Below are 71383 nucleotides of genomic sequence, written 5' to 3'. Positions count from 1 at the left end.
TAGATATTCCTGTGTGGAAATTGACAGAAAAAGACTGACTGTCCTAGTGTTTTTTCTGCGCGCAGTAAACATTGATATAACCTGTCTGCCATATTCTTTGTATACCCTTTTGTAATGCTTGGAATTTCTTACAGGGAGAGAAATTGTCTGTTGAAAGAAGCTGAGGTCCTTCACAAAGCCAGATTTAACTACATAATCCAGATTTTTGGGGTATGCAATGAGCCAGAGTTCTTCTGCATAGTCACAGAATACATGAGCAATGGGTCCCTCGATGAACTGCTTCACGAGGTATGTTAGAAACGAGTTCTACATGTCTGTGATGAAGTTTTGAATCTGTTAGTGGTGTATCTTTATGAAATGTGCTAATTAAGTGTACATACTTTGTCACTCCATTTCACCCATAACAGAAAACCATGTACCCAGTGTTGGCCTGGCCACTGAGAATGCGTGTTCTATATGAAATAGCCCTGGGTGTAAACTTCCTCCATAACATGACGCCACCACTACTACATCATGACCTGAAAACTCAGAATATCCTTCTGGATGGGGAATTTCATGTCAAGGTATGTATATTATTGTGACTGGGTGATATCTTTTTTTCAGACAAGTTGTAATTGCATGTCACAAAATAGTTTTGTTTTCAAATTTGAATAGGTTATTGGGGTAGAGCACATGATTGTTGTGAAGAAATAGTTTCTTTGGTTGAGTCATCTGAACTCAGTTGCCTAACGTAGCACCTCTATTGCTGGCTGTGACTTCCTTATACCCAAGTTGCTGTCAAACAATGATTTGCTTCCAACAAATAATCAGAGATATGCAGACAACAACAGAATTTGACTTTGCTAATAGCTTCCAGTTATCAAACCCTGAATCATCAGCATGTACTGTATGTTCTTGTCCTTTTCTAGATAAGGCTAAGGTTATTGTCTGAAACTGTTATAATAAATATAGGGAATAAAGGGATTTTAGTTTAGAACTTGTCTTAGTGGAGTGGCCAGCGAGACTGGGTGGACTAGTGTTGTATTAATAACTGCAATAATACTTACCCATGAGTGACCTTTAGTATCTCAATTTATGAAATGTACTGTGGACATAAGACAGTGGACAGGAACCTTCTCTGTATTCAGCATCTTGTTTTTTATGTTTTGTTTCCGGATATAAATAAAAGCAGTCAGTAGAGCGCTATAGATAGAAGAATCATTGACCCACTAAGGTTTCATCGCCTGGCTTCCTTTTGCAAACATATCCATTTGTAGACATTTACACATCTAAATCATTAACCCCACAGTAGGGTTGATTAAAAGCCCCAAAAGGTCACAGAGCTGTTTTTGTGTTATCATATCCCTCATCAGTTCTTTGTTTCATAATGAAAAACAGATTGTTATGTGTGTGTATAAGTAACCACTTGATGAGGTCAATTTACTATAAACCACAACTGTGGCTATGTGACCAGTAATATCAACAGCCATTTGCATTGTCTGGCCTCAACCTCATGAGTCATTATACAGTTTTTACTCTAGTCATATGTTTATGCAGAATACCTGTAGGTACTTTCAATTGTGTTGCTCCTGTTGAGGATTCTCGAGTGAGCTCTGCAACCACACAGCTCTTCCATTTCGCCTATGTTATATATGATTGACTATTATGAAAAGATTATATGGAATCTCTCCACAATATGATTGTCATCCTATGCTTGTGTATGGTCATCCCTCTAGCTTTGGTGAAGTTCACCTTGTATCTGTCGCTCCAGGATCTTGTGAGGGTTTGTTGTTATTGTTGTTTGTTGTTGTGTTGCGGCCAAAGAAATTTGCAAACCGCAATTGCAGGAAATCTTGGGGGTACTGCCTGTTGGATTGATTGATTTTTTTTTGGCCATTCACAGATTGCAGACTTTGGCCTGTCAAAGTGGCGCCAGCTGTCCATCAGTAAAGGCTCCAGTTCTAAGCCTACAGAGATGGGGGGCACAGTCATCTACATGCCTCCTGAGGAGTACGAGCCCTCCAAGACACGCCGTGCAGACGTCAAGCATGACATGTACAGGTGAGACGTTCTACTAATAGGTGTGAACATGCTGTTGACATAGCAGGGCTTCTTTATTAACTGCAGTACTGTACAGGAGTTATAGGTATGTAAGGAGTGAAGGAGTGTGTTTAGGAGTGTAAACTGGAGTTACTGTAATTAAAGTTGCAGTCCGCAATTCTAGCGAAAGGTTGTTGATATTTGAGTTCAACAGCCAATCAAATTACACACCTCCCTTTAGTGCTCCTTAGGCAACATGCTGATTGGCTGGAATTGTTTATGTCCCCGTCTAAGCCACTATGTTTGTTTCCCTTGTAAAGTCAGGACTGTGTACGAACACCAGACTTTGTTTGAGAGCGCACACTGAAAGGAGAGTTAGAGGACCGTGAGAAGCAATTTGCTGAATTTGACACAAAGTGCATTGTGCTAACATTGTGCACTGCACCTGGTTGATTCGCAGGACATTCCAAAATAAATAGGTTAATAAGCTTCTGTTATCATGTTGTTTGTGTGTGCTTACTTAACTGAAATGTGATTCATTTCAAGTTGATGTGATATAGTCCTGTTTTTCTGTAGCCTTACAAGAAGGTTCAAGTTTTAGTCTAATTAAATACTGACACACAGCACAAAGCCCAAGAAAGAACACTGTGTATTTCCTTCGGACGGTAATGAACACAATCCTGTCAGTTCAAATCAGCTTTTTGTTTTCTTTGGAATAGAGCCCACACACAGAAATTATTAGAATGTTACTTTTTGTTGAAAATGAAAATGTCAGAATACATTTTTGTTAACCTGCTCTTAATTGCTTTGTTAGGGTGGTAGTAAAAGCAACAGATCCCATAAACATGAGACTCTGATTAAGTTCCTCTACTCTGACATTTTATTTTTTTATCAAAAGATAGCAGTATTTTAACCTGCTTAGTTTGACTGTGCATACTGCAAGCACACACCATTCATTGTGGTTTTGGTAATGGAATGACCAATAGGTCAGGCACTTCAAGTGACATGTAGCTGTCAATACACTCTCTGGTATGCTTGAAAGGTTATCGCCAAATAAAAAATACAAAATGTTTGTAGTGTTTTTCTGGAAGGTTGGCATAGACCACAGTAATGTAGATCAGTGTTAAGGGCAACGCAAATTATGGCAACTTGTGCCCAACATACACCCAGTAGTGCTGACTGGAATAAATGTCTGGTGGCACAAGTTGTTAGCTCAGAACAGCTCCATTCTGATGTGTCTGCCATTGACTGATTTTGGTTCCTTGTACCTCATGTCAGACAGACGCTCAAATCATTCTAAAGAAAGACATGACCGTTTGAATGAGTGAGGCTGTGTCTTTGATTGTGTTCCAGTCCTCTTTGAGTGATATTTGGCAGTGTGTTGCTGAACTAATACATAAAGAAACACCCAGTAGATTGGGAGATTTTTGGGAGGAGATTAAGTTCACTGTTCACTGAGGCCAGTAGGATTACCTGGGCTTGAGCACCAATGGATCAAATCCGCAGAGCCAGCACGCTTACCACCTTCAAATCTCATCCTGACCTCGCAGATTTCCACTCACTTCTTGGGATTATGTACCCAAATCTCTTTCTAAAATCTTTGCGTATTGAAAGCATTCCACAGACTACTGCTTGCTCATGGCCCCACAGGCGTCTACCAGTCCGAGTTAAATCATTACTGAGATGATGATTGCGCTGAGTCATGGTGCTTCTGAGTGCTGTGTGTCTGCTCAGATGGCTAAATGATGATGGCGATGACATCCAGCTCGACTCTACCCTGCCAGGGGGATTTGTGTTCTCTTCAAAGTTGAATACTTTCTCACTTCTTTTTAAGTAATTTTTAATACATCAAGTATCGATGTATGCTCTACACCTCAATATTTACCTCATCCAACACCTTGTGAGTTGTAAGTAAGCTAGAATCCCCCTCTTACAGAAGCCTGCCAGGGGGATTGCCGTGGTCTGATGTAAGACACAGCCAATTCATGCCCGTCTCTCTTCCTCTTTCAGTTACGCTATAATCACGTGGGAAGTGCTGGCACGAAGAATCCCTTATGAAGGTAATTCAGTGCTCTGGCTTTTGTGTGAGCTTCTTTTTTGTTTTTTACAGCTTCACAAATTAAGTTAACTTCCTGTTAAACCCTATATCATTATATGAGGCCGTCATCACAACATTGCTCACATCTGTCAACACATGCTTTTCAGTCGGGTGTTCTGAGTAGTTGGGCCAGCTTCACTTTCTGACCTGTTTTTCTTACTCTGATGTTTGGGGTCAGAGGCGACCAACCCCATGCAGATCATGTTCAGCGTGCTGCGTGGCACCCGTCCAGACACAAGCCTGGACAGCCTTCCAGCCGACATCCCTTGCCGGGAGATCCTCCTTGACCTCATGACCAGTGGCTGGGCGACAAACCCAGACGACCGACCCTCCTTCCTCAGTGAGTGCCAGCTGTGCCAAGTGAACCTGTCATAGAAAGTGGGAATCTTGGCAAAACTACAGCAGGACAGACTTCTTACTCACACATGGATAAAGTGTTCAGTGTGCTGAAGGCAAATGTTAATGTGATTTGTCCTTGTTCACTCTTGTCATATCTTACTCTTACGACAGAGATCTTCCTCTTTTCAAAGGCCTGTGAGATACAATGAATTTGTTTTCTTCAGTACTTTCAATGTAATTTCTTTACATGCTGCTAAAGTTGCTGCTGTCCATACCGGTAGTCTGTCTTTTTTTGAGAAATATGCTGTAGTTGTTTTTCTTAAAGGCTACTAATCAGACTTGTAAACAAAGAGGGAGTTTTTGGAGACTGCACAAAACTGTCCTGGAGCATCTTCTCTCTAGGCCTCCTCTGTATGAAGGAAATTAAACTTTTTGTGTGTGTGTGTAGACTGTCTGATCGAGCTGGAGCCCATGCTGAGGAAGTTTGATGAGATCGACGTTCTAGAAGCTGTTCTGGAGGTGAAGCGGTCAAAGGTGAGTTGAGTTGTGGACATGGGAACAGGAAAGGCGTGAGACACCTTTTCAGGTGTGGTTTTGGGTCTGCTTGAATAAAAGCTGCAAAAGGGAAGACCAGGTTGAGGAAACAGAAAAAAGCTGCTGTTCTTTCCTCCTGGGTCTGTTTAGTTAATAATCAGGCCACCAGCTTGCGATTGTGGTTAATAAATAGCCAAAAGGCTGCTTGGAAGACACCGTTTCTGTTTTTAATGTCAAAAGCTATATGTTAGCACACTACTCGGGTATAACTGTATCAGCCATTCTGTCATGCCTGGGCACTTTTTAGTCTCAACCACATGCAGACTGTGGCAAGCATGTGTCAACCACAGATGTATCAGTTCTGTTACAAAGTAAACGTACCATGGTATGAGGAAGAAGGGAAAATATGTTTTTTTTTTTTCATGTTTCATGACTCATATTGAGAGTAAATATTAGCTACTGAAAATGTGATGCCAGTTGTCCAATATTTCCACCTAGTGGAAATTTCTGGCGTAAGGAGTCATTAATGTTGACTCTTTTTTTCTCTCATAAACACATACACAATCCCTGTTCTCCTCCTCTACCTTTTCTACCTCTTTCTCTCTGTCTCTCTCTTTCTCATTCATATACTTCAGCTCATAAGAAGAACAGGGTGCTGCTCCTCGTCTGTGGCAGTGTGTGAGAAGAAGCGGGAAGGATGTGCTAAAGAGATTAGCGTCGCCTGGCCCGTAAGTTCACAACCTCTTCTCTCTTTGGCCCCTGTCTGATAGTGACTTGGCATTGACATGGATCCAGTCATGGAAGTGTAGTCATTTTTAGCAGACCATACAGAGGTGGCTCGGCTTCCCCCCTCGGAAACACGTGCTAAAGGACTGATCACTGACCTCCACCAGTAAACTGACATTTCTCCTGAAATCCTAGATGGCGAAACCATTGAACAAGGGCCAGACATCACAGACATCACAGACATCACAGACATCACAGACATCACAGACAGAGACAGACACACTCTTATCCTCATTTGTGTGTGTGTGTGTGTGTGTGTGAGCAGGACACAAGCTCTACGTCAGGATCTGGGTCTTGCTCCTCCCAGGAGACGGACATATCCCAGCCGGCCTTCCTCACCATCAGTGGCATGCCCCCCTCCAGCAACCCCAAAGGCAAGTCTTATCACCCTCGCTCCTGACCCGGCCCCTGAGGGACAGCCACAGAACACTCGTGACTCTTTTCTGTTGAAGTCATGAGGCTCTGACTCAGACCGATTTGAATAAATGAAGAGCTTAGCGTGGACAGATGCGTGGCATCTGTGCTGAGTGCGTGTGTATGGGCATATGTAGAATCAAATGTTAAGGGATAAGGAAATTGTAGGACACGCCCACTAAACCAACGGCGCAATGGGTGTCCTAAAGGTTTAAGCTTGTGTGTCTCTCTGCGCTTTGCTGAAAAATGTATATTTATTAAAGCACCCTTCTTGGCACAACCATAATTAATCTCTATCCATTTTAAATAACTCCACTCAATTAGGAACTCAGCCTTAGCTCCTGGCTTTTAATGTAGATTGCTAGCCGTTTTGGTAGGCTCTCCTCTGGTATTTTATTTTGATACCTACAGTCTGTTACAGAGAGTCCACAGTGGGTCAGAGTTTAACCTTTTATTAAGTCAGGTACAAGTTACTAATACAGTTACACATTCAACAAGTATTAGGTGAATAATCTAAGGCTAAAAGTAACAAAGAAACATACAACACATAAAAACATACCTTACCTACCCCTAGTTTCACCCTGACATTGAAAAGCACAGGGTGAGAGACAGAGGATGGAGATAAGAGTCTCAGCAGGAGGGTAGGAAGATCAAACAATGGTACAGTGCATTCCTGGAATGTTTGTTAGGGGCACAATAAACCTAACCCACACCTAATGAGTAATTACAAGTGGAAGAAGGCCATCTGTTGTTTTCCGAATCAAAGATTCCAAACCTGCCTTACAAAATAATGGCCTCTCCTGACATTTCCGATAGCATCGGATTAAAAAAAGGTGCATGATTTTCAGTTTAACAGATGCATCGTGTCTCCCCTGACGATTGTCCTCATTTAGTCATGCATTTTATACTCTCCGATTGAAGTGTTGTTCACCCACCAAATTAGTGGTCTTGAATCTTCCAGGTGGGGCTCCCTCCTCATTCATTCCTCACACCCTGGACCCTCCCAAGCCCCTGATTGACCAGAACAGCCTGAGCGACTTCCCCACGGCTCCCCTGCTACAGACGGACTACAACATCCCGCTGAAGCCCAGGCAGGAGTTGGAGAGCAACTTCGATATCCCCATCAGCGGCCTTACTCTCCAGCCACACCCGCAAGGTAGATCGCACGACTCCCCTGTGACATGGACTCATGACAGACATGAATCGGCAGGGCATCAGGGGCTGTGTTTGGGAAGGTCATAGAGCTGTTTATCTGGGTTTTAGTATCTGAACACGTAGGATGGACAATAAGACGAGTAATGATGCTGGTGTACGTCTTGCCTTTTAGTGCACACTTACTCAGAGATGTGTGTAGTAGACTGAAAGAGCGTGTTCTTTGCCAGCCTAGGACGGATCCTGAGCCCATTTGTTGTCAGTGGGAGAAGGAACAAGTGAAGGGCAGCTATGAGCTTTTGTGTGATTTAATGCACAAGCAAGATCTGTGTGACTTGTCAAATTCACCATGGCTTGTTGTTTTAGTTCAATGTTCAGTAAACTTGAGACAGTGTTCCAAAACTATATGAGCTGTGTTAAGCTCATCTCCAGAAATAAACTCCAGTTCTATGACTCTAGTTCATTTCTGCATGGAGGGTACTTGATATGGTGTGGTCAGATTGGTCCCATACACTTAACCATTGACCTCACCCCCTGCAGCCGTCGCCTCTTCGCTGGACTCGTTGGGCCTGGCGGCACGTTGGATTTCAGCTCGGCGCGAGGAGGTGGTGCGCCAGATGACTGAGGCGTGCCTGAACCAGAGCCTGGACGCGCTGCTGGCTCGTGAGTTGCTGATGCGCGAAGACTACGAGCTGGTGGTCAACAAGCCCACGCGCACCGCCAAGGTCCGCCAGCTGTTGGACACCTGCAACCACCAAGATGAGGAGTTCTGCCGCCTGGTGGTGCGCAAGCTCCAGGACAACAAGCAGCTGGGCCTGCAGCCCTACCCTGATCTCGGCTCCCCACCGCTCCCCACACCCCTCCCTAGTGCCCCCCAGCTCTCCAGCTCCAGCTCCTCTTCCTCCTCGTCATCTTACAACAACGTCCGCAACGTCTTCTGAGCTCCGACACAGAAGAGACTGAGGGTGAGAGAGAACGCAGGGGTGTTGATGGATAATTGATCGAGCCCTGGATGTTGTACGGAGTCCATTGTTTCTGGTACGTGTCTATTGTGGTTGTTTGCCGGCACTGTTGACTGAACTCTCTGTACAGTTGTCGTGTCCATTTCCTGGCTTCTGACATGGAGAGTTATTCCAGCCCATTATTTTAACCTGATGAAAAAAACATGTTATTTTTAGGAACTTTGTTTGAGAAGTTTAGATGTCAAGTGAATGAATGAATGCAACCCTCGATTATTGTTTTTTTTTACTTCCTATTTCTTGATGTCTTTGTGCACAGTGGGATGTTCTGTTCAGCCTCCATTATTAATCTTCCGTTTGACCCATCCACTTAACTGCAAACCAGAGATGGGTTGTATTGGATGTTTGTAGCCATCAGACCAGGAAGTGATTGGAACTGTGGTGTCCAAAACACCACAACAATTCTTCATGGTGTTCAGACGCCCAATCAACGTCATCCCTGTCTGTGGCAGACGTCTAAGGTTGAGTCATCCTTTTACTGTTTTGTCTCCCACTGTTTCCCGTCAAACCCCTCCCCTTCTTCAGTCTTATTCTTATGTTCCCATTTGAGAAATTGCACATATGAATATGGGCCAAACAGCACTCTAGACATTCTTTGTGCCACTTTGAGTGAACAAGAGGCGTTTTGGCACTCTGTGTGTGTTGCTAGGTCAAACAAAGACTAATTATTCGAAAAATTTGTCAATATTAGTCACACATCAACTTAACAAGGTAGTGGGGTCAGGTATCCTGATGTGATATGTATGATGCCTCCCACAACCAGAACTTCAGCTGATGAAAGATACAATTCTGTCTGTTACACAGCCAGGCGTAAACAACCTCATGTTGTCTGTAGCTGGAGTCACAAAGCAAAGCAAAAATATACAACACAACAGGTTATAATAAAATATATAATTTGTAGTTAACTGTTCATTAGTGTTACAGCGATGGGGAAGAAACTGTTTCTGTGTCTAGTGGTTTTGGTGTACAGTGTTCTGTAGCGCCTATCAGAGCTGCTTTGCAATACTTCGACCATCGCAATAATTAAACGTACTGACTCTTGACATGTGAGTGTGTCTGCTGTAGAAATGCTATGGCACTGAGTAATTCTACAGTGAAAATATATGAAAACATGCTTCTCTGGAAACCAGTTGTACAGCTTTAGACAGCATCCCCATCCCGCCAACTTTTTGTTCTGCCTAGACTTTCTCTCGACGTCAGAGTTAATAATCTTATGCTCTGATGTCTAATGTTCCTATCACTCACCAGTGCCCAGCTGTTGTATTGCTCCACTAGTTAAACCTGCACATACACACCCCCCCCCAGCTCCAGCACAAGGAGTTCAGCAACACCGCAGAACATGTCAAAATGTCAGACTACAAGTTTATGTGGCAAGCACGCTTTGTTTACAGTTTCCTCATAGGGGGCTCCTCGTCCGTTAGGTTGCCTTGTTTTTGCTTCCTCTCCCAGATCTGGTTTCACATCCTCTGCCAGTGACTGTGCTGCACGCAATGGAATGAGACCAGAGCGAAAGAGCCTCGTTGTTTTAGAGGCCTAAATGTCAGCTTCTACCACCACATTGATCCCTTGGCTGGAGGATCGAGACTGGACCTCTACTGTTCCAGCATTGGCTCTCAAGGCTGTCTCAAGGCTGTCAGATCTTAGCTGTTTAAGGTTTCTTATGTCCTATGAGACAGATGATGTTGCAGAAACGTCCTGTCAGCACCTAGAGGTCATGATCGGGTTGACTCTAAAGTTGACTTGTGACGCACGTTACTTTAAGCAACTCCATTTTCAACATGTCACAGATGGCATGTTACCTTTTCAATGTGTCACAGATGGCACGTTACATTTTCAATGTGTCACAGATGGCTTCTGTTTTGAAATGGTTGAAGCAGAACATCTGAACACTGGTTGACCTGCAGTATACCCAAGGTAGCACCTCGACACTTGCTAATAATGATAGTTATTTCTGCCTTGTGGTTTGATTTAAATTCATATTCTAAATGAGTGTAAAAAATCAGATAGATCACGATCTCAAACTTTCTGGACCTCCTAGGGTAGCACTGAGGACCAGTAGGGCTACATGCATTAGTGACTAGATCCTTTGTGTATATCTTTGGACATGGACCACTTTATTTTGTGCCCAAGGTTTGAGAGCCAGATGTTTGTCTACCTTCTCATGAGGATGAGTTTTTAAGCTTAAGTTTTTTTATTATTATTTATTCACTTAAATGTCTATATATTATGTGCCAATGATGTGACACACCGTGTAGCTAAGTGTCAGAGTTTACATCTTTTGCTGTTTTACTGCCTTTGTATGATCCCATGGGTTCTGCATATTGAGGAGGTACGTACTCCTTATTCTTCTTAGCATCTTTTATCAGACTATATCTACCAACAGCACACCAGGAACATTCGGTTCAGTGAGGATTTGAGAGAAGTGTGACAGACCGAATTTTTTGTGTGTGAAAATCATAGCAAAGGTCATCCATGTAAGTAGCTGAGTAAGGGAAAGCGTCAGCGTTTCTCATTCCTCTGTACCTCTTCTGTTTCTCTCTCAAATCACTTTGGCATTTTGGAGCCAGTAAGGTAGTTGAAATCTGTTGCCTTATTTGTGAGTCATTCTGTATTTTCACAGAAGAAATACACAGAGAAAAAAAAACATAATCTACATAACAATAATGTTAATGTAGCAACTGTAGCAGAAATAGAGGCTGTCTGTACTGTTCATGTACGTGAATAAGACATTTGTATCATTTCTATCAAGATGAGCTTTGCCACGGTCATTAAAATGGGTATTATTTCAGCTGTTGCTGTCTGTCTTTTTTTTCTTCTGTACTTCATCCTTGGCAAGTGAGATATGCCACAGGCTTTGCATTCCTGCAGTTAGACTCAGCTTTTCAGTTCTCCCACAGTTCACAGTTATTCTTTTAAGAGACGGTTCCCTCCTCCTTGTACAGCTCAATGTGAAACTGAAACAGTTAACAATTTAGATGAATACTGTTTGAAAATGTCCCCCCAGCAAATTCAGAATAACATGTCACACGTTATATTCCTGGTTAATGTCAGTGTATTTAGTAAGAGCTGGTCACATAGTACACAGTGTCCTCTTTCATGACTGTTTTGATTTTGTTCTGTACTGGTTCCACTATCAGGAATCGACAGGGGGAGGGGTGGCGAGACACCCTCTAGAAATAGACAAGGGGGCAACACGAGAGGCCGACAGCCGGGCAAAAACACCTCAGAAACGGACAGGAACAAGCATTGCGAAACCTAGGCAGCCTGGGCTTAACCTCTCTCAGCAGAGAAACAGTCGATCACACTGCCAGGGCAAATATCGCTGCTATATCCATCCGCATTTGGACTTCTGTTCATTCATACAGAGGATAATGCAGCATTCATTTTACTCAACTTCCTCAACTGTGAATAACTTTGCACATACTGAGACAAAGGTACGTCTTTTTGACATGGATTAGGACAATGGCCTGTTGTTGTGCTGTTTCTGTTGATGACCAAGGCACCTGATGAGTGTTATTTGCAGGTGGTTGTATTGTACCAGTTGATTTAAATGCGCTATTATTCGAACAATATTTTGAAAAAAGGAGGGTGCTCACTATAAACAGGTGGGAATTCAGTCATTCCATCAAAAATGTATCACAGATTTGTAATTTTTGCCTGTGCTAGTCTTGGTCAGTGCAGCCCTAACAATGCATAACATGCCACAGAGTGCATACTAAAGAGGAATGGCAGTGCCAAAATAGCCCCCTGGCAAAGATAACCCTGTACAAAAGTCAAGCACATGCACTCAGCCACCTCACCGCTCCTCAGATCCAGCAGACCTCCGACATGAAGCAGAAGATTTTGGCTATGACACAAACGCTGTGCCCTGCCTCTCGGGCCCAGTCCGAACCGGACCTGAAGGCCCAGGCTGCCGGTGCTGGTACGGGAAAGGAGAAAATGCAAATGAAACGTGAGATATCGCTGTCCAACGGAATCTGCCTAATCGTGGGGAATATGATTGGCTCTGGGATCTGGGTTTCACCGAAGGGTGTCCTGATGTACAGCGGTTCCTACGGCCTGTCGCTGGTAATCTGGGCGCTTGGCGGCATCTTTTCAGTGTTTGGGGCGCTTTGCTATGCCGAGCTGGGCACCACCATTCCCAAGTCAGGCGCCAGCTATGCCTACATCCTGGAGTCCTTCGGAAGCTTCCTGGCCTTCATCCGCCTCTGGACCTCCATTCTGCTGGTGGAGCCAGCCAGTCAGGCCATCATCTCACTGACGTTTGCCAACTACCTGGTGGAGGCGATGTACCCCACCTGCCAGCCACCATACGATGCAGTCAGGCTTATTGCTGCAGCATGTCTGTGTGAGTAGCCTACCTTAGCTGTATCAGATATCAGATTGATAGTTGTGACTTAACTACTACTAAAATATATCTTGTTAGAAAACCACAAAACTAAAACTGTGGTCAAAGATCATGCCATGTTTCTCTAATGCTTATTAGCTGGGTGCTCATCAATTGTAGCCTGGATACCAGCCTGAACTCCGCCCACAAAATTGGAGAGATTCAGTCTGGCTTTGAGCTAGTTAGGAGAGATTCAAGTCTTCGAAAAAGTCGAAAAAGCAATCTGACAACCAATCAAATTGTAACGGCGGGCTTTATACGATGATGGACAGATGATCAACCAACGATTGAGTTGAATTAACCGGTAGATTCGAACTCCGACCAAGATAGCCGCTTCTCGGGAGCTTAGAGGGGAATATTTTATGTGAATTAAGCTATCTACACGACTTTTTAATGTCTACATTGACTCGTTTAGTTGTGTATGTGCAACACGAATGTTGCAGAGTATTGTTTGTCTTAACTAAAGCTCTCTTGACCATTATTGTTAGGTCATTGTTAACGCGTACACCAAAAACCCATTGAAACACACTGTAGCTTCTAGCCTTGCTGCTAATTAAGTAACGTGAGCAGGCATATCTCAACAGATATTGACAGCGCATTCATTTTGAAAGAGGAACAGAGAAACGCGATCAAGGCATTTGTCGATTGAAAAGATGTTTTTGCCGTCCTTCCTACGGGATCAGGTACAAGTTTAATCTATCAGATGGTAATACTACGTTGCTCTGATTGGTTCTAGGTATCCAATTCAGCGAAGAGGCATTTTCTTTCCTGGTTCGTTGAAACACGCCCCATAATCACAGCCCAATGGGTCAGGATCAGACTCATATTCTGACTAGAATTATGAGTATGACATCGTCAGGCTACATGAATTGTACCTCCTTACTCAAATTATGTGTTGGCTAAACAAGCGCCTCACTCTAATTATCACCAAGTAGCCTACTCTCAGATTTACACTCAAGTTTCCCTCCAGAATTGCACTCGTGGGAATTCCTGATTCTATCTCATTAGGACTCTTTAAATTAGGACATTAGTCGAGTCCTTCATTTGACCAGAGAGAACCCAAATGTACAAAACTGCTAATTTCAATGTCCCACTTGCTCTGAGGCCAGAGGGTATGTGATACGTTAAAGGAATTGTATTTTACGGAGTTAACATGTTGTCACTGAATGAACGCACGCAAGACGTCATCTGAAATATAGGCTGTAATTAATCAACAGCGGTGCTTATATAATGTATAAGTAATTCTGCCATGAGGCCATTTAACCCAGTTCAACTGTATAGAACCATAAAAAAATTAACTCGATCTTGGGGTAATCCTTAAAATTATTTGGTTTAATGGTCTAATTTTGGTAGGCCTATGCGTATATATTTGCACTCTGGATTGACGTCGCGATCAGAGAGCGTTATTGGGAAAAGGTCAGGAATGTCATGGCAGCAGAGCAGATTCATCAATATATGATCACATAGTTTTTGTTTTTCAGAAATGGACACTGTGATTATGACTGTGAAAATTCTGTTACGAGCCCGGCTAGGGTCAGGCAACCTAAACAAAAACGAGTATCACATCAATGCGGAACGATCTCCCGGGTGGCATCACAAAGCCTCTTTTAAAGGGCCGGCTCCTATCGCGCACCCAATAAGGAGAGAACGGCCATTAAGCCTTCTGCTGGGCTGTCTGGAAAACACGGAAAAACATACGAGCAGTATACCTAGGCCACAGAATATATTCAGGGACATAACACTGTCAAACGCTGTTATCTATTCTAAATGTCCCTTCAATTATTTGTTTCCATCATTTTTATTTTATTTTAATGCTCGTATCAGCATGGAAAAGTGGATTGGCTTGCTTTAAGCAATGTTTTATGTGATTTGAAACCACGCCAAACAGGGCGCTTCAAAATAAATGTATCAAGTTTGCTGTGAACATAGAAGTCAGGCCTCTTATTTCAAAAACAATGAACCGTAACAGTTAGGTTACCAATAAAAGGTAAGCCTACTTCTTCTGTGCTTTCAGTCAGCTGCCTGTTGACATTTTCAGACAACAGTAAAGCTCGCTTCTTTTGCACAACACAACTTTTAACGGTAAACTTTCCATCAGAAGCTTTTTATCATCCATTTCGCTGTATCGCGCTCACCATTCACTCAAACGTAACATTAGCCTACTACACAGTTTGCTAGGCCAAAAAGAACGTTAATCTAAAAATGGGTTTGCCTTAACGCCGTTAATAACGTGTTAAACTGACAGCACTAAAATATAGGTATAGATTGCGGCACGCTTGAGTTCTTACTTCAACCCCTGCCCGATATTTTTTCAAATTCAGAAAGTGAGCCTAAGTACAACTGAATGCAAAATACACAGATTGAGAATTTCTCATTCCAGTGTCTGCATGTAGCCTACATCTTGCTATTTAGGGTTGTGGAATATTTTAATATGAGTAAGAAGAAATGTTAGATAATTCATTTAATTAGTTTGAGGGTTAACCACACACACACACTACTATGTCAAAAAGGGGTTTACCTAGCAAATGGGTGGGCTATGAGGTTCAGTTAAGAAGCTTTCTGATTGGATGGAGTCAGGTTAGAGGTGAACATTTGATTGGGTTAAAAGGTCAGTCAGTCGTGGGCTGTAGTGGGAGTGTCAGAGTAGGTTTTAAATATTTGGCGCGGATTCATTTTGTCAGAAACTCCGGTGGCTTTCTCTGATTGTGGTTTAACATCTGCAATTAAACTGTACTGAGACCCACCATCTGCTCTTCGACTTCTGCTTTAATGGGACCGCGTGTGTGTATATTTTAGACACCGCAGGGTCTAATGCATTGACAGCACAATGGATAAGTGAGGACGCTGGTGCGCAGCAGAGTATCCTTGGAGGCTGCACATTCGCGAGTACCTTTGCAAGAAAAGTGCGGTTCGGGCAGGAGCGGGACAAAATATTACAGATTTTTGGGACCTTTAACTTGTTGAGGCACAGGAGCAGCATGTGACATGTTCATAACCAGTTAGGAACAAAATCAATGATTGACATGGCTTCATCTGTAAAAAAAAAAAAAAACCTTATAGGTAACCTGGTACCACATCTGGAGTAGGCCTGCAGGCTGAACATGTTAAATATGCGAGCACTGGTCATGATAAAGGTTGGGCTATGCCATTCACAGTAGCAAGTATCAAGAACAAGTAGGTCAAACCAAATTTGCAAGTAACCTTTGCCCCATTTTGTTTAGTAACGTTATAGTGATTCTCTCAATCATGTAGGGCCTATGTTTTTATAGCGTAGTATGCTAAGAAATATGAAGCCTAACCTTATTAAATACCATCGTACTCTACGACTCTTTTAATGCTAAATAATATCCTTATTACTTATTCAAGCAGCAATGCTTATTAATATGAAGACAATTAAGTATTGTTACATAATAAAAAAAGCTGTCTTGCGGTTAACTATCAACACATTGATAATATGGTCTTATTACAGTGCATGAAATGCCCTGTATTGTTATTCCTAGGCTTCTTCTTCTTCTTCTTCTTCTTCTTGTTACCTTTTTCTGCGATTAATTCAGCCCGAACCGCTTAACGTAGAAACTTCATTCAAACTTTGTTGCGTAGGTCTTGTAAACGACACTTATGCTATGTATTTTTCACTTTTCTAAACTTTATACTTTTGAAGATATTAAAGAAAAACAAATACAAATTTCTCCCATTGACTTACATTGGGCCATTATGACTTCATAATAGGGTCTTTAAACTGGCTTGCACCTGTGCTTCACTGACACCTGCGCCAAATCCAAGGAACCTCTTCTCTCTGTCCCTCTCAATTTAACTGTAACTAGGAACATTAAGACACCATCCATTCTCTATTTTTTTCTCTCTCCATCTCTTCATCTTTCTCTCTCAGCCTACTTTCTCTCACATTCAATCTCTCTTCTTCACTCCATTTTTATCTCCTTTTTTTCAATATTTTCACTCTCTCTTTATCGCTTCATCCAGAGCCACTCTTGTTCACTCTTCTTTCCTTCTTCCACTCTTCTTTCCTTTCTTCTTTTCTTCTTCCATTTTCTTTCCTTCTTCCACTCTTCTTGCCTTTATTTTTTCCTTCATCCACTCTTTCCTTCTTCCACTTTTCTTTCCTTTCTTCACTCTTCTTTCCTTTTTTCCTTCTTACACTCTTCTTTCCTTCTTTCACTCTTCTTTCCTTTTTCTTTCCTTCTTTCACTCTTATTTCTTTTCTTCTTTCCTTCTTCCACTCTTCTTTCCTTTCTTCTTTCCTTCTTCCACTCTTCTCTCCTTTCTTCACTCTTCCTTTCTTTTGTCTTTCCTTCTTCCACTCTTCTTTCCTTTCTTCTTTCCTTCTTTCACTCTTCTTTCTTTTCTTCTTCCTTTCTTAACCTTTGCATTTCATGCACTGGTATTTCCTTCAGGAAATGCATTTTCTAGTTTATATGTCCAAATCCGCAGAAAAAAAACAGAGGAAGAGACCAATCAAAATGTCAAAAAGTCTATAAGTCTCTCACTATAGGACTCTTAGGTAAGTCAAAAAAATGAAGAAACTGCATGATGCTTGTAGGTTACACAGACATTTACATTTAACAGACGTTTTTATCCAAAGTGACGGACAAAGGAGAGAACAATCAAGCTACGAGCAATAGAGACCTGGTGCAACAATAAATACTATTTTACATACAACAGTTTAAAAAGTGCAGGAATGTAACTATAGGTACGAGTTAAGTATAGACATAGCACTAGAGGAAGAATAAAGGGAGGTAGAAGAAGTGAGAGGAAGTGCAAGTTAGGAAAGGGGGTGCTCTCTGAAGAGTTGGGTCAGGTAAAGAGGGACGTTCCTGCTCTGGTAGTGTAAGGGTGCAATAACACTACCAGAGCAGGAACGTCCCTCTTTACCTGACCCAACTCTTCAGAGAGCACCTGAAGCCATGCCATGAACAACTTCTGTCTAGCAGCTGATCTTTTAAATAGACTATGCCAGGGATAGGAGTGCTAGGATTGCTAACATTGTATGTAATTTCTTAATAACAATGCCCAGTAAACTAAAGATGATGCTGGTCCGAAAGCTGAGCAGAAGTTGCACAGCACCAGTGGGGTGCAGACCAAAATCCACTGGAAAACCAAGTTATGCTTGCTATCCAGGAATAAAGCTGATATAACCTTTTTAACTGGTATACATTACTTTCAATGTAAGACCAATTATATCCTATTGGCCAAAAAAACCTTATATGTATGTATCATATGTAAATATGCTCACCACTTCATCCACATAGTTCTTTCTTCCACAGTAGGCTAATGTAAAATGTTGGGTCATACGCCAAAAATGTGTATGGTCAGCTTATCCACTGGTTCATCTTACCCCACTCTTCCCTATTACCTACAGACTGCAGGTCAGGCCACATGGCCTATGAAGTCAAATTAATTCTGCTGGTGTGACATAAAAGACTCTCCTTAGCATGGCCAAATAGCTGAGTAAACTTCCCATTAATGTCTGTTTAGCAGGGTGCTGACTATTTTGTGTTAGCTATAGTGCAACTTCAGAATGGCGTGCTCACCACCTACTGTTTGTGATTTAAGATATGAATTAGCCACTCAGGAGCTTTTTGATGCCACGTTGTTGACATTGTGTTGGTATGCTCTCCTTCAGGTATGTTGATCTTCATCAACTGTGCATATGTGAAGTGGGGAACACTGGTTCAAGATCTCTTCACCTACGCCAAAATAGCCTCCCTCATTCTCGTCATCACCATTGGGATCATAAAGATAGTGGCAGGTAAGCCTCCAGGTTGAGCGAGGGGCTGTTGCATTGGGAGAGTGGTGTCTTACATGGCTGTGAGATGTCTTGGGTGATGTTCAGAAATGTGGCTATAGTTCAGTCATCGTCAGTCTATTTCTCTTTAGTCCTATGAAGGCAGCTATAAACAGGAAGTTAATTTCAGAGAGGGAGTATAAAATCGGTGGAAATGGAATTTGTATTGCTGCTTAGAATTGGTTTTAAAAAAATGTGTGAGGACATGGGGTGTAAAGTTCGGCTGTTTTCACCACCCCTCATGTTGCAGGGGCTTTCCCCAATCTGGGTGTCTCCCAATTTTGCAACATGTCTCTCTGTCATTTCTTTCAGTTCATCTTTCAATTGAATTTTGAGTTTCTTTACCTTGTTAATGAATTAATAGGCAGGGAGACAGATAGCCTTGGTACATGTTTCCTCTTTCTGTTTTTTGTCATGAAATGATGCACTTAACGTTCTCTGTGTCTAAACGCTGAACAGGGGAGACCAGGAACTTTGACAACCTGTTTGAAGGCTCTTCTGTGGATTCTGGCAGCATCTCCCTTGCCCTTTACTCTGCCCTGTTCTCCTACTCTGGATGGGACACACTGAACTTTGTCACAGAGGAGATCCAGAACCCTGAGAGGTATAGCACACTCAGACCTCACACATCCTCTCAAATACACAGCAGTGACACATGATTCAAAAATTACACAATGCCCTTTGATGCTTATGGATTTAAATCACTTGAGCTGATAACTGTTGTGCTCCTGGAATCCAGGAATCTGCCTTTGGCCATAGCCATCTCAATGCCCATTGTGACAATAATCTACCTGCTGACCAATGTGGCCTACTATGTGGTGCTGGATATGCCTTCTCTGCTAGCTAGTGATGCAGTTGCCGTGGTAAGTCTCCTGATACACATATGCATAGCTCTTACAATAACAAAGACAAAATGTACCGTCATAACAAATCATCAATGAAGATACCAACTTGCAATTACCATGGTTGTATAGATGTACCACTACTGTAGTTGATTTTATCAATAAAACATGGTTAAAAATAGATCACCCCCTTCATCATTACGAGCTGACTGCAAATAGTTATGGCTGTTTACAGACTTTTGGGAATCAAGTCCTGGGCCCTTTCCACTGGATCATTCCACTCTCCGTAGCAATGTCCTGCTATGGTGGCCTCAATGCCTCTGTCATTGCAGCCTCGAGGTAGTACTCTTCTCAACATTTACTCATTCTGTATTCAAGGTTGTCATAAAATGCTGCATGTGTCCTAGTACATAATTTCATCATATTGATATTTCAGGTCTCCTTAACTGATGAGTGTGTCTTTCCCTGTCCAATCTGGCAGGCTTTTTTTCGTGGGAGCGAGAGAAGGACACCTTCCGGACAGTCTAGCCTTAATCCATGCAAACCGCTACACACCAATCCCTGCTCTGTTGTTCAATGTAAGACCTTCATTCAGACCTCTCTACCCATATCCACTCCGATTCACTTGTGAACAGTCAAGTTGCCGACATTCAGAAATAAAGCTTTTGAAGCTTACACACAAGACACATGTGTGATTTTTTTTTAGCACATCAAAACTATCAGAGCACTACATAAAGGCACAATCTAGGTCAGTTGATGTCCTGTGTTGTGAAGCCGTGAACTGTACAGTGTTGACCCAATGCTGCACCAACACCTCTATTCTCTGGGCCATTGCAGGGGGTGATGGGACTGATCTTCCTGTGTGTGGAGGACGTGTTCCAGCTGATCAACTACTTCAGCTTCAGCTACTGGCTCTACGTGGGTCTGTCTGTAGTGGGACTCATATACCTGCGCATCACTCAGCCAGACAGACGCCGGCCAGTGAAGGTGAGCGAGGGAAATGAGAGACGAATGTATAATTGTGGAATGACAAGAGTTGATCATTCATTTCCCCACCGCCCTAATGGTTGCAGTGATGATTGATTGGCTGATTTACTGAACCCAGATTAGGATACTTGGTGGTCTATGTGTTTGTGTGCATGTGTCCGTGTAAAAGGGTTACGTGTTTCATGCTGAGACCAACAAACTAAATAGTTTGAAGGCTTGTAGAGTCAGAGGGAGGAGATGGTATTTAAGTGGGGCTTAACCATGATGCTGACACAACATGTACAGATAGCTCATAATTTACTCATGTTTAACAAAGAAACAGAGAAGGTGCTGTGCATGTTACCCCCCCATGGTTTGTTTGAGGGGAATGCTGATAGGTGATAGGCAGGTGGTGGATGCCATGCATACATTATGTACCTGTCTCCTGACGAGCCTCTGCCCTCTGTCTGCCCACACAGCTAAACCTGCTGATCCCCTTCATCTACTGCCTGTGCAGCCTGTTCCTGGTCATCGTCCCCCTCTATGGCGACACCATCAACTCTCTTATAGGCATAGGAATAGCCTTGTCCGGTGTGCCGGTGTACTACCTGTGTATTTACCTGCCTGAGGAGAGGAGACCCAAATTCATCGGCCCTTTAAATGGTAACTAGACCGTATTACTGGTTGGAAGAGGGAGGGAGAAGAGAGAAGGAGGAGAAAAGGAGGAGAACATAAAATAGGGGTACAATTACTTGGATCAGGCAAACCATAAATAATAGGAGAATAGAATAGAGCACAGTGGAATGGAATGGAAAGAATATAATGGTAAACTTCTTAAGGGATAGGGGGATCATGTTGTTTGTTATATCACATCAGTTAGAGGAGTGATGTCTGTGGCTGATATATAAGTATTGTTCCTATGGAGAGACATGGAGGCACCACGGTGACAGGAATCCAGCACTAAAAAGCTGAATAATTGCAGTTATTTGAGGTCAGTATTGTCATCAGAGGCTCCATTCCCTCTGAAGGTCACATGTCTGTAATCTGTGAATTATGCATGCCAGCCTCTAGGGAAGCCTTGAATGGTAAAATATGTGAGCAGATTTTAGACTGGGGCATACGCACCACACAGTATTACACCCTGTTCCAGGGGGGCTTGTCAGGAACGTGGAGTGTAGTGCCACTGATGTATCATATTTAACCACCGGCTTATTTACTTATTTACTTTCGTGCTGACTACATCAGCTTTCATTCAGAGTCATAGACTAACCACCCCCCCCCCTTACCTCCCTCTGTCCCACTGTCTGGAACATTCTACATCGTCAGCTGCCGTCACCAAATACACTCAGATTCTGTGCTACTGCTGCCTGACGGAGCTGGACGTGGAGGAGGAGCAGCAGAATGGGAAGAACCAGTGAGGCTTACTGAAGGCCTCCAATCCCTCCTCTGCTGAGTGCCCATGCCTGGAGCATGCCCTGCTCTGCCCTCCTCTGCTCTGCCCCAAATGGACCACACCACACTGGGCAGGCAAGAAAACGTGAATGTACAAATGCGGTGCAGACAGTGACTGTCACACCGTCGATGACACTTGTTGATCACTTCACCAGTGGTTTCAGTTTACCTCATATTGATGTGACATCAAAATGGATGCACCAAGAACTAGTACCATCCTGTAAATAAACTGTTTACTTAATTCTCCACCTGTGACAGTGCACACATGGAGTTTTAGTTTTTTCTGAGTAACTTTTTATGAAAGTCCATGTTTGGCTGAAAGGTTATCTTGTAGTTTTCAACAGCACCTGTGCTATGTTGACTTGAAGCTCCTCTGAATGGTCGAGAATTAAAGTTATGCATTTTTGTTTTGTTTGAAACACGCATATAGAGAAAGGTTGTTCTATTGTAGTGTTGTGTAAATAGCTAGGTTGGTTGTTATTATGTCAAGATTCAGATAAGATTTCATTCAAGTATAGTAATATGTTTAGGTGAAATAGACGGGACTGCCTAAAAATGTGAAGGCCACTAAAAGGAATGTTTTTAACAAGCGAGGACTAGTGAAGGAGTTTCAAATCAGGATTAAAGCTAAGAATAAAAAATTATTGACATCAATAATCGAGTGAATCTCATATTCATTTGTATTTTTGCTTCTTAATTAGACTTAGGTTAGAATGTAAGGTTCTCTGGGTAAGTGTACAAGAGATCTCTCAGGTCCCCCCCCCCCCCAAAATCTCCTTCAGTGAAGCGCATTGTGTTTTACCTCCATGTATGAAATGTGGCATATAAATAAAGCTTGATTTGAGTTTGAACCAGCTCTTTATCTGACAACATCTAAAAGTGTACACAAATGCCAGACACTTCCCTTGTACAAAACAAAATAATTGTTGGGAACATTTAAGTATCAACTTGTCTCCTATTCAAGCTTTCACAACCCTGTGTGTGTTTTTTCCTTAAAATCTGAATGCTGTCAACTGTACTTTTAAAAGGTTCGCTTTTGTACTAAAAAGGTATTTTTTACTTTTGTACTTTAATTAATGGATTTAAGTTTTTATGTGTGGAGAGTTTGTTCTAATTCATGTGCTAAATAAAGAATGTACACATTGCGCATACACAAATATTAATGACACAATTAAGAATTTGTAGCATTATCTTATTGCCATGTGATTTTAAATACTGAGAATATTTTTAAAATGAACAATTAGTCTTTTGAACACCCTGCCTGTAATGATTTTATAATGTTTTATTTATTTACCAAATTATGTTCCACCTCTAGCATGACAAGGACTTTCCAGGTTCATGGTTCATGTCAGGGTAGGGATATGCAGGGAAGGCATGTCTTGGTGACTTTGCCAGATGTTCCAGACTTAAAATAGCTGCCTGAAAAACTGTCTCCGGTATCGGACATCTGAGAGGCAATTGTCTCAGCCAGGTTTGGGCATACACTGCACAACGTGCGGAATTGAAGCAGATCATCCCTCCCTCAGTCTTTCCAAACCCAACCCTCAAAATGGGTGCACTTTTTCTACAGTGTCTCCACCTTCCTTTGATGGAAATTTTGATGGAAAAAAATGACAAAAGTACTAACCCACTAACTCACCCACCCCTTGACCGAATTTTACTTCCTGATTTGCTTTACACCCTCCTGTGCTGGGTAAGATTAGTGGTCTTGACAGTCTATGCATCGGCCAGCTAGAGCCATCTGTCACTTATACCATTGAATCTGAGTTCTGGCCTTGTTCAGAATATTCTATAGTTTAGTTTGAAGTGATATGTTTGCCCTCTCTCCCTCGCTGATGAATTACCAAAGCCCATGTCCTAAGCGAAGAACAAGACTTAAAGTGTCATAATGATTATAGTGTCACCATCCTCATGGCTCAGAGCAGTGATGTCTTTTACATATACACATTAAACTGGTGTCTATATATAAACACAGCACTCTGCTATGGGCCATCCAGCTTTATATAGTGCTGGTATGAAGACAGTGGCACACTTGATTTAAATGTATGGACTAGCTGACTCACTGACCCAATTTCTTACCCAATAGTAGGATGCATCTCAGTGTGATTCAGCACAGGCCTGGTCCAGAGTGTCACAAGTGCTAACTTTGTGTAATAACTTAATACATATTGAAGAAGCCTCTTTCTCTTATTGTACAAGGTAATTGTGATTGAATGAAAAACACAAAAAGGTCAACTATATAACAGTGGTATATAATATAATAAAATATAATATAAGATGCTATACTGCTATGATTTAAAGGTACAGTAGACAGCATGTCCTTGACATTTTCACAAAAAAGAGCAATAACTACTTGAGAATAGACCACTTTAGACTTACAGATACTTCCCTTGTGCCTGACTGTGATGGACCGAGCCTCGGTTGCCGTCAAAAATGTGGGTTTGGGCCGAGACAGAGTGAGGGTCCAAATAGAATGTTTTAATGGGGTTCAAAATACCGGCAAGAACTGCTAAGTCTCTCAACATAAACAGAGGACAAAAAGCAACAAGGTCTTCAACATTTTTACACACAGGGGTAGACACAAATAACTGAACAATACAAAATGACAACACAGATCCCGAGACACAAACATAGCCTTTCCTCACCATCATAAAACAAAGAGATAGCTATGTAATAAATAATGTCTCTTTACCACTTTATCCAGGTGGTGCCAGTCTAGGCAATAAGCAATCTCCATCAGGTGGATCCAATTGCAATCAGTGGTATGAGTGTTTGTGTGTGCGTGTTGCAATGATGGGGAGAAGTGTGAGTTCATGTGCGGTCACACCATGACCGCCATACTGACAATGGGAAATTTCAAAGAATATTAGAATGTTTATCTACATATAGTTTCCCACTGTTTTCTATTCAGTCCAATTTAGTGCCATATTCCTGCCATTATATTCCTAATCATCATTTAACCATCATATTGTGCCTTTTAACAAACTCACAATAACATATTTGTTATACAATATAATAATGTATAATGTAATAAATATTCACTGTTTGATAATAACAACATTCACAATTCACTGTTTCTTAGGTGATGTAATCCTGTCTGCCTCTGTAGGTTGACCCATTCACCTCATGAAACTCTGACTTTCTAATCAATGCCATGCTACCATCATCCTAACCCACATGACAGTTCCGTGACACTGACACGCGTGTTAGTACCCTAACCCTTTAAAAAGACCTGTTTTTCAGATGGAGCATATTCAGATTTCCAAAGAGGACTAACAGTAAGGCTTACAATCTTACAACAAAGGACTTTCGTCAAAATGCACATAATGTCCTGGCTGGTGGCATCTACTGCGCTCCTGGGAATCACGATGGTGGTGACAGACCCGATGCAGGCTCAGTGTAAAGTAATTTGGTAGGAGCTTGTCTTTTAATACATCCATATCACCCTGTGGTGGTTTATAATTAGTTTCTGAGAAATTCTGACTCTCTGTGTTTGTGCATTTTCAAGGGATATAAAGATAAGAGAGTTGACTAGAATTTGTCTTTCGAAATCGTGTTGAAGTCTTTGTTTGTTAGTCATAGATCAACTAAATTCTGTAAAATGTGTTAAAAAAACAATGTCTTAACACACAAAAGTAACAATCTACCTTGCGTGTTCAAGGGAGCTTGGTAGGAGCTTGTCTTTTAATACATCCATATCACCCTGTGGTGGTTTATAATTAGTTTCTGAGAAATTCTGACTCTCTGTGTTTGTGCATTTTCAAGGGATATAAAGATAAGAGAGTTGACTAGAATTTGTCTTTCGAAATCGTGTTGAAGTCTTTGTTTGTTAGTCATAGATCAACTAAATTCTGTAAAATGTGTTAAAAAAACAATGTCTGCCAATGACAGCGGTGATTATCTTTCGCAGAGGTCTGTTAGCAGGAATTAATGTATGGGTATGACGTAGGGATGGCCCATTCAAATCAACGGTACTTTTTGGAACATTCTGAAGAGCCGTATAATAAGTAAGGGATAATGTATTGTCCGGAGGTCATTCTACAAAAATAATTCCCGACGGGGCGAACAACACCCCGACGCGCAGCGGAGGGTGTTGTTTTGTACCGAAGGGAATTATTTTTGTAGAATGACCTCCGGACAATACATTATCCCGCTTATTATACGGGTACTTGCCAAAAACGATAGAAGACATTCCTCCAACATATCTCTTTTTAATGATTTAGGTGCCGTTTCATGTGTCCCGTTTAGAAATAAATAGTTCTTCAAGCAAATAGAACTTTGAAGTTTCAGGTGTTGCATAGCAACCCATTACTTGCTGACTTCAAATTACTCTCTACTGTTGCGTTAAAATGACTGGACTTCTGGCGGAATGATATGAAAGATGTGAATTAGAAGTACAAAACCCGTTGCCAATGACAGCGGTGATTATCTTTCGCAGAGGTCTGTTAGCAGGAATTAATGTATGGGTATGACGTAGGGATGGCCCATTCAAATCAACGGTACTTTTTGGAACATTCTGAAGAGCCGTATAATAACACAGATTTATCACGCATGTTTTGTTCTATTCTATATATTTTTACAGACCTTTTCCATTTGGGTTGTGTAGGCTTGGTGTGAAATATGACATACTCAATCCAATCAAATGATAATATGGCCAGATAATTAAATCTGAATATTTCTGAAATCTGAATGAAAATCAGTTAATTCAGTTATTTTAGAACTAGTTGTTGCCTGTTATGACTTTTGTTAACTTGCCACTCGGTCATCCTACTTTGCCTTGCAGCAAAGGTCACGGCTAGGTCTCTCTTATCAGTCTGGAGTTTCCATACATGTAACATGCATATTTGAACACATTAGGTATGGTCTCATGTGACTTTCCAATGAATCTACACAGTTATTGACTGACCATCACAAGACCCCCTTTGGTCCATGCCCTCCGGATATGTACCTCTTATCTGGGGTAGGATCCAAGGGAGCTGAGGATGTAGTTAACATGAATGTGTAGCAAACTAAAACACTAACACCACAAATCAGCAACTGTTTTACCTTAAACCAATTGTCAAGACTGTCAAGACTGTCAAGACTGTCAATTGTCAGGACCTGTTTTTGCTTTTGGATAAACAATGTTTGGTGTGAAACATAAATAATAAGGGAAAGCCCACTATTGTTTTCCTACAAACCACAGGCTGTTTGGGATGCACTGTCGTGAGGTGTCTGTGACCATAGTGAGTCAGATTAAAGCCTGGAAGAGTAAGGACAATTGTGAGACTGGTGGTGAGAGGTGCCTGTATGAGGTAAGAATGATTTAGCATTCACACATATGTTACAACTGTGCACCACAAGTTTCATGTATTTATCAAGTGCTTGTTCAAAATGAAAAGACACCAGCTGTGAACTAGGTAATTTAGAAATGTGAGTAAATTGATCTGAAACTAATGAAAAAGAATTATTACAATGTATGTATATGCAGAACGTAATGTCATCCATCCATCTGTCTTACCTTGTCTTCTGTGTGTTTATTTCTAGCTGCAGTTCAATTCTGCATTCTTCATCAAAGCCTTGCACACCTCCCGTCTGACCCAGTCGGTGGAAGAGCTGAGTTTTACCCTGTACCCCTCAGAGACCTCTAGTGCATGTAGAGTCGTGGTAAGAGAAAACAGACAAAGGTCATAGAGACTCAGACTGACTTGTTCATGAGCATAGAAATGAACACTAGATTTTGAAGTGCTATTTCCGTGCTAAAACATGTGTGTTTACAGATGTTTTGTTTTTGGAGTCATTTGCTAATTTTTAAGTAAGAGGATGAATGAAAATGAAAATCTGAGCTTCTCCCATAACATAACCTACCATCAGACATTCATGTTTTTTGTGAATTGTTCATAACTATTTTAGTGATGATTCACTCATCATAAAGCTTTACTTCAAATTCTACTTTATTTGTGATTCATGTGTGTACACCTACCAATATGCTGATGTTCATGTCATACATGGATGTCTGTATGAGATGATCTTCAGTCTCATTTTCAAACTCTGAACACTGAGTTTAAGCATCATAATATCCATTTAAACAATTTCAAATTTTAATCAATTTAAGGATGTAAGCAGACAGGTTTGCACAAAGGAAAACCATAGCATGGAATTGAACCAATGGGTTTCATATTGGTATCATGCTTCATATAAGCAAAAAATAAAACTGTTTTTTAGTTAAACTCTTTTTATCTTTGGGACATTCCTTTTTATAACAGGGAGTATCAATCTCTGAGAACTGGTCCATGCTTGATAATAATGGAACAAACTACTGCACACTCTATAACCTAATGGATGGTGAGTACACATTGTGTTGTAACATGTTGTTCAGATGGTGTCTGCACACTGTATGGTCCATCAAAAGTTGTAAGAATAATTGTTTTGTTTTAGCGATGTATGTTATACATATCACAATATCTATATCTGGCGATGGCAAACATCCAATGATGTGCTTTAGAAAACCATTGGGTTTATTTGTCTTTACAGGAAGTGGACTATCCAAGGTAGAAGGCTATAAAGAGTACACCAACGAGTGGATCTGCCTGGAACATTCCACTGCAAACTGTACCATCTACTGATCAGAAATCTCTATTTCAGCAGATTATTTCTCACATATTCACACAGTCAATAAACATTACATACGGTTTGTAGACTAGTAGCCTCAGTCATACAGTTTAATTTTTTCTGTAGGTATAACCCCTTGTATACTGCTTTAATGATACAATTCAGGTCCTATTGTGTATTAATACTCTATTGAATTTCTTGAGCTTAGGTACGTTTGAAGTTTGCACTTCATCATTTCAGTGTATATTACTTACTGGTACAAATTAGATTGCCATAAATAAATGCCTATCATTTCCTTGATATATGGTTGCAAATGTAATCTATTTTCTAAGTGAAATATGTTAGCCTACTCCTGTTTGTTTTGTAAAAGCAAAATTTAAACCAGTGTGTGGTGTCTGGTTTCCCAGTTACTGGTTTTTCCAGTATTTTGTCAGCTGAATTTCACTAGTATCACAAGTTTTATGAGTTCTATGATACACTACACGTTCAGTGCCCTTATCCCTACACAAAACTTTTACATAACAACATAACAATTTTATACACATATCATAAATCTATTTACACAATTGATTTAAAGCATTTCTTCTAGTGCCCTATGCTGTAAATGTACTATTCCTGGGCAGAATACTGTGTAATATGTAGTTTTTAATCATTAAAGATAACATTTTTTATCAACTAACCATAATGATATAATTCTCCAGGGGAGAGGAAACTATGTTTTACAATATTTAAGTGCATTATTAAACATTGCAGTTCTTTGCCGGCAGTGCATTTATTTACATTTATTTTAAGAGCCAGAAAATGCAAACAAATGCAATGAAACAAACTACAATTTTTTTTACCACAATAGTTACACACCTTTACATAAAACGTGTGCCAACCCCTTCACCTTTAAGATTTTAAAGGATATAAACAAAGTATTACTTTGTTCCACTATTTATTCATTTGGGCCTCGTTTCCCGATAACAACGTATTTTAACGGCCTACGTGGATTTTGGCGACATAGTAGACTCAGTAACACTTTCTATTTACGAGCATTTCCCGAACATCATCTTAAAGTCAGGTGCACAAGCGCTACGTGCACAAGTTCTTAAGTATCTCTTAGGGTGGACCTGTCCATCACAGTGGTTCTGAAAGTAAAGCAGTCGATGTCAGACGAGTCGATTTTCGCACTTGTGTATACATGGGTTTCTCGGCTACGTCATCACTGGTTGCGTGCGCAATCTCGCGGCAGAAAGAAGCAAGATAACGTTGAAGTGGATGAGAAAGCTGTGGAGGAAGGCAACATGACAGGGAGTTGTTGTGTGGTGAACTGCTCTAACAGAGTTGGTAAGATGTTCAGTATACCCAGAGATGGGCAAAAATACATCAAAATGTATTTTGATACAAAATACAAAATACCCCTCAAATAAATGTATCAAAATAAAATACAAAATACTGTTGCCAGAAAATGTAACAAAATACAATACATGTATTTTGTATTTTTAAAATACAGGAAATACTTTTTCTGAATTTTCAGTTTTCTCTCAAATTGGTATATAGCACAACATTCAGGTTTGGGCTATTCAGTGGCGTAATGTAGTAACCACAGGGCCAGGTGCAGACTATTATGACGGGCCCATGTCAGTGGTTTCGTATCCTTTTTTTCATGTTTGTAACCACCGCCACAGGGCTCTCATTGCAATCTCTATGGCTTCCGGGAGAGCTATCCCCACCGTGCTTTCGTCATACGTAATTGCCAGGTAAGGACTAGGACACGATCTGGCACTCCGCTGCGAGACTCTCCACTTTGTGAATGAGGCACGCCTCACCTAGGACGCGGGTCTGGCACTCCGCGCCTGGGCGAGACGCTCCACTTTGTGAATGAGGCGCGCCTCACCTAGGACGCGATCTGGCACTCCGCGCCGATGAGACTCTTTTTAAAGACCTTAGCCTACTATAAATGTTGTTGAGACTCTTACTAAAGATCTTACTCATTCTCACAGAGACAAAACAATACACGTAGCCTACTATGAACGTTGTTGAAATTTGTATTAAGTTGAAAGTCGGTAACAAAACAGAGACAAATAGCTACACGTCAAGCAATATCATTTATTTCCTAAAATACGTTTTTACGAATCCAACTTACATTACCACTGCAAACTCACAACCTTACAGATAACGTATAGAAGTTGTACTAGCATTTGTATTCAAAGTTTACACTTTAATCTACCAAAGTACTCATTGTTTAACAATACAACTTCCACAAGGTACAGATTATCTTTGACAACATTGGCGCCCACATGTGACATCACACAGATAAATGACCGTGTAGCTATTTGTTTTGTCTCTGTGAGAATGAGTAAGATCTTTAGTAAGAGTCTCAACGACGTTTATAGTAGGCTGAGATCTTTAATAAGAGTCTCATGTGCACCCGGGCCCCTGCCTCTATGCAATGCGGCGCGGAGTGCCAGATCGCGTCCTAGGTGAGGCGCGCCTCATTTACAAAGTGGAGATTCTCGCCCAGGCGCAGAGTGCCAGATCGCGTCCTAGGTGAGGTGCGCCTCACCTACAAAGTGGAGAGTCTCGCCCAGGCGCGGAGTGCCAGATCGCGTCCCGGACCTTAGCTCTAATTGCGTATAAGGACATCACACGGCTTTCATCAAGTCACATTGTGTAAAGATGGCTAACGTTCAGTGCAACAACTCGATTCGCTCTTTGAAAGAACCACCTTTAAGTCGGTGTACTAGTGAAGATAATTTGACAAGGATCAAGACAGCATTCTAAGTTTTCGACCACAACCCTGTTTTGTGAAAAAAAATGATTTAACATGAGAGTCAATGAGAGAGATCTGGGGGGTCAATGAGAGTCAATGAGAGAGATCTGGGGCCATAAGAAGCAACACTTTTGGCAAATTGACTGATTCGACAATGACATTCAGAGGCAGATCAGTTGGTCTCGTGGTAAAATCCGACAGAAAAAAAAATCTCCTTCTGCAAAATGACTCCACTCTAAAGTATTTTGATACAAATTACATTTGATTTTTTATCGGCCCTATCAAATACAAATTACAAAATAGGCTCAAAAGCAAATTAACTAGTATTTCAAATACAAGTAATTGAAATACTGCCCATCTCTGAGTATACCTAGGAGGAAGCATCCGTTTGCCAGATAAAATAAAATATCAAATCAAATCAAATATAGAAAAAGGCTCAACAATGTACAAGGTTACGTTTGGGAATATGTTGAGGGTGTGTGCAAGCATTCATGGCAACAGAATAGGGAACGGTAGGCTAAATAAGTAATAAACAATACATTTAAACGGGGCTTTCTGTATTCATTTGTATTAGGGTAGATGGCTTTCTGCCGCGGATTTGCGCGCGTAGCCTTCAATGTTTGTATACAAGAAACCCATGTATAGGCTCATGAATGAAGTTCCAATACAACAAGTGTCGACATAAGAACAATACCTCAATAAATATATATAGGCTAGCAGGTGCCACCCTCTTGATTGATTTCAAGCCCGGCTCAATGACATGTCAATTTCCTAATATTACAGGCTAATTACACAGTCAGAAAAGCCATCTCCTTAGTTCAATAACATATTATTTTGTATACTCTTTATTTTCAAATACTCAATATTCTTTATTTCTATTTTGATGGGAATAGGCAGGTGAAACAATGACATTCTCATGATGTGCTATACACAGAAACATTGTTTGGATTTCTTCTATAATAGGCCGAACGACGCCCCTGGTGGATTGCATCGCTAAGTGTGAAGTTACTACTGGTCCTGACCACACGTAGAATTCTCCTCAACGAAAGATAAACTTAAGCTAAGTGCGGCGTCGGGAAACCGCTCTGCAACGTAGGATCCCTCTACGACCGATTTCAAGTCCTGTTTAGCTTTCGGGAAACGAGGCCTTGATCCATAGGCCTAGGCTTACCATTCACTTATAGCCATATCTAGAACCAATTTTTACAAAAATGTGTTTGTGTAATTTATTGAAGAACACATTTTGTACCCCCTATTAAACAACAGTTGCTGCATTTCTTATCTTATATCCTTAAAATGATTTTATCATCATTTTTGAAAGAATAGTTCCCCATTTTTAAATTCATTTTTTTTTTCTTCTGCTATAGAGAAAATTACAGAAAAGGCGTTGTTGAAGTGATTGAATAGATATGGCTTCAAGACTATGTCTTCAAGTGGAAAAATAAACGCGCTGAATACTCCTCAATGATAGTTTTACATCTGGGCCTAGTAGGAGCAGGGACGCGATCTGAAAATGAAAATATTTGAAGAATAAGAATTAGTATGAGTCTTCCATAATTACTGCGGCCCAATTGCAAAGATTAACCTTACCTTATCCAAGGTAGTTTGTGCAGTGGTTACATTCATATCTTCATGGGACACGACAACAACCCTCAGTACTGCAAATGTTTGGAGGCCTGATGAAGATTGACTTACGCGCTAAATAACAGATCGTTAATCACAGTTCGAACTAATAGGCTACCTGTTTCCAATGTAGGAGACACCTCCGTTACACCAGCGATGCTACCTGTTGAAGCTGAGACAATTTCCGTTCACGTTAAATTCATATACATCAACGTTTCAGTAAGAAACGTTTTGACAGATAATTTTGCTTCTCACCTGTTCCTGTAGTGCTTTGACAAGCAGAGCGACAAAAGAGTCAAATCAACAGTATTATGTGAAGCATCTTTCCCTGAAGCGTAACTTGAACCTTGATACAAGCTGTAAGCGGCTCTCTGTGTGCTATATGAGGAAGTAGGGCTTTTTGATTGAAACTGAAGGTCAGCGAAATCTTACACCTTTTGTATTTATATTTAAATAGCTGTAATGTTTTTTACATTTTAATTATATGAGGAAAGAGCAACCTGGCAGAAACAAGCAACACATAGCTTTTTTAATATGTTTATTTAAAATAATTACATTTCATCTTAAACAATAAGATTTTATTTTGTTCTATATAAAACTCAAACTCCTTGTAGACACTGCATTCATTTACTGTGGGCAGTGTACAACCTTGTGTAACATGAGCTAAAGGAGTCCCTGTCTAAGGGCTCTTGCGCTGTGAAATCCCTCCTCTGCTGTTGATGCTACTGCTGCTGGATGGTCGGGAACTTCGTGGGGAGGCTGTAGCCAAAGGAGGGGAGGTCACAGACAGACCCAGGCCCAGCTCCAGGGTCTTGGCTGGGGGAGACTGCAGGGCCGAGCCCCGAGGGCTGCTGCTGGATGAGGAGCCTGAGGACCTGATAAGCAGTAAGACAAATGGAGGAAATGAACCCAATGCAAACATAGGAATTCAGCTGTTACATTTGCACACTTACACACAGGAAGCACACTTCAGGCATTTATTTAGAGTGCAGTGAATGTAAATAGTGTACGTACGATATTAATAAAAAAACCTGACACATGAAAAAGACCAAGTCTTAGACTTGTACTGAAGTAATATTGCAACATATGCTTGGACTTGAGATGCATGAAACCTGAACACGCCCAGCATTTCAAACTTCTGCCCTGCTCATTAGGCAATACACCCCATGGCCACGCTAGCTAGGGGTTATGAAATCAATAGCTGGGACTGGGAGGGTCATTTGCAGACATCATCTCAATCATATACTGTTTCACACATGGATCTGGGACAACCTTGTGCTCTAACAAAAGTGGTTGGTAGGGTTTCCAAAGCCTTTGATTCTCTCAGAAAGTGCGCTGCTCTAGTTATACCAGAGAGAGACGAGTGAGGTGCGTGTCATGAGAAGTGCTTCAGATGTTTTTGAAAGCCTTTGAAACTCATAGTGGGAGGGCCAGGGATAGTTACCTCAGGGAGACAGAGCTGCGGGCTGAGCTGGCCTTGGAGCCCTGCCGGCTGCCTGGAGCAGATCCAGGGGAAGGTAGGAGCAGACTGGCCTGCAAATAAGACACACCATTCAAGATCAGCCTTAGACAGTCAGCACTGAACACATCTGTCTGCACTGAATCTAGTACAAGTAGTAACAAACATCGTCACCATCACAAAGACAGAATGAACCCCAAACCACGATGGTGTCATACCCCAAGCTGAGGCCTATATCTGGGTTTTATAGTTATAGTTAAGGGTTTTATCAATTAAACATTAGATTAAAAAAACACAAAAATTATAGAATTAGGTAATAAGCATAATGAAATCAATTCATGAAACTATATTAAGTATAATTTTAAAGGAAAACCATCAAATATTTCTATAATAATACTACCACTAATAACACCAAATACCAGAACTATGCTTATATTTATAAAGTATGCCTCAAACAAATGAACTAACTACAAAAGCATTTGGAGAACACAGACTTCCACCAAGCCCAAATGCCATATCTCGTACTGTTAATACAAAAGTTAAACTTATAGTAGGCAAATTCTCTTCTGAAACGACTGAGCCAAAACATGCCACCACACACTACCTGAGTGAAGTACTTCAGCAGAGCTGATTCCAGGTCAGGGTTCTTTTCCATGGCCTCCAAGAGCATGTTGTTGACCGTCTTGTTCAAGTTTTTCAGCTCTCTGAGCTGGATGTCCCGTTCTTCAAATGTCACCTCTGTGGTCTGTTTGGCCGAGCGGATCTCTTTTTTGAGCTTTGAACACTGAGGGGGAAAAAGAGGGTTTTGGTATTGAGCATATGTGTCTCTGTAAAGAACCTTGACACAATGGTAAATGCTGATGGCGCTCTATATATAAATACAATATAAAACGTAAATGATGTGACCAGAAGAGGAAGAAGAAGAGGAAAGAGGAGTAAACTGTACTTGGGGACTGGAGTCTACAAAAGCATTTGCGATTACATTACTAATCTGCTTTTGGATGTTACACAATGCATCTACTCAGATCCCCCATTCTGAACGTTAGTTGACTGGCGTCATGATGCATGTGGTGAATGCCCCTAGTGGCCTGTCCAACCTGTTTGTTGGCCCGATCCAGTTTCTCTTTCTGAGATGCCAGCTCTCTGTTGAGGGAGATTATGCGTGACTGAGTCTCCTCTGTCCTCCCATTCTGCTCTGCCTCTTCTTGCAGAAGAGTGTCGAGGGTACTGTTCATGCTCTGTTGAGTACATGGATAACACTTTTAGTGCTTTTAGTGCTGAATTGACTATTGTTCCTGAATGAACCCCATCTCTTTACAGGTGTTTTTACAGAAATAGTGGGCATGTACAACATTGCAGAAACTAATCAGTTGGAATACAAACTGTCACAATGTGATGATATGGCTTAAAACACAAGTGAGGTGTGGAATACCTGAATGTGATTTAAACACAAGTGAGGTGTGGAATACCTGAATGTCCTCCTGGAGTTCCTTGATTTGGCGTCTCTTGAATCTGTACTTGTCCTCTGCAGTTCGCTTTTGTACTTCCAGCTTTAGTTTCTCTTGGTACTCTTCACCTACAAACACACACACACACACACTCTCACACACACACACACACACACACACACACACACACACACACACACACACACACACACACACACACACACACACACACACACACACACACACACACACAAATACATACACACAGGGACACAGACACACACAAGTCAAAACCTTGTAATAATAATACAAAAATGTGTTACAATGATTCATCTGAAACAGGTTGTAGTAATACTAGTGAACTCCTTCCAATTGACAATCAATTCTCCACATCCGAATATGTTCCAGATTTTTTTCTTATAACTTTTCTTCCAATATGCTACACTGTAGGGAGTATTCATTGCTTCACAGGCACGCTTTTAATGTTTCTACACAGCATTAACATTAACCAAATAAAGAGCAGGCCCCTACAGCCGAGCCTCACAGAGTGTACGTACTGGACTCAGTGACCTTGTTGAGGGATTTGCGGAACGTGTTATTCCGGCTGTTCACCACATGGAGGGTGTTCTCCAGAGCGTGGATCTCTTTCTCAGTCTTGCGTATTTTGGCATCAAGGCTGTCACCCTGACGCTGAAGCTCCTCTTTTTCTTGAGCTGCCTACATGTATGTGAACACAACTGCATTTGTATAACAGGAATTTTCATTCCAAAATCAAATAAATGCCCCCTTTTCCATAAAATCAGCACTTGTGTTGTGGCAGTCTACATCTCATGCTATAGGCCTGGTCACTAGATGGAAATGAAAAACCTCTAGTAGGAGTTTGGAGTTTCGTTTAGATGCCTCACCTTAATGACATAGTAGGCCTGTGACTTCTCATCCCCTTCAGGGCCTGACATTGTTAATATTTCATACCTCTTCCTCATCTTGTCGATTTTTGACATCTTCTCATGCACGTCAGCACTGACAAAGGAACAAAAGGCACAAACCCAAAGGATACATTTTGATATAGTCCATTGTCCCACAACAACCTTTTTGACACACAAAAAAAATGATCTTCAGAAATAATCTTCAGCTTTATTGAAAGCTTTCCCCCACTAGTGTACCTGAGAGTCTGGCGCTCCTGGTCAGTGATTCTGAGCTGCTTGGTGAGCATCTCACGGTGGACCCTGATCTCCTCCTCACGCTCGCTCATGGCTGTCTGCAGCTGGAGCCGACGCTTCTCCAGGGATAGAACGCCGTCGGCCTTGTCATACAGCATGTCCCTAAGCCGCTTGATCTCCAGCTTTAGGATGTTGTCATCCACCATGGTGTCCTGGGAGGGTGGAGAACAAAGGTGCAGAGTAGACAAATATGAAGCGAACAGGAACAGAGGAAGAGAAGAATAGAGAAGAGATGCTAATATGCTGATGTACATTTCAAGCATTTTGTTTTATTTTGTTCAATCCAGTCCTGAGTAATGTCTCTTCTATGGTATAATTAGTATCTCTGTTCAGAAGAATTGCCCCGAGGACAGAAGTAATGACAAAGCAAAGCTGAAGTAATGACAAAGCAGTTGACAAACCATATGATCCCCACACATTCAGACACCCACGCAGACCTGCTTAGTGTCCGCTAAAACCTTTGGAGAGGAAAGTTCAGGTGTACCTGCTTCTTGAGTCGGAGCTTCTTGAGCTCTTTGTCCGAGGTGTCATTGAACAGATTGAGCTCCTCGATCTTGGTGGTCAGGTTTCTCTTCTCTGCCCCCGTCTTCTCTGTATCCTTCCTCACACAGCGGATGTCGTCCTGTTCAAACACAAACAAATTGACATGCCATGATCTACCAGTCCCTGTTTACTTAAGAGTGGTTTTACAAAAGGAGATGTTTCATCAAATTATGAGAATCAACACATGGTTACTCTAATGGGCATTGTCCTCCTATAATGCAAACATAGACGGGCCATTCTACCGAATTCGTGTAAAGTGCAGTCCCTCAACAATATAAAACAATTTTCAAAACAATTAGGTATTTAGGCATAGATATTTACTAAGAAAATGTTATGGTCTATATAAACCCAATGCATTAAATGAGATAGTGATAAGCTAAATATATACAAAATCATAATTTATAGGGTACTTTCTATTGGGAAGTAGCTGTCCCCAACCCTGACATCTAAATTTCAATGCCTGTAAATAACACTTTTCAATTTTTTTAGATTTTTTTCAATGATCTAATTTCAAAGATCTTTATGATTCGGTTAAAACAGAACTTGGAATATTTAGATTTATTGTGGGTTTAATTTTTAAATAAATAAACTATACTCAAAAAATTGAGTTTTAGTCCATTGGCTGAGCCTGTGTTTTAGCCACGACCCTGCAATTTTGACCATGCAGTGACACTGCATCCCTGTCCCTCATGGTTGAATGGTAAGTAGCTAAATCCCATAGTTTTTATATAAATGTGTTCCAAAGTCTGAAAATTGACGTATAACCTTAAGAATTGTCACTACCGAAACCCATGTTTTCTTCAATTAAGTAAACCTTTTGGGGTTTTATGCAAAATCTTATGTTTGCATGTGTGTACACCTCTTCAAAGATTTGTTTGCTAGCTGTTTGCTTGCTAGAATTCTTTATTTATGCTTAAAGTTAGCTAGAATTGTCACTACCTAAACAGTCACTACCGAAACATATGGTAGTGACCTGATGATTTCGGTAGTGACAAAATTAAATGGTAAGTAGTACAATCCCATAATTTTTAAATAAATGTGTTGTGTGGACTAAAGGGCGGCCCAGAGCACCTTTTGGAAGATTTTGGGAGAGAAATGAACATCCATCCAACAGTGCAGTCACAACCGAAACAGTGCAGCACTACCGAAACACTGGAAGATTTTTTGTAAAAAATTAAGTATATTGAGTAATCAACTAAAATGTTATGATACTGATTGGATTGTATGTTCAATTTCATCAATCAACAACTCTGGAATGAATATGATCAGTATTTGCATTTTACAAATAAATATTGCACTTAGATTTTGATGAATTGTATAAATTGAACTTGGAAATTTGGTAAAAAATTCATTTTTATGGATTTCAGAGTGAAAACCTTCAAGAAATATTTGTAAAAATACTCTTCAGAGAAGGGAAGGAAACACAATCTGAACAGGTCAATAATAATACTTTTTTACTATAGTAAATGTGATGTTTTGGTAGTGACAATTTTTGGAAGAGGAAAAACATTCCGACACATTCTGAAAATACAATATAAAAATTGACTGTTCTTTTACTAGATATGTGTACTTTAGATATGGTACAATATACATCCGGACAAAGTTTTGGGAATAATACATAAAACAATTCTAAATATTTCCAACCTGACTTTGCACCAATTCGGTAGAATGGCCCAGACATGCACACAAGCAAATACTCATCCCCCCTCCCTCTTTTCTCCCTCTCTCAGACCTGGAGCTTCTTAAGCTGTGTGGTGAGAAGGGTGGTGGTCTTCCTCCTCTCATCCAGGGTGGTGCTTAGCTCCTCCACCCTCTTCTCCAGGGCCTGTTTCTCCTCCGTGTTCACTTCCCCTTGCAGTCGAGACATCTTCCTCTCCAACAGCTGGATCTGAAAGTCCTGTGGAGGAAGCAGCAACGCCACAGAGTCAGCATTGCCTACTCAAAGCCACAAAGAGTTGATGCTGTGTCTGAAATGGTTGAGAATCCCCTCAGTTGACTGACCACTTAACGCCGTGTTCAGATGTTCAGAACTTGTTTACAGAGAAATCAAGCATTTTCTATGTGCTACAGCCAAACGTCTATCAACTGGGATAACAAACATCTCATATTGAAAAGTCTTGCTGCATTTTCAAAGCTGTGTGGTGCCGCAGGGCCTGGCTTGCCTGGTTGTATATGATCTCCTGCTGCTTGAGGGTGTTCTGGTCCAGCTTGCGAAGTCTACTGTCTAGGTTACTGATGGCAGCTTTGCTGCCTGCCACCTCACTGATTGAGTCCTTCTCTTTCAAGGACAGGGCCTGGAGCTCCTGGGTTTTGCGGAACACCGCCTCCCGCTGACGGTGCAACAGCAAGTCGATCTCCTGCAGAAGAGCAGAACACCTGGAAATGCACCAGTGGAACTATGCAGGTAAGGGCAGGCAAAGGGAACACGTCTTGTTGTACACACACCCACAGAAAGAAAGACCTGAGAAGCTACAGACTATGTTAATGGCTAGTTGGATTTTTTAGCAAACACACCCAAACACACAGCAGCACACACAACTGTTATGCTTGACATATACAGAGAATGAGAGCTTTTTTTTTAGATGTATCCTGTTACTGATTCTCTGTAGTCCTTCGTGTAATCTTGTCATAAGCTATGTCTTCAGTTCTAAGCTTGTCTGTCTCCCCTGTTGCTGGGTTGGTTGAGTACACTGACGGTCCTCAGCACTTACCTTGATGTTCTGCTCCTCCTCCTTCAGCAGCTGCTCCATCTGAGCAGCCCGCTCCTCCACACTCAGGGCGGCCTCAGTCACAGACACCAGCTTCTCCTCCAGGGCTGCATTATGCAGCGTGGCATCCTTCACTCTAGAGCAAAGACACATTCAAGTGCTGTACTACATCATTTTAAACCATCATTCCCATCATCAAACTCCCTAGGTACTAAATAGTCATAAAATGTTTAATTTAATTTAACTGTATCAGTGTAATTGAAAAATGACTCACAATTACATAATGAAAAATATCACATCAATGTATCATAAGAATATAGAATAGGATGACGTCTGTGCAGTAAGTAATACTGAAGAACTGTGAGACTGTGTGCTTACTTTGTGGATTTGTCCTGGATGTCCTTTTTCATGCCAGCTATTTGAGCTCTAACCCTCTCTACATCTGAGGTTGCTCTGTCCACAGTACTCTTCAGACTCTCCAACTGTCGGCAAGCGAAACTGATCAATCAGTTAATTTGAAAGTGACATGGTGTACCTACTGATAGTAGATGTAAGACAGTAAGTGGCTATATCCATCTACTTATGGGGAGCATGTCTGTATATTTGAGTGTGTATCTGGCTGGACTTTTGTGGATCTGTGTTTAAATCGGTTTATGAATTTGTATGCATGTGTGTGCGCGTTCATGTGCATGTGCGCCTGTGTGAATGCATCTCATTGGTGCAGTCACCTCATCATGCAGCCGTGTGCGACTCTCCTCCTGCTCCTGAAAGTGCTGCCGGAGTTTGGCTGCTTGCCGCTCAGCCACGACAATCTTCTTCTCAAACTCCTTGTTGTTCTCCACCTCTCTCTCCATAAAGGTTGTCTTCTCTTTGATCACAGAGTGCCTCTCTCTGATTTCCTGGTTAACCTTTGTGATCATCTGTTAAAATGGAATGCATGCTCAATTCCATACCTCTTAACAGTACTCATGTCCTCACTGCTGATCACAGCAATTACAGAAATCAGTCACATTTAGTGGAAAAGGCATCACTTCAAGAGGCTTTCAAATGTTTTCAGTTTTTTTGTCTGTGGTCTTATTGTTGAAGGGCTCGTTTAAAAGCCAAGTCTATTTATGTGAAAGTGCATGTTGCTACTGTTGCTGTGTTTGAGTGCCATCTGCTGGTTACCAATGCACACTTCTGCATCTCCTGGTCCCTTTTCTTCATCTGTTCAATGGTGCTCTCCCACTGGCGTATCAGCTCCTGCCTCTCAGTGTGAGCCTGACGGAAGTTCTCTGCAGTTTTTTCCAACCCAATCTGTCTCAAACAACAGATTATCAGTTCTCTCACAAACACAACATCTAGTTTCTGTTTGTAGAAAGGGACTACATACAACTCATAAAGAGTCTCCTTAACTTATAATTAGTATAAACTTGATAGAATGTACTTAACATAGTATTTAAAAGACATTCATTCAGAAATACGTATGTTTCTCTTTATGTCATGTGTACAACACATCTCTACCACAGATACATTCTAGGTTATGTGGTATGTAAAAAGAAAAGAATAGATAAATAAATAAATAATAATTTCCTAACTTGCGCTGTTATTGTTTCAGTAAGTTCATTGTCAAGGGTTTTCCTTTTCTGGTTGGCCTGAAGGTTCAGCTTCTCAATGTTTAGTGTCAACTCCTGTTGAAGAGAAAAAGTGAAGCAATTTTGTAGTAAAAGTGACACACACCGACCTACACATTCCCAGATACTCAGACACTACCATCAAACTCACTTTAATCCTGCTCTCATCCTGCTGGGCATATTTGAGAATGGCCATGGTATCCTCATCTCTGCGAGCTGACTCCTCCAGCCAGGCATCCAGAGTCTGCTGGTCCCAGTTCAGTCGGCTGCCCAGCTGGTCCAGTGTTTGGGTGGTTTTGAAGATGTTGTTCTACGGTGTGCAGAGGGAGAAATGGCAAAACTGGTGCACATTTCAAGGAAACATGACAATTTTGAACCAAATGACACATGTATTATAGGGTGTAGGTGGAGGATTTGAAGATGATGAAGTTTGGGGTAACCTCTTGAGAAGTCTGCTTCTCCCTCAGTGAGCCCAGCTCTTTCTCTAGCTGAGCAATCTCCTGGTGCAAACGGCCCATCTCTCTTTCTGCCAGGGCTTTGAAATGCATCTCTGTGTCAGTTTCCTTCTCTCTGGCTTTGCAGAGTGCCTGTATATACATACAACAGCCTTTGTCACAGGTGTAAGGATAAAACTGGTGAAAAGCCTGTGAGTATCTGAAATTGATGTATTATTATTATTATTATTTTAAAGGGGGTGGCAAAGGTATTGACCTACCTGAGTGTGTGACAACTCTTGTTTGACATTTTTCAGATGTTCAGTCATGGCGTTAATCCTGTCTTTATATTCAGCTAGTTTGTTCTCCAGGACTGCGTTATCCTTTTGTTTCCTCTGAAGCTGTGTGAGCATAAAGACTCATGTAATGTGTTAGATTTTAGGTGCCTGGCCAATGAACCACATTATACGTTGGCAAAAGACCTTAAAGTTTGTTTCGAACCAGTTTGGCAGCTGGACTACAGGCAAAACCCCTAGCATAAATTCCGTTAATTAGTCAGGGTTCATAGTTTACAAGACACCTTTTCCGTCACCAGGTAACTTTAACTTCCATCATTAGTATCTATTTTCACGTTAATGTTGTTTAACGTTAAATTAATGGTAACGTTACGTACAAACTCACCTCGTCCTCCAAAGCTTTGTTTTCTGCATTTGCAACAGGAATGGCAAAGCCTTCATCCCAGCCCACCTCGAATAGAAGCGCGTCGGACATTTTTCTACTGATATTATTGTTAATATAAATATATATTAGGATTTTTGGATCTAATACTTGCCAATAGAAAAACAAAACTTATTAGGAGAACAATAGTAGAAGGAATTCAGATTGAAACCCCGTGTGCATTCGGGTAACATTGACTAGCAACGTTCGCTTATGTTTGCGTCGTGACTAACGTGTGTTGTCAGGCAATCGCCTTAGCAACCGTTGTCAGTTATCTGCTTGCATTTGCATCGCCAGTAGACCAGTTACCAAAACCTCTGATGTTACCCAAATCATGACGGTTGGGGACTAACATTAAAAAATGACTTGTTTTACCATCTCCTTAAACGCCCAGTGTGGTGGAAAGGACTATTTAAAGTGGTTATACGCATAGTAGGCCAATACGTTTACATGCTAATCCTCCTGAATGTAAACGTATTGGCCTACTATAATTGCATGTTTTTAAAAAGGGATGGCCATTTCCAGGAGCACAAACTATAGTATTTACTTAAGCATGACAAACTATCTGATTTCTCCATAATAGAAGCCTAAACCAATAAATGCTGGTATGAGGAATTGGCTATATTTTGTGTTCCTGCCCTTATTGACGATTCAACAGTTGTTCAAAACACTAGCCTACATGGTTCATGCTAACAATAAGTCAACTGATAACACCACACTGTCAATCTGGGTTTCTGTATTTAAGTTTTTATATGAGTAACAAATTTCATCAAACAGTTACTTTTTCTTACACAGTTATGGGCACAATAACTTTGACTGGCCAGCGTAGGCAACAGTTTGCACTGGTCATACCTGATCACAAGACCATGTAAGCCCACCTCATGCAGATCAACTGGAATTTTAAGGAAATGTCTTTCACCAAATTGTAGAATTTCAACACTGTCCAATGTCAGAGGTTCTCAGCAGATATAATTTGCTGAAAGAGATACATTACATTGTACTTCTTTTCTTTACAAATCAAAATCTACATAACAATTATGGCATTTTCCAAGTAACAACAGAAATAGTACAATTATTCACAATAAACCTAACCAAAACAACAGGATGCACTGCATTTGCCGATATAGTAGTCTGCCCCACCTTGATTAAAAAAAAAGAAAGGGGGAAAAAAAAAATCACATTTTTTTCTCTCATTTTATTTTAAAGTTTTGTACTGCAATCTGACAAGTGTTCTATGGTCCAAAAAGCAGGAATGCATGTGTAATAATACAATGAGATGTAATATTTCAACTAAATTCAACATTCCCAAAATGGAGCACCTGGTGTTTCGATTAAGATGCCTTTGCACTTGCCTGTCAGTGAGCCTCAACTGAGAGCAGAGATGACCATTCAGCTCCAGTAGGCTTACTCAACACAAGAGTGGCCTAGATCATATCATACTTAATTTAAAAAAGGAGAAGCCCTAACCACCATGCAATGACTTGAGGAGACGTGTTTTCCTTTTCCATATATAGTCTTTGTTGTGTACAAACGTCTCATTCCTGAGGTTGGAAAGGCAATACAGATCTTAGATAAGTCCTCTGTGCTCTACTGGGCCGTCATAACGGAGTTGGTTTTGTGCAACGCACAGATGCTCTTGTAAAAAAGGCTTTGGAGATCCTCACACAGCTGTGCTCTTGGTCCCAATGTATGGTCGAGCAAATTCCACAAAGTCATCAATAAGAACTGGCCAAGCTCCTACCAGAGAGGAAAAAATTAAGTGCCACGAACCACAAAATACATACATAAAATACAATACAATTTAAATGTATCAAAATGCACAACAGTAAATACGATCCAGTTCAAAGGTTTGGTACAGACCCTCCTCATCGTAATTGGACATGTCATCGGTAATCATTGTGCTGAAGTCTAACAAGAGATTCCAAGTGTCTTTGGGAATAGATCTTTTATGGTGCTCCTGTTAAAGAATGAGAGGGCGAGAAGTACTCTATATGAGTAGTGATACTGGTAAAGCACATTATAGAAGTAAGATGAAACATTTACAATATCAAAATCCACAAAGAACTCACCAATAAAAATTTGTTCCAGAGATCTAGGAATTTGAATCTTCCAGCCAGGATTAAATTCCAATACGCAATTGCCATTTCTAAGTCTGAAAATATATATGGGTTGGATATATTAGATATTTGCATTCTTTCATTATAGCTGGACAATAATGAAAGCTGCAAACACTAAAGTAATACATACCCAAACCTTTCTGCCCAGGATTCTTTGCAAAGTTAAACGTAAACTGATAAAAATCCTTGAACTTCCCCTGGTCTTTCAATTCTTGTTCCATTTTTGGAAGTTGGGCTTTTAGTTTATCTATACTGTCACATCTGATGAATACAAAAGAAGACACATTTAGAAGAACTGTCTTGTGTGTATACACTACTCTGAATCGGAGTCCCAGAACAACTTAATATCTTATCTGAAATACCCATCAGATTTGCTTTCACTGGGCTGTGATATCCAGACATTCAATAATACAATTATGGATTATTCCTAACGAATTGATCAATGTTGTAGCATCCCAGAAACATGGCTTACCCTTGTTCCGCCATTCCTTCCATGAACTCCTGCTTTGAGAACTCACACTGTGTTGCTGCATGAAACTTCCAGGCAATAAGTAGCACACTGATACTGGCAGGGTCAAGTCCCATATCATCACAGAACTGTTGAATTCCATCTATGCCAATCTTATTGTCATCATGAGGATCTACAACCACACAACATAAATTGTAAAAAAAATAAATAAATAAATAAAATAAAAAATTCCCAAATTCCAGTGAAATCAACGTATTGACAGGTTCAGGTCATCTCAACTATTCTGTTCCCATTTGAGGGGTATAACACTTTCAAAGAACACTTTTATGGATAATGCTAATTATATCAGTGAGCTAACTCCTGTTGACACTCTGATGGAGACAAGACTTGTAGTATGGGAGACAAGACTTGTAGTATGGGTATTCTGTAGTGTTCTTACCTCTGTACCTGGTGTAGAGCTGCTCTAACCTTTTCCTGTCCAATGTTCCCTTTAGATTCTGCACATAGATTTCTGGATTTTGGAAAAAGTTGTCTGTGGCGACGTCTAATTTCCAGTCATTCTGCTGCAAACAATTTAATGCCGTCTTCTCGTTAGACTGGGTGAAGATCATGAACTGACGAACTTTATCCTTCTGAGAGGACTTCAGCTTGTTCTGCAGAGAAGTAAAGCAGTTGCGTCTTGTGTGGAAATACAGCAATATAACTAACATCAGCTTTCTGTTTTGATGCGCATCACAAGTATCATATCACATAAGCAGAGGTTTGTTGTGTGTTGTTCAATGACAGTCATGCGATTCAATACCATCACACACTTTAGCGCCGGTTTTGAACAGTTTCTTCTCTCTTCTATGAAGACGACACAGCCTCAACAGGCCCATCAATTTGTCTTAGATGCAGCAAGTTAGAAAATGATAATCTCCACGAAGTTACATGGTGATATTTGGGTACCATGTTATACCGTCTATGCTTGTCTGATTATTACAGAGGCTAGGAGCTGCCGTTTACAATTAGCGAGATACCATACGTGCTTGTTGAGCACCTCCGCCGTTTTGACACGCTAGCATTTAGCTAGCTAAGTAGCTTGTTGGCTTGCCAGCTAACGATAGCCAGTGGGCTAGATAGCTAGCTGAATGAAATGTAACCACACTAAAATATATTTACAGTTAATCTTGTTAATGACATAGTGTTAAATGACAATAACTTTACTTGAACTGTGTCGTAAAATGTATGATTATGACATGTGAAGGGTGCATATATATTTTCAGGTATAAACAGATTTTCCCTACCATGTTTGTGACTTCCAGACACCCTCTTCCGCTCTGTCTCGCTGTGTACCTGCTTCCGTTCATGCGTAGTTTGAAGGCCCTGTCACGTTAGTATCAAGATAGAAGATCATTTCTAGATACACCGGTAGTGCACACACCAAAGACATTGCATGTTCAGACCATAATTTATCTGGCAACTATAAGTTTAGTACATCTGGAAAACACGTCCACAAACTAAATAATTGAATTAACAATCTTTGAAAGAGTCACACAATATGCCAGATTTTGTAATAGAGAACACAATGTAAGCATATTTCATTACAAAGCCATAATTAATTATCAACACAACTGCTGTCTATGCATGCCTCCATTGCAGGTCTCTTGATCATATATCATACATTATAGCGATACCAAAATGGTTCTTGGATAAATAATTAAGAGACAAGGTTTCGTTCTAACCACGAAAAGAGTACATTCTATATATGTACTCTTTTCCTGTTTAGAACGAAACCTTATTTCAAACAAACAGGACAAACACAGGAGTAATAAGACATTCGCATTCCATTTCCACAGTCTTCTCCTACTATGGTCACCTGCTTGTGAAGTTACTGATTCAGATTCAACTAATTAAAAATGCAGTTGCATTGGCAGTAAATTACCTGTACTAGGCACAGTTCTATCAGACATAATTTATAGATACGTTCGACCCAGAAAGGGGTCGGCAGGGCCTACAAGGAGGAATGCCCCCAAAACCGAACCACCTGTACCTACGCCAATTTCACGAGGACCTCCTGTTTTAGCGTCCCAGCATTGCTGCAATATCCTTCCGCCTAAATATGTAGTACACACATAAATTGTTGGTCAAAGAAGTAACAACTGTACAGACTGCAGAGATTCTATAAAAGCCCACGTAATCTTTATACAAATATATTTATCGTGCATGTCATTGGATGTTAGAGAAGTAACTGAATGGTTTGCCTATTTGAGAAATATAGTTCCGGTCACATAAAAGCGCCTGCGTGCCTTTTCCGCTCCTTTCCATTTGAATGCCAAAGTCGGGAACAGATCATGTCTAGCATTTCTGCTGATTACAACAGGTAATTTTGGTTAAATATACCTGATTCTACATTGTTATGGATGCCAGATTGTACGTTATTTCAGCAAAGCAAGTGATTCATGTCCTACTTAACCGCCAGTTGTTTTGTCTACTTAGCTATGTTTTAACACGGACCCAATATGGCTTTGCGCCATTGTAAAACATTGCATTGGCTAACATGTAGCTAGCTAGCCCAGTTATAACCTAAACCGTTATTAGGGTTGTATATGTTTGATCAGATCGGTACAAGTATGGTTACGGATAACTAAACAGGTAGTGGTAATTTATCTTTGGTTGGAACTGCACATCAAACCTTTTTATGAGCTACATTATTCATCCGACTTAAATATGGTTGGCTAACGTTAGCCTCACATGACTTTTAATATGCAATTTAGATGGCTTGCTAACTAGCTGGGTAAAATGACACCCATTCGTGGCATAGACACGCTGTATGCTTAAGCGGGTAAAACATCAGGTACATGTGGTACCCCCTATTTTTTCTGTTCTTTTCGCTAATTCTTCCTTCCGGAGTGAAGTTACAGTGGCAAAACATATTTCGTCGTCATAATGTTAGCTCTGTGCTATATTGCCTTAGCTTGCTACGGTAATGGCTAGCAGCAACGTCAGTCTTATGTCGACGTTTAAGTCTGGGCCGTATTGTGCATCATCAGTTGCTATCGAAGTCACCTCATGTGTGGCCGTGGGGCAAGTGGTGAAATGATGGCATACCATCTTTCGGGACTGACATTTATCATGGAGATGTCTTTTCAATGCACTGATCACACACGCGTCCCGCCATCCACGTGGCGGTTAAAGGTTCCAGTCGGAATTGCCGCCTCTGTCTCGACCTGACCGACGGGCGTCATCATAGGACGGCATCATACTGTTAGTAATGTTTTTAAATAAATGTTGCACATCCTGGCGTTTATTTTGTCGCTTGTTATCGTTCTAGTTCAAGAGACCAAGACCATGGAGGGCCGGAGGGGATGGAGCCTGATGGCGTCATCGAGGTAAGAATTGTGTGTTATAGCATTTGGGCGTGGGTTTGAAGTCAACATAATGTGCTAAAACATTTTATGTAAAATTTTCCCACAGAGCAACTGGAATGAGATTACAGACAACTTTGATGACATGAACTTGAAAGAGACGCTCTTAAGGGGAATATATGCTTATGGTTTTGAGAAGCCTTCAGCAATTCAGCAAAGAGCCATCATTCCTTGTATCAAAGGTATGTAGTCATGCTGGTATTGCTGTCTTGTTTAAAACCAAATACAGTGTTAACTTTTACAAGCATTTGATGACATGATTTAAGATGTGCTTACTGCAACTCTTTCATTCCTTTCTCTTTTAGGTTATGATGTTATTGCGCAAGCTCAGTCAGGCACTGGCAAGACCGCCACATTTGCCATCTCCATCTTGCAGCAGTTGGATATAGACCAGAAGGAGACCCAGGCTTTGGTTCTGGCACCCACCAGAGAGCTGGCTCAGCAGGTATGCTGTACCTGAGGTCACTTACACTGAAGTGTTTCAGACCAAGGCGGCATATTTGAAAAATTTCAAAAGATCAAGGTACTACCCGTAATCACTTCCTGCTTACATCAGTTACTGGTTGTGCCAAGACTTTGGTGCATTTCTGTTAAGCTTTTTATGTGTGGAGAATTGCAGGAAGTAATGGAAAATAATAGCTTTTCAGTGCCTACACTTCGTGTAGGCAAGGTGCCACTTTTTTGTGTTCTTCTACTTGAGTGTGAAATGATGGTAACCATCTTTCGGGACTGACTGACTTGATGATAACTTTTAAGTAACTGATCACACTCTTGAGATGGAACACGAACAATCTATTATTTGCTGGCTGTAAATTTAATACCAATAGTAACCCTAATTATAAGGCTTATCAAATGAGCTTTTTGGGATGAGCTATTTTGACATGGTTTAGTGTTTTAGCTTGTTTGTGTGAAATGGTTCTCCTTTCCTCTCCAGATTCAGAAAGTCATTCTGGCTCTTGGTGACTACATGGGAGCTTCATGTCATGCCTGTATTGGTGGCACCAATGTTCGCAATGAAATGCAGAAGCTCCAAGCGGAAGCTCCCCACATTGTAGTTGGCACCCCTGGTCGTGTGTTCGACATGTTGAACAGGCGGTATCTGTGTAAGTATTTGGCTGTTGGTGAAGATTGTTTGAGCAGCGCATGTGCCTCTTAGAATTTGGAAATGTTTGTTCTTCTACTTGAGTGTGAAATGATGGTAACCATCTTTCGGGACTGACTGACTTGATGATAACTTTTATGTAACTGATCACACTCTTGAGATGCAACATGAATGATCTGTTATTTGCAGGCTGTAATGTGATAGAAATGTAAAACCAATAGTAAACCTAATTATAAGGCTTTTTAATAATGAGGTTTGTGGGATAAGCTTGCCTGTATATATTTTCCATGTAGGCTCGGCAGCAGGTTTAACTTGTGATTAACGATGACCTTCCAACCAATTGAGATTTATTGGCATGGTTTACTTGTCTAGCTCCCAAGTGGATCAAGATGTTTGTCTTGGATGAAGCTGATGAAATGCTGAGTCGTGGATTTAAGGACCAGATCTATGAAATCTTCCAAAAATTGAGCACAAATATTCAGGTAAACCTTTTTTTCTGAGTTTCGTAACCACGGTTCCCTTCCACTCAAAAGAATAGTGCTAAAACTGTGTAATTCAGGTCTTTCTGTTTTATGCAGTCATGCCAGTACTGTTTCTCAGTGGAAGGAGAGCAACTTGCTCTGCACCTGAAATGAAATGTGGCCGGACCTCTTTCTTAATGTCCAGTGGCCATTGTTTCTAGGTCCAGTGCCACATATGATTAGCGTATTATAAAAGTGCAGTGGTGTATGTTATGTCTACGGTATGACAAAAGGTAATTTGTGCAAAAAGTTGAAAATGGAAACTGAAGGTTTTATTACGATATTATTTTTTGTAACAAGGGTCATGTTGGCTGTGGGACTGTCCCTAGGTGGTGCTCCTCTCTGCTACCATGCCTGCTGATGTGTTAGAGGTGACCACAAAGTTTATGCGGGAACCGATTCGGATTTTGGTGAAGAAGGAAGAACTTACCCTTGAGGGTATCAAACAGTTCTACATCAATGTAGAGAGAGAGGTGAGAACCCAAAAGTTCAACCGTTTTGAGAGTGGTACTTGTCTGGTGTTCGCAAGTTTTTTGGCTTAAGCAGGGGGAAAATGAAATGGCAAATAGAAATGGTATGTCTTGCCTGAGTAAACAAATGCTACTCTTTTTAAGCTCCTGTTCAAAAAAAGTATAACCACTTTTGTGGAAATGATTATTGCTGTACCTTAGTGCGAGTTCCTGTATGAGACCATAGAATGATTTTAGTTAGGTGAGCAGGTTGGATATGTGATCTGTTCCACCTCTCTTTAGTATTTGGCTCAAACGGTCAACGGCCTGTTTTAAAAGTTCTAATGGAAATGCCACAGTCGGGTGAAATATGTAAAGAAGGTTATCCTCCCTAGGAGTGGGGAACTTTCAAAGTCCACATCAGCGTTACCAAGACCGAGCTGTGTTGGCTGCGATCCCCTTCTTTCCAAAAAGCATCGTGCTAAAATCATGGGTGTAGAGCCATGTGGCTCAGCATCCCGTGTTCATGATAGCATCGGTATTCTAAAGAAGGGAGAGAAGAGGCACAGAGTCGGCTATGAGGTGGGGAGGGACCTCTTTCTTAATGTCCAGTGTCCTCATCCTCAAGATTGGGTGCCACAAAAACATGGGGCAGGAGTTTTTTTTTGCCGGTAGGGTGTCCTTTGGTGTTCATACTGGGCCTCTTTTTTTCACACAGGAATGGAAACTGGACACGCTGTGCGACTTGTACGAGACCTTAACCATTACTCAGGCTGTAATTTTCTTGAACACACGAAGGAAAGTAGACTGGCTGACGGAGAAGATGCATGCGCGAGACTTCACTGTGTCTGCCTTGGTGAGCTTACTTTTGAAAAGTAAAACATTTTTAAAACGTTAACCCTTTGCCAATACTTGAAATTTTAAATATTATATGAGAGAGTGTTTGAAAATGCATAGTGACCTGTAAGTACATTAATATGTAAATTGTTTTGTTTGTAGCATGGGGACATGGACCAGAAAGAAAGGGATGTCATCATGAGGGAGTTCAGGTCTGGTTCTAGCAGAGTGCTCATCACTACAGATTTGCTGGTGAGTTAAGAGGGATGCATTTTGCGAGCCATATAATAGATTTTCAATGCTTACACTGTGTAGGCAAGGTTCTACTTAGAATGTTTGTTCTTCTACTTGAGTGTGAAATGATGGTAACCATCTTTCGGGACTGACTGACTTGATGATAACTTTTAAGTAACTGATCACACTCTTGAGATGCAACATGAATGATCTATTATTTGCAGGCTGTAATGTGATAGAAATGTAAAACCAATAGTAAACCTAATTATAAGGCTTATCAAATGAGTTTTGTGGGATACGCTTTGTCTGACTATATTTTCTATTTAGGCTCGTGGCATTGATGTGCAGCAAGTTTCACTTGTAATTAACTATGATCTTCCAACCAATCGAGAGAATTACATTCACAGGTGAGTGGACAAGATTTTTGAGTATAGGCAAGAAGGCAAATGGCCTTTAAATAGATTCAAATTGGATAGTTTTCTTTTTGTACATCCTTCAGGATTGGCCGTGGCGGTCGTTTTGGCAGGAAAGGGGTTGCAATCAACTTTGTGACTGAAGAGGACAAGAGAATTCTTCGGGACATAGAGACTTTCTACAATACCACAGTTGAGGAGATGCCAATGAATGTTGCTGATCTGATTTAACCTGTAAGGTCCTTAAATGCAGGTGTAGCTATTGAATAATCAGTTGCATTGCGCTTCTTTTATTGAAGGACTACCCCTATTCTTAATGCTGGCTGTGGACAAGACTTCTCAAAATTAAAAGTGACGTGACTTTATTGTGAGGACGGTTGGAGTCAAACCATAACAGTTTGACTGCTGGTTAGGTATTCAAAAAATGAGGTCTTTAAATGTATTCTTTATCAGGTATCTTTTTCCTAGTTCATTAAATATGTATGTATTAGATGTTCTTCACCATTTGGTAATTTACTTGTGGACTAAAAGATATAAGTGTTGCATTAAGTCTGCTAATTATGTTATGCTAACATATGTGCAGTTCAATATGACTCACTCCTTACTTTATCTGTAATATACAAGCACTTTTTAGTTAGATTTGTGGAATTTATTTAATTGTATATCTGGTTATGTATTTATTTTTGTGTTGTCCTCTTGAGATGGACCATAAGTGCTACATTTGAGTACATGCCTGTGTTCTTTTAAAGTGTTTGACCAATTTTAAAATAAAGAGGATTATGTTGGCCCTGGTCTCATGACTTTTGCATTACGTTTTCTACAAAAGAAATGAGCATTTATAAACAACGTGTTCATGGACGTGTGTGAGCACAAACCAAATTTACAGGATGGGTGTCGAATATTTTACGTGTCCCTACAGTAAGATCCATAGAGAAATACTCTATTAATCCCGTGGAGAAATTCTGGTATCTTGATGCTCTCATATTTTCAATACTTACAAACAAAAAATACAATTCAGCTATGTACAGTGTAGGAAGTAGGGTGTGTAGTGTTGACGTTTAATGGCAGCTGGGACAAAGGACCTATGTCACTCAGTCTGTGAACGTAGCGTGTTGAGCCGCCCACTACGGAGGTTGCTGGACTGTCCTGCCAGGACATGGTGGAAGTAAAAGAAAGGAAATGAAGCAGACTTACTGGACTCTGATCTGTGAGTAACATAAGTGGAATTGGCAGAAACTGCCCATTGAACTTAATGGTGATTTTTTTTTACTCATGACCACATGGACTACCTATTTGCACAGATCAATATTAAGGGATCAGCTATTGTTAAATGTCCATGTTGCAGGTCCATACCTAGAGAGACTACAGCATGTTGAATAAAGTATGACTGCAGAGATGACTTGATAAAGTGTAAATGGATTGTACATGAAATTCTATCAACATTGTGCTTGCACACCAGTCACTGATGGTATAAGTGGTTAGACATTTGGAAGGGCACAGCGAGTTTGTAAGGTCATTGTGTTAAGATGGTGGATTTCATGCTATTCTCAAATGGTTTCACAAGTTTGACATGTCTTGGTGTAAGCTAGAAGCTTTGGGGTGGTCTTAAAAATATACTGGAGTGCAGGCACAACTGGCAGATTGAGTGTTCTGAACCTATAAATAGTAGCAAACTTGGCCCCACTTGGTAGAGAACTAATAATATCTGTGTGATATGTTTACGGTAGGGGTACCTTCTGTACTTTGTGCGTATAAAGAAGACAACTGTGGTTATGGAAATCTTGTGGCAATTTTTTAAAAACTATTTTCTTAAAGCTTTTAGAATCCTGAAGTGCCCTTAGGCAAGGCACCTAACCCCGATCACTGCTCCCTGGGCGCCGCCAAAGGCAGCTCATTGCTCCGGGTTAGTGGAACTTCACTTCACTGTGTGTGTTCACCGGTGCTGTGTGTGTGTCACTACCCTGGATGGGTCAAATGCAGAGGTGGAATTCAGAGTGTGTGTCTTTCACTTCACTTCAAGCCAAAAAAGTAACTTAAAAGTATGGCCCTTTATTTTAATCTGTTAAACTTTTCTTCAAATTTAGCCAAGTTCTCATGTTCCTCTAGCTGTACAGTCTGTGCACTGTGCAAGATTTTTTTAAAAATGGGTCTTCTTGAACATTCTAGTCCGGACTCTGTAAATGGTGGCCCCGACGAAGCCATGCACTATTCCAGCAAATCAACAACTAGTGTTCATGCTCCAATGTTGATGATGGAGCCCGGAAGGGAAGGTGTATGTATCCTGTCAATAGGTTTATGGTTTGAATGCCAGTAAATATCATATAGCCAAGTGCTTACATGCAAGGAGTGCCACATCTACAGTTGGAAACCAAATTATACCAATCCCCTTAACCCTCTGGAGATTCTGGAGTTTTGAGTACAATTTAAATAATGTATATAAATTGTGTCTTGAATATGGACTTGCTTATTAACACTAAATTGAGAGATTCTGACAAACAAAAACGTAACCTACACGTTCTACATGCAAAATGACTAAACCCCCAGGTAACGGGCAACTACAGCTAGCAGGATGATGGAGAATGTTCCCTTTGTAGTTGTAGTAGAGGGAGCCACTGGATGGTGCTGCCTTTTTGACCATGTTTGCTATCCATGGTGTGAACTCCATAGGGGAAGGCCCACAGGGAGACTTTCACCTGAGAAAAAATCATGTGCCTTTGGGCCACCCCTTTAACATGGGCACAGATTCCCATAAAAACTTAGTCAATGCCAACGCAATAGGGGAAGACCCACAGGGAACAACCTGTACAGGCATCCAGCTTACTAGCTTTTGATTTTCTATCTCAGTTTCATTTACACAAAAAGCATCACATTTTGCTAAAAAATGGCCTGGCATTTAAAAAAATCCACGATGCCAATTCACAATGACTATGTGAAGACTGCAACTTCCCACAATGGCAAAACACCCCCAGAACAGACCAACCACTATGCTTGACCCTGGGGATATTTTTTCTTGGTTATGCCTGACATGCTACTGATCCAAAAGGCAAAAACATTTGCATTTTGAAGTCTCATCGCCTCATAAAGCTGTTTCCAAGAGCAACACAGCAGTTAATCCAAAATTTCATTTGTTTATTCAAGTCAACTTTTCATGTGCTTGACTGGCCAAATTGAAGAGCTGCGAGGTGTACAGACATGAGGCCCCACTTATTTTAGTGTTCTCGTGATAGTCTTCATGGACACAAATATGAACATATTTCACCTGTTCTTGCCTCTACTCTGACTCCCTGTCAAAGGTAGAATTGATTTGAAAGTACTCTTCCAAATATAAGTTTTCCTAAATGTATCTCTTATCTCTTCATCTGTTTACATTTAAATAATTGCCACCATGTAATAGTAACCTACGAGCAGTCTGTATTCCCACTAAGCTGTTCTAAACTACTTGAGTGCTCTCTCCTAGCCTGGATACCAGCCTGAACTCCGCCCACAAATTTTTGGTCTGGGAGATTCAGTCTGGAATTGAGCTAGTTGGGAGATTAAACGTCTCAGAAAAGTGATCTGAACAATCAAATTGTAAGGGCGGGCTTTACATTGATGGACAGATGACCAACCAACGCTTGAGTTGATTAGATAGATAGAATATACATCGAACAAAGATGGCGCCGTCTCGGGAGCTTAGTGGGACATATTTTATATGATTTAAGCTATCTACACGACTTTTTTTATGACTCGGTTAGTTGTGTATGTGCAACGCGAATGTTGCCGAGGATTGTAGGTCTTAACTGAAGCATTCTAGACCATTATTGATAGGTTATGCTAACGCGTAGACAAAAAAAACATTGAAACAAATGGTAGCTTCTAGCCTTGAGTGCTAATTAAGTAACGTGAGCAGGCATATCTCAACAGATATTGACAGCGCATTCATTTTGAAAGAGGAACAGAGAAACGCGATCAAGGCATTTGTCGATTGAAAAGATGTTTTTGCCGTCCTTCCTACGGGATCAGGTAAAAGTTTAATCTATCAGATGGTAATACTACGTTGCTCTGATTGGTTCTAGGTATCCAATTCAGCGAAGAGGAATTTTCTTTCCTGGTTCGTTGAAACACGCCCCATAATCACAGCCCAATGGTTCAGTTTCAGACTCATATTCTGACTAGAATTATGAGTATGACATCGTCAGGCTAGCTCTCTCCACCTAATCCACTATCAATATTGTATGTATCATGTATATACCATGTCATGTTTGTATGTATTGTATACATTTATACAATACATTCTTAGCATGCTCCATGGGCCCACCCTTATGTGCCGAGGTTCTGCTCAAGGTTTCTTCCTGTTAACAGAGCTTTTCCTTCCTCCTGTCGCCATTGTGCTTGCTGTAAGGGGGTTCAGGCCCTAGGTCCTTTAAAGCGCCTAGAGACAATTTTATTGTTTTGGCACTATATTAATAAAATTGAATTGAATTGTTTCATTTGGTAATCTTGGAAATTTTAGGTGGAATTCAGAGTTGAACATTCCACCTGCAATTTTTTTTTCTTATTCCAGTGTTGAAATGTTTGTTTTAACCAACAGAAACATGAAAACTGCTGACATGTTATCACTTCAGTGACCATTGGCTTCTAAAAAGGATTTTGATGTGTTGGTTTCTCATTCACAGGAAATATATACAAAATGACCAGTTAGTTTCAAATGCATACGTTTTAATTGTTACAAATTATTGGTATGCATCATGTGTAAAGCACATACATCATATTACCTAAAATCATCTTTATTCACAAGTAAAAGTTCTTTCACATTAACGCACCAGCAGTCTCAAAAACTACTAACACGACTGGCCAGCAACTTGCCCTCAGCTGCCATTTTCTAAGTTATCAATGTTCAGACTGTCCCTTTGCTTCAGTGCTTCAGATGAGAATACTTTATTTTTAAAGTAGAAAAAAAACGCACTCTCAAGCTTGTCTCATTTACTTATATATTTTGACCATTTAAATCACAGACGCGTTTCGGCCTAAGCCATCTTCAGTGTGCTTAGGCCGAAACTCGTCTGTGATTTAAATGGTCAAAATATATAAGTAAATGAGACAAGCTTGAGAGTCCGTTTTTTTCTACTTTAAGTTAACCGTCTTTTTTACTCGCACCCAAAATCGCTTTAATTTTGGAAGTAGAGCGCGCCTATCCTTACAGTTGACTTTATTTTTCCCTTTTCCTGATTCTGCCTTCATTGCAGCTTCAGCTCTCAGCCAGAACCTAATGAAGACCGCTCAGACAGGATTTTCACAGTATTGCTATGACTTTCAATATCGCACAAAGGCATCACCTTGTAATTCCAATATTATAATACTACACATTCCAGAATTTTAACATACGCTAATTCAAAACATCATGTGTTCTGTGTCAAGCAAAGAAATATTCCTCAGGACTTCAAAGCATTTACAGAGCTAGTCAATAAAAACAGCAAATAAGAGCAAATAAGAAAATGTGTGATAAGATCAATCAGTGCAAATTATAAAACCGAATGTTCACTAGTTGTGAGAAATGCATGCAGTTTTCTATTTATTTTCTTGGTTGATGATGGCATATGACAATGTCCATCAAAATCCCAACCTTAGAAAATGGTTGATGGCTTGCAAGGATAAGTGTTTAAGTTGAATGGACTACAAAGGAGCCTCAATTTTGTTAGGGAGCAGTACAGCTTGCCTGTAAAGCCTGAGTCCACATTCTGAACTTCAGGGCTAGTTGCCTTCTTCCAGAGTTCCTGAAGGTCTGTCTCATGTCCATGAGACGTTATCATTTGTTTGTAGATGCAAGGATGGTAAGGAGACTTTCTCTCACCTGAGAAAAAATCGTGTGCCTCGGGGGTCACCCCTATAACAAGGGCACAGATCCCCATAAAAACATCATCAATGTGGATTGAAGCATTAAGTGTAAGTGAAGCCTGGTGTATTCGCGATGCCACATCTCTGGAGACCACATATGCTGCTCCTCCTGTGTAGGCTGGATAATTGACCCATGGATATAGCTGAGGTGACACATAATACTTGTTGCTCTTATAGCGTACTGGTCCAGAATTACGGAACACTCTGCCCACCCAGAAGTCCCGTGCACCCGTCTGGTTCACCTGCTGAAGGTAATGGACCAGGTTAGGCATATGAATAAACATGTCGTCATCAGTGGACATTAGGAAGTGAGCATGACTACAGTGGGTGTGGGCCCAGTTGAACTGAAGAAGTAGTTTGGCGGTGAGGTTGTGGAAGGAATCAATGAAGCTCTGCTGGATCAAGTCGTGGTACTTTTGGTCCTCTTGATATAACTGACTCTGGATCAGCATCCTGGTCTCGGGCTGTGAATGGACCCCCAACACAAACAGCACCTTCACAGACACAGCCAGCTCACTCTCAGTATAGCCCTCATTACCCCAGGTCAACCGTATCCCTTGACGACGGGCAAAGTTCTGAGGGGAACTCTTGACAAAAAGAAGGAGCAACACGTTATCAGACTCACATTTGTCTTTGTGGTTTATCAAATAGTGGTGGTCACTAAATGTACGAGCTTCCTCCTTGCTGATAGTCCAGCTGTTGATTTTGAAACTGGGGCCAATGCAGAGGTAGTGGTAAGGGATCACACTTAGTTGGTCCCAACAAACCATGATCCCTGACAAAACCAGACAAGTGAAGAGCAGCTGCACAAAATGCCATTTATGGACCCGTCGGAACATCCCAACCATCCTGTGATCTTTCAAGTTTTCCAGACTGATCTGTCAAAGCCCAGATTTATGTAGGCTATGGAGTTTTAGCAGGATTTGCACACTAACTATTTGATGTCTGAGTTCCATTATAGACATACTTTCAACTCAGTGGACTGCTTTGTTCAGGTTTTTCCCTTTTCGATCGACAATTGCCCTGAAAGAAAGAAAGTATGTATGTTAAGAGTCTAATATATATTACAGTATGAATGGATGAATAAATAAATAAAGTATGAATGAGAATCTTGAGTATGAGGGCAAATATAAAGGGCAACTTAAATATAATGTATGCCTACATTTACTAAAAACAATGTGAGCACTGTTTTTAGCTATTTCAATGCTTGGAAATGTATGTTATGATTTAAACAGAAATAGACCACGACAACAGGCATGACATGACAACATAATCAACATTCTACTGAACTGCTACATATTTTCACACCATAGCTATGGGCCAGACCATAGACATATATATATGTCTATGGGCCAGACAGTCATGTTGTTGGTGTGCTGACAACATGACTTTTTCCATATAATACTGGCTGGGATTTTCAAATCATGGGTTTGAATTTAATACCTTGAAAATAAATACCCCAGAAAATATTCAATATACTGTATCTGAAAAGGACCCACATTTGTACAGATTCATTTGGCACACACATGCTTAAGGCTACTCTGTTTAGCCATATGTTCTACTGTTCTTCAGCTTTTTTCCTGAGACAGAGCCCAAATCGACAGAGCACTGTTAGTAGAATATGAAGTAGCCTAGACATATGACGTTTGTTGTTTAAGGCCCATTAGGTCACAATCCAGTCACATTCCTGTAAAAAACTCTTTAGAACCGACATGTTTGCATGATTAAACATGTTAACAGCTGCTCTTTGGAACCGACATGTTTGCATGATTAAACATGTTAACAGCTGCTCTTTGGAACCGACATGTTTGCATGATTAAACATGTTAACAGCTGCTCTTTAGAACCGACATGTTTGCATGATTAAACATGTTCAGAGCTGGTATTGAGATCTAGATGGGGTTTTCCCCCTATCTATAATCAAGAGAATAGTCTTTTAATTTGATCATTTATTTATTGTAAAAACATTATTTATGTTTTCCCTCAAAACCTTTCCTCTCTCTGAATGACTTGGCTCCTGCTCAAAACTGTTTGTTTGCAAAACTGAATGTTATTAAAAACATACATTAGACTATTTTACCTCATATAACAGCCTACATAAATGACAATGGACAATTTTACATCTGTTTGACATGCAAGTTTATTTATTATTATTAATTCACAAATTCACTTGTGTGCTTCACTCTAGAATTCACACACCACCTGGTGATCTGAGACTGTCCGCCTCCCAATTTGCTGAGTCAAAGGTTCCAGCATCTAAAACAGAAAACATAGACACAAAAAGGTAGTTACAATTTCAGAACAAAAAAGGTTCAACAGGAAGTATACTTATAAGTGGACATGTTTAGCAACCTCAAGGGTGTAGGTTTTGTCTGACGATGCATTTAATATCGGAACTGTCATCAATCAAGGCCTTCTCTGAGTTCGATTTTGTTAGCCCTAGGACATAACAAGCAAGTTACAGCTTATTTCAACGCTAGCGTTAGCTTATGCAAACTGCTGCTTTTGCCAGTAAGCAGTAGCGCATGTGGGGCAGTTCTGTTTGCACAAACTACGTTTTGCCATGTGACCATAAACGATTTACATACGTCAGTTGACTTGATGTAATATCATAGTCTAGATTTGTTTTCTTATGGCTTTTGTGCTATAAACTCTGATGGTATGGTGGTGTGGCCAAGATGACCAAAGGTTGTGCAGAGTAGAGTTCTCTCTAGGTAAGTCTCAGCCAAGATTCTACAAAGGCTAAGCCCCTCCCCTGAAAAAGTACCCACTCATTACAAAATCAATCAACTGATACAAAGAAATGATTCATACAAAACCTCCTAACATCTTAAACAGACACAACTCAGTCAATCCTATTATCTTACTAAAGGTGTTAACTTTGCCTCCATTCCACATTCCCTGTCGGCACCCTACTCTGTGTTTGCCTATTACTTTTTGTCATGTTGAATACTATCAACATGAACAGTGGCACAGAAGGCCGGTTAGAAAACAGGCAATTTTCAGAATGCCACACTGAGCACCTACTAAAGAACACACATTCCACAAACTGTCTGGTCGGTGCAGGGCCAAGAGTTACGATCAAAACTCCTGGTGACCCCTTTTGACCTGGAGCACTGCAACGGACAATTTAGAAAAACAGTACAGTCCGGACATGACATGGCGAGCCTGGAAGAAGTACGAGAAATTGCACTTGGATGCCAAGCGCACATGCGTGACCTGCCATCTAGCAGACCCACTGTGTCGTGTGACTATTCTCATGTCCGGACTGTACATCACCACACAAACGTTGCCGTAATGGCAAGGTTGAAATGAGAGAATGTTCACATCTTCCTGCCCAGTGTAATGATTTACAACAGCGGATATAACAGAATGTCCACTTTAGGGACACAGCAAAGATGCCTCGTTTAAATATTATCTGAATCTTAGGCGAGTTAATGATAAACACCTAGGGGAATGGACACAGTGTAAAACCATTTTGGAAGTGATTGTGGATAAACAAATGTGATCAAAATACAAGAAGGAGCTAATGCTCTGGACTGGTTTAGTGCCCTGTCTGAAATGTGTTCTTAATGTCTTGTGTACAAATGATGTTCCTTGTCCTGTTACTGTCCATGTTATGTGATACCCTGCATTCGAAAAAATGGTGCCCACTATGAAAGTCAACACAGTTGACGCCCACTAAGTTAGCCTACAAATGCAAAGCATACAAAAGTGTGATGAGAATAACGATGATATTTTAAATGACTGACTTGATGTATGGAGTGATGCTCAGTATTTATATCTGTTCTGAAGAATCCATGTGAAAAAGCTCAGAGTAAAGATTTTGAATTATCCATTGAAATGGATAAAAAGTGGGGAATGATAAGGAAATGTGAAACTCAGGCCATGTCTATTACCGTGCATTGTACGAAGTACACTGCAGTACAGTGCGCAGTGCACATTAAGCACTTACATCTGTAGTGCGTTCTGTTGCAGACTAGTGTTGTCTCAAATGGAACACTGACGGACGCAAATGCTCAAGCCTTTTACCCATAAATCTGTGCGCCACCTTCCTCTGGCCAGCTGGACATTTTTAACAAAGATGTCAGACCAAACTCTTCTGACAGCCGTGTTTTGAATGCAAATGTACATCTTTTGGCATTTTCTCACTTCTCAAGAAATAGACACTGTACTATCAGATAACAAAGTTATTGTAACCAGCAATAATGGTTGAAGTTATTTGCGAGGCGTCAGTCATCCAACTTTTCACTACGTAGCCAAAAATGGCGCCCGTTTAGGCGAGTAGTGTCCATCGTTTCACACTGCATTTTTTTTAAACGTTTGCCGTGCACCATCAGGTACTTTCAGTACCCTGAATTCTGCTGGTTCTGTCAGTGTGAACGCCCTTAGCACTGAAAGTCAGTGTTTGAAGTGTGCAAGTGCGCGGTAATAGACACAACCTCTGACTTTAATCAAGTAGGTATGTGTTTGACGTTCCTGTCTCTGTTCTTAAATGCTGACGTTTCTAGCTCTGTTTATGTGCTTAAAAGTGTACCTTCTGTGTGTGTGTGTGTGTGTAAGCAAGGACTGATAAGAAGAACTATCAGTCCTTCTTTTCTGCCTTGCCAACACGTTCTCATTCCCAACTCGTCAAAAAGTGAAGCTTGGTCAGTGGCCCTATAGTGTCAAGAAGTGACGCTGTAGCTACCTTCTAGCGTAATTTTTCGACGCGCAAGGGTGTTTGATTGATTCATATTAGAAAGTAGCTGTCAAGTTAGCAACAACACAGGAAAATAAATGTGCAACGTCCGGTTACACGTAAAAAAACACGAACAAGACGCAGTGAATGGGACTGAATTAGGAAAATAAATATGCAACGTCCAAAACCGCGAACAAGACGCAGTGAATTACGTCACTTCTTGTTGCTTGCACTGTCCATCAAAATGTTTTTATGTTCATAAATATAATAATAGTAATTAAACATTACTGTTGACACAAACGAAATATAGGTCAGCTGGGCGCTGGCCACTGGCCAGGGTCCTTACGCCCACTCTGTATTAATTGCCTATTATTTGAAGCGGCTGTAAAAGTATCTGAAATAAACATCTTCGCTTTTTCTTATTCTGATTCTGAGTTGATGAACATAAGGTCACATTTCACAACAGACAAACTAACCTAACAGTTGACCATTCTGACAGGCATGAAGGTATGTACGACAGCATAATGTTAAACAAAGTACAAACTATAAGCAGTGGTGAATTTTCTATTTGGTAGCCTACAACCCAACATTGAAACATTAGATTAATAAATGCATACTCACCCATCATGAATTCGCTACAAAGATGACATGTGGGGTGCAGCAGTTGAAACGTGATGATTTCATTGGTCAAGGTCAAACCTGCCATTTTATTGGTTGGTGAATTATTTTCCGGGTAATTTCACCAACAACAATTCGAGAGAGAGTGCAGAAATCTGTGAGCAGTTTTTCCAGTGTAAAGAAGCAGCCTGCATAGTAGGAGTATCAAACAGAAGCACTGAACTTCTGTGTTAGCAACAGTACACTATAGGCCTTCCGTATTTTCCTGACTCTCAACTGCGATTAATTTTGCTAATACATTTTGCAGCCCTGCTGTTAATAAAGGTGTGTCCTATCAATAAGAATGCATTTTTTCGCCTCGAAGTTATTCAGTAAGCCTGCCAGGTGGGTGTCTTTCTCTCTCTCTCTCTCCCTCATTCACAGGTGAATCCCATTAATGTGTCAGGTAAAAACAACATGGAATGGATAACAAAAAATCAACAAAGATATTACATTGTGAGAAGTGTAAAACATAGCTAGGTGGTAAACTGGCATGAGACCCTATCTTGAGCTCAGGAAAACATGTTAGTAATTGGTAGTTGCTAGCGTCTGTAATACTAAGTCATGTTAATATGAAGCTGTACAGGCACCAAGAAGGGTTTCACTCTTTTGAGTTTTTTAACTATCCTATGATGGCTATATCTAGCTTAGGGGACCATTAACAGTTGGCTGTTGCTCATGAGCTGGACTCATACAGTGCCCTCCACAATTATTGGCACCCTTAGTGAATGTGACCAAAACAGGCTATGAAAAAATACATCTTTGTTGTTTATCCTCTTGTTCTTTCCCTCAAAATATTCACAAAAATCTTACCTTTTCATTGAAGTAAAATCCTTAAAAGAATTTATTTTTTTGACATTACATAAAATATTTTTCTCCAAAACATGGGTGCCACAATTATTGGCACCCCTAGAAAATCCTATAATTAAAATCTGACTGAAGTATATTACCAGTCATGTTTTCATTTTTTTGAGTTCACCTGTTTGATTAGGAACTCTTAAGTGGTCAACCATGGCTTCCTGCTTCACAGAGGTATAAATATGAGGTGACACAGGCCAAATACCCTTAAGGCCTCAATATACTTCTGCATCCTTCTCCGTCCTCGAAAAAAAATGGGCGGGCGGCGAATTCAGAAGAATTTGAACGTACTAATCGGCCCTACATACTACTACGACGGCTATGCGTGTTGAAACCTATTCAACGACAGACCACTGGGTGGGGTAATGACTGTTTGTCGAGCCCGGAGCTACCCTATTACCTCTTTGTTAGAAGTCATTGATTGTTTTCCCTCCCTCCTCCCATCTGTCACTGACCTGGCTACCTATGGAGCTGTCTAGCAGGTGTCGTCACGCTTAGTCATACTTGGCACGTCTAATGCTATATATTCACTTGAGAAGGCAAATGTATCTCCATCGTGGTAGTGATTTTTTTGTGGAAAACATAGTAGCGATCTATAACAAAACGATATGCTTATCTTACATACAATATAGAAACTATTATAAAACGATTCAATAAAATGAATATGTTCTTATTTTCTTTGGTATTTTTGTCACATTCAGATTTGCAATGATTTCTGGGTAACCTAATATGTAGTCTATGGTGCGTGATTTTTCGCTTTATATCACTTCATCACTATGACAACGCACTCACTCATTGTCGGCCACGAGGTGGTTGCCCTTGTCAAAAGTGGTAACGTGAATGTGTCACTATGAAACAAAGCATGCACACTGCGAACAAAATTACCCCCCAAACTCTGAGGAAAGGGCCAGAAAAATAAACCCACTGCAATCATCATACCAATCAACATGCAGTGTTATAGTTATATCAGCCACACAACAAGAGCATGCATACACATACATGCCAATAAACATGATTCTGATTCTGATACCTCAACATACAGTTGTGAGACTGCCTTTTCAACCATGAATATGATGAAACACATACAGGAGCACACTCACTTATGATCCTCTGCCTGGACACCTTTAATGCCCAATTTTCAAGAAGAGGATCTTAGAGAAATCGTTTTTTTGTGTGTGGTAGTCGTTTTTTGTATAAATACCTCCTCCCGGCATTCCTCACATACAGCGAACGAAGGCAACTAACAGACAACGGTTGATGGTGGAGCTGGACTAGTTTGAGTTATTAGCAGAGGACGTACTTGTAGTGATTTTTTTGGGCGACAACTACAACAACAACAGAACAGTAGACCGAGGCGCAGGTGGTATGTACGTCCACTAAATTTTCTGCTAAATCAAGCGTTTAGCGTATTCACAATACCTCTCAAAGGTTTGCTGCTAATGCTTAGACCAAAAATCCATTGAAACACATAGTAGCTAGCTAGCCTCGCTGCGAATAAGTACAACGTTATCGTGCTGATATGCTCTCACACGCCACCCTCATTGAGGCAAAAGTAATGTTTACCTCAGAATCTGAAGGATCTGGAGAGATACTGTATGTAGGAATGGTCTCAGATCCGTGCCATGTGTTCACCAACCTCATTGGAAAGGAAAGATTTTTGTGAATATTTTGAGTGAAAGACCAAGAGGATAAACAACAAACAAATATTTTTTCATAGCCCGTTTTGGTCACATTTACTAAGGGTGCCAATAATTGCGGAGGGCACTGTATGTGTTAATATGAACTTGAAAATTGAGGAGACTATAACATCAGCCAGATAACCAGCTATGCTTGAATGCAAATGGAACTTTGCCATTAGGACAGTTTAAGGTTATTTATTTTTTATATAATTTTTTTCTTTGCTCAGGGTGACATTTCGAATACATAATTCAGACATTAATTCCAACAATTAATCGTAAATAAAACAACAGAAAAAAATGATCGTAAGATGGCTGATTTGCTCATTAACCGTCATTTAGAGCAGGGGTTTTCAACCTGGGGTCCTTTGGTGGTCCGTGACACGATGCGCAATGCGCAGGGGGTCCACGACATGAACCTATGTTGATCAGTTCACCATTTATTTTTTAATTTTTTTATAAACTCGCTTTGATATTTCAACACATTTCCAGATTACTCTTGAATATCGTGAAAAATATCTAAAATAAGAAAAATGTGTCTAAAGGAGATTCACGCTGACAGAATGTAGGTACATTGCACCTATCCAGCCTATGGTAGTCTGTGCTTTGCAAATGCTAACGCATTGCGTCTCTAACGACACGCCATACACATTTTATTCGTAACGTACAGACTGGCGCGCAAAGTTGAAACGCATCTGCAGTAAAGCATAGCCTACATGTAAGTTTAGTCGAAAAAGTTATACATTTGCTGAACGACTGAAGTTATCTACTGTCCTGAGCTAACATTTCGTTCTAACATCGAGTTAGCTGGTCAGAAGCACCAAAGGATCGGTTTTTAGTGAGGAGAGTGACAGAGGGACAGACTGCAACGGGACAAGAACAGGCTTCCAACAAAGCTACACCTTCGGAGGATACAGGGAAACAAAGTCGGAAAAGAAAAAGAAAATACAATGAGGAATACGAACTTTCAGTGACGACAGACAGAGCAGGAGAGGAGGTACCACTGTGTTTTGTGTGCTCAACATTACGGTCAAATGAAACCATGAAGCCGTCGAAACTATGGGCTGAAACACACCAAACGCGTTTCTAAAAACACTTCAAACACATCTTGGCAAAGTGCGACGGGCAAAACAGCTGCAGGCGCACCAGGCTGTTTTGTCCTGCACTTATGAAGCAACCTGCCTGGCCGAGTGTGCCATTGATGAACGGTGCGCCTCCGCGCTTTGCGCTGAAAAGTTGAGAATATTTCAACTTTTAAGCGCACCTAAAAATGCTTGGAAGGTGTGCCGCACCATAGGAAACAATGGTTTTGCTACCGCCACTTTTTTAGAAATGCGTTTGGTGTGTTTCAGCCCTATTGCGGCATATGGAGACGCATCACGTTTTCTTGAATACCAAGCCTATTGAGTACATGCAACAGATGTTGCGTGATTTTCATGTCTTAAGTCCTTAAAAAAGTTGCCAGACAGAATGCCCAGAGCTTGCTGCAAAAGCAATGAGGTGTATTTTGCTCTTTCCAACTGTCGGTATCTGCAACGATTCGAATCAGGGGTAGGAAGTGAGTAGATTTGAATCGGTACGGGGGCTGGTGTTCGTGTGCACGGATTCACGCAACCTGATGATGTCATTGTCCCGTGTGATTCGTGTGAAAAGTAACACAATTCAGGCCCCCTTTACACGGAGTCTAGATTCACTGAATCTGGTTCATTTTTCACACCTATCGAATCTTTTAATTGCGTAAGGTTGGGGCCTGGTAACAAGAGATTTGCGTAAAGACTAACACACCCGTTTGGGATGAACTGACTGTAGTACATACCCCACGCCTGTTGGTGGCGCTTTAGCGCTGCTACAGACAACTGAAAAAACGTGAAAAAACGTAGAAGAAGACAGGACACGGGTAAGCAGCCAGTAGACAAGCTACAATTAGCAACGTTTAGCCTAACCGCATAGCCTACATTTAATCTGCACAGTAATACACTAAGGTGGTTAATACAATCGGTGGTCAGAGCAGACTATAGGTTATGCAGAAATTAATTTTATTTTCTATTGATAATAAAGAGTTTGGAACAGTGCAACATGACATGTCTTTGAGTTGTTTAAATGCCTTTGCTATATTGAGAGGCTGAGCTTGAGCATTTCCCATGAGGCTTTGCTCCGACCATTCTACATTAATATATGAAGAAAAAAGCTAATTAAATCGCTGGCCAATTTATATTTGTGGTCATGAAAGTTTTGTAACATCTGAATAAAAAGAATTAGATCAAGATAGGAGGTTAAACAAAAATCAGTAGGCTGGATTAATGAGAGTGAATTCGAGACCCACCACAAGTGAGATGTGGAGGGAGAACAAGTGATATATATATTGGTTGGACATCGCGAAGCGACCACGCGGGGCAATGATGTCACCAGGTTGCGTGAATCCTTGCAGACGAACACCAGCCCCTGTACCGATCGTTGCGGATACCGTGTGCGGATAGAGAGTGTTCGTCTAAATGATAGGGCTATCTGTATTCTGAACTTTACGGACGGAGACAAATTAGACTTCGTATAAACAGCCTCTAGGCTTCATGTAAATGGGGCTTAAGAGACACCTTCCATACTCTACTTTTTTTCTCTCCATCTGTCTCTCTCTCAGTCTACTTTCTCACACACTTCATCTCTCTGCTTCACTCCATTTTTCTCTCCTTTCAATATTTTCCTTCTTCACTCCCTCTTTACTGTCTTTTTCCAGAGCCACTCTTGTTCACTATTCTCTCCTTTCTTTCTTCCATCTCTTCTTAACTTTCTTCTTTCCTTCTTTCACTTTCTTTTCTTCGTTCACTCTTGGTTCCTTTCTTCACTCTTCTCTCTTTTCTTCTTTCCTTCTTCCACTCTTTTTTCCTTTCACTCTTCTTTCCTTTCATCTTTCACTCTTCTTTCTTTTCTTCATTCCTTCTTCCACTCTTCTTTCCTTTCTTCTTCCCTTCTTCCACTATTCTTTTCTTCTTTGACTCTTCTTTCCTTCTTTCACTCTTCTTTCTTTCTTTCTTTCTTATTCCTTTCTTTACTTTTGCATTTCATGCACTGGTATTTCCTTTAGGAAATGCATTTTCTTGATGTCCCAAATGCTCATTTTGAGTTCAAGGTTTTGTTTACAATGTGTCTCAACGTGACAACAAGGGCTTAAGTGGAGGGTAAACGCACGTAAACGCAGTTTACTCACCTCTGGAATTTTGGAAATAGCGTTTACGCACCTTTAAATAGCGTTTATCCACCTCGGCGTTTACGCAGCTCAAAGTTTTCTGCGCCTTATATTCTTCCGTTGGAATAATCTGAAATAAACTTGTGTCATTTTAAAACACTTAATACTACGTTTCATATGGTTGAACATAAAAACGCTGTAGTCTGAATCATTTTCTACTACTGTATTATGGTCTGTGACCCTCCAATCAGTGCCTTGTGGCTGCAGCGGCGACACCAATCAGTATCCGGGAAGGATGTAAACACATACAAGTTCTGTATTAGTCTGCCTGCCTACCTGTTAGGAAAAGATTACCGGTAATTAGCCATGGATATCAGGCGATTTTTGAAGTGCTCCCACTCCCACAGATGCCCGCAAAAAGCCTCAAGTTCAAAGTAAGTCTGAAGAAGATTAATTCACGTTTTTAAACATTGTTTTGGTTCGCAAAACATCGCATTAAGACAGGGACAAACGCTATTAATAACGTGCTTTCAAATACGATGATGCCGGTAACAAGCCAGCCTTCCCGGTTCCATCTAAATAGGCCTATAAAACGTAAATTCTTTCAGCAATTGAAAATGCTGGAGTAATTATCTTCACGCATATCGCTGCAGATAAGGCTAATTCATTGAGAAATTGTAGACAGATTGTGTGTAAGCCAGTTAAGCTAGCTAAGTGAAATGTTTTAGCTTAGCTATAGAATCTTCCATTTTTCAAATATATTTGTTTTTTACTTTCATGATGACACGTCCGTGCTCTCGCATAGAAACGTGAGCAGGGAGCAAAGCTGTTGATTCACTGAATAGGCCTATCGGCTTAATCAATGCGTTAGCCTGTACACGAAATACACTGGAAACATGGGTTATTTGAAAACAAGTCAGTTCTCAATGTGAAAAAAAAAACATGCTGTAAAGGCTTTTTATGAACACATAGGCAGTACATGAGTATTCCTTTAACTTATGTTGTCAGTGTTATTGACAGGCTCCTTAACTGTTGTTCTCAGCCCCACAACTCTTAAATTAAACATATTCTTTCAGGCAATGATGCAGAGAGCACAGGGAGAGGGGAAACACCAGGAGGTCAAATAGAGAGAGGAGAAAGAGTGAGAGGGCTGGTGAGAGAACAAAATCATGGCAGTGGAGAACCAAAGAGTGGAGAAGAGGAAAGGGGAGAAAAAGACCAACAGAGAAGGAAGAAACAGAGAAAGGGGAGACAGAGGAAGGAGATGAAGAAACAGGTAGGAAGAAAGGAGTAAGAGAATAAACAGGGACAGGAGAGATGGAGAGTATCTAATCTGAATTAGAATCTGAAGTAGAGGGAGATACAGAGAAAGAAGAATCTGAGACTGAGGGCAGGTGGACCCACATATCTGGACAGAAAAGCAGCATACTTTTCTTTACTGTTACTTGAAATTTAATAATCTTCAAACTACAAACACATGTATTCATTGTCATTGATTGTATAGGACTTTAACTGATAACATAATGCAATATAGCCAGGGCAGCATTACAGAGTGCCAGCGCTTTGTGTTGCGTTGCTCCGCATCGCGTTGCATCACGTCGAGGTCTGTACGATCACAAAATTCATAGTTTACTAGTGATGGGAATTTCGATTCACTTAGAAGATTCATAGTCCTTTGAGTGAATCACTTAAAAGATCCGAATCTTTTGAGTCCTTTGAATCTGAATCAGTCGAAATTTTGTCGCTGAATGAGCCCAGCAGCCCACTCCCTAGTGCCTAATGCGCACGCTCACAGCAAACCACTGTAATGCAGTTTTGAGGATATCCAGGGGAAATATGCAAGCACACACACACACACACACACACACAGTAAGCCTAGATACATTGAACAAATTGTAACATGATAGGCTTGGCTGGTAGGCAGCTTATCAGAATTAAATAGCCTATGAAATTTCGTAAATTGTGAATAGATACTTATTTTTTATT

The 71383-nt window shown here is 40.7% G+C and overlaps 6 protein-coding genes across 7 annotated transcripts in view; 3 read left to right on the top strand and 3 right to left on the bottom strand.

Annotated features, from left to right (window-relative positions):
- The window catches only part of ripk2 (receptor-interacting serine-threonine kinase 2), a gene marked incomplete at its 5' end in the record, with an annotated part of 9558 nt that extends 554 nt beyond the window's left edge, over positions 1-9004 (top strand). The window contains 10 exons of the mRNA XM_080838068.1: positions 135-288; positions 408-563; positions 1883-2040; positions 4030-4079; positions 4296-4457; positions 4905-4990; positions 5626-5718; positions 6042-6150; positions 7152-7346; positions 7883-9004. Of these exons, the coding sequence (XP_080694194.1) occupies positions 135-288; positions 408-563; positions 1883-2040; positions 4030-4079; positions 4296-4457; positions 4905-4990; positions 5626-5718; positions 6042-6150; positions 7152-7346; positions 7883-8283 (1564 nt within the window). The 3' untranslated portion in view covers positions 8284-9004. The remainder of the gene's footprint in view (positions 1-134; positions 289-407; positions 564-1882; positions 2041-4029; positions 4080-4295; positions 4458-4904; positions 4991-5625; positions 5719-6041; positions 6151-7151; positions 7347-7882) is intronic.
- A 2577-nt stretch (positions 9005-11581) lies between these two features.
- Positions 11582-22762, top strand: LOC308363631 (Y+L amino acid transporter 2). Its single transcript, XM_080836450.1, has 10 exons — positions 11582-11795; positions 12172-12709; positions 18390-18515; positions 19011-19155; positions 19291-19414; positions 19629-19732; positions 19875-19971; positions 20231-20380; positions 20839-21022; positions 21686-22762. The coding sequence occupies exons 1-10, from the start codon at positions 11733-11735 to the stop codon at positions 21775-21777; spliced, it is 1623 nt and encodes a 540-aa protein (XP_080692576.1). The 5' UTR covers positions 11582-11732; the 3' UTR covers positions 21778-22762.
- Positions 22763-33459: 10697 nt separating this feature from the next.
- ccdc39 (coiled-coil domain 39 molecular ruler complex subunit) lies at positions 33460-42976 on the bottom strand (the record flags this gene model as incomplete). Its single annotated transcript, XM_080836192.1, has 20 exons — positions 33460-33655; positions 34225-34313; positions 34844-35023; positions 35337-35477; positions 35709-35815; positions 36245-36404; positions 36593-36707; positions 36851-37059; positions 37392-37529; positions 39183-39347; positions 39613-39807; positions 40162-40294; positions 40537-40640; positions 40887-41078; positions 41326-41454; positions 41736-41828; positions 41923-42081; positions 42212-42358; positions 42487-42606; positions 42887-42976. The coding sequence occupies 20 exons, from the start codon at positions 42974-42976 to the stop codon at positions 33460-33462; spliced, it is 2862 nt and encodes a 953-aa protein (XP_080692318.1).
- A 742-nt stretch (positions 42977-43718) lies between these two features.
- Positions 43719-46857, bottom strand: dcun1d1 (DCN1, defective in cullin neddylation 1, domain containing 1; the record flags this gene model as incomplete). The annotated part of the gene is made up of 7 exons (XM_080836709.1): positions 43719-44659; positions 44783-44879; positions 44992-45074; positions 45170-45300; positions 45512-45680; positions 45948-46161; positions 46795-46857. 7 exons carry the CDS (start codon positions 46855-46857, stop codon positions 44583-44585), a joined length of 834 nt encoding a protein of 277 aa, XP_080692835.1. The 3' UTR covers positions 43719-44582.
- Positions 46858-47827: 970 nt separating this feature from the next.
- Positions 47828-53250, top strand: eif4a2 (eukaryotic translation initiation factor 4A2). 2 transcript variants are annotated; one of them, XM_080836699.1, is made up of 11 exons: positions 47828-47870; positions 48822-48879; positions 48965-49097; positions 49221-49360; positions 49850-50018; positions 50390-50499; positions 50868-51011; positions 51706-51843; positions 51987-52076; positions 52386-52465; positions 52558-53250. In XM_080836699.1, the coding sequence occupies exons 1-11, from the start codon at positions 47842-47844 to the stop codon at positions 52700-52702; spliced, it is 1236 nt and encodes a 411-aa protein (XP_080692825.1). In that variant the 5' UTR covers positions 47828-47841; the 3' UTR covers positions 52703-53250. The 2 variants fall into 2 exon arrangements, with proteins under 2 accessions (XP_080692825.1, XP_080692826.1); XM_080836700.1 differs by lacking the exon at positions 52386-52465.
- A 4402-nt stretch (positions 53251-57652) lies between these two features.
- Positions 57653-59736, bottom strand: b3gnt5b (UDP-GlcNAc:betaGal beta-1,3-N-acetylglucosaminyltransferase 5b). Its single transcript, XM_080836857.1, has one exon. The coding sequence runs from the start codon at positions 59191-59193 to the stop codon at positions 58075-58077; it is 1119 nt and encodes a 372-aa protein (XP_080692983.1). The 5' UTR covers positions 59194-59736; the 3' UTR covers positions 57653-58074.
- Between the last annotated feature and the right edge of the window lie 11647 nt (positions 59737-71383).

Source organism: Sprattus sprattus (genome assembly GCF_963457725.1).
Source record: "Sprattus sprattus genome assembly, chromosome: 4".
NCBI classification, from domain to species: domain Eukaryota; kingdom Metazoa; phylum Chordata; class Actinopteri; order Clupeiformes; family Clupeidae; genus Sprattus; species Sprattus sprattus.
This window is presented reverse-complemented; position numbering and strand designations above follow the sequence as displayed.

Coding starts and splice junctions, on each gene's coding strand:
- LOC308363631 (XM_080836450.1), top strand. CDS start 11,733: ATGCAGCATTCATTTTACTCAACTTCCTCAACTGTGAATAACTTTGCA. Junction 19,156..19,290: donor GAGATCCAGAACCCTGAGAG/GTATAGCACACT, acceptor CCTGGAATCCAG/GAATCTGCCTTTGGCCATAG. Junction 19,415..19,628: donor CTAGTGATGCAGTTGCCGTG/GTAAGTCTCCTG, acceptor GGCTGTTTACAG/ACTTTTGGGAATCAAGTCCT.
- eif4a2 (XM_080836699.1), top strand. CDS start 47,842: ATGTCTAGCATTTCTGCTGATTACAACAG. Junction 49,098..49,220: donor CATCATTCCTTGTATCAAAG/GTATGTAGTCAT, acceptor TTTCTCTTTTAG/GTTATGATGTTATTGCGCAA. Junction 51,012..51,705: donor ACATCAATGTAGAGAGAGAG/GTGAGAACCCAA, acceptor TTTTTCACACAG/GAATGGAAACTGGACACGCT.
- b3gnt5b (XM_080836857.1), bottom strand. CDS start 59,193: ATGGTTGGGATGTTCCGACGGGTCCATAAATGGCATTTTGTGCAGCTG.